General features: G+C 36.9%; 1 protein-coding gene and 2 non-coding genes across 3 annotated transcripts; 1 reads left to right on the forward strand and 2 right to left on the reverse strand.

Moving 5' to 3' along the window:
* The first annotated feature begins 6,908 nt into the window (after positions 1–6,908).
* On the forward strand, positions 6,909–7,001 carry LOC148561463 (small nucleolar RNA Z223). Its single transcript, XR_015886323.1, has one exon. It is a non-coding gene; the product is annotated as a small nucleolar RNA Z223 (small nucleolar RNA).
* A 17,869-nt stretch (positions 7,002–24,870) lies between these two features.
* LOC148561464 (small nucleolar RNA R71) lies at positions 24,871–24,978 on the reverse strand. The gene has a single exon (XR_015887757.1). It is a non-coding gene; the product is annotated as a small nucleolar RNA R71 (small nucleolar RNA).
* Positions 24,979–49,253: 24,275 nt separating this feature from the next.
* On the reverse strand, positions 49,254–51,422 carry LOC148561465 (uncharacterized). The gene is made up of 4 exons (XM_088490758.1): positions 51,333–51,422; positions 50,934–51,148; positions 50,527–50,581; positions 49,254–49,871 (listed from the first exon to the last, which is right to left on the reverse strand). Exons 1-4 carry the CDS (start codon positions 51,420–51,422, stop codon positions 49,254–49,256), a joined length of 978 nt encoding a protein of 325 aa, XP_088346884.1.
* Positions 51,423–72,089: the final 20,667 nt, after the last annotated feature.

Raw genomic sequence — 72,089 nt, forward strand, 5'->3', positions numbered from 1 at the left:
AATATGAGCAAAGGGGGTACGGCGACTTTTCGAGTTGCCACTTTCAACTGGTGGATCAAACGGTTGCTGAATGTTCTTTGTCCTGCTTCTATTTTAGCTTACGTCAATCATCCTGAACAATACAAAACAGGATAATGAGAGAAGTAAATGCAAAAGAAAGGAAGCATATATTGTTGGAATGAGGTAATGATCACTAAAATGGAGTGAGTGAATTAGTGTGGCATTGGGAAGAATGGTGTGTGAGTTCTAAGTTGCATGCTGTTTTAGAACATACACATTGATTTTAAAAGTTATGTCATAAATACGCAAAAGAAGCATGCACTTCACTCATTCTAGTGTGCTTGAAATACTTTAAGGAAACTTGTAAGTTAAGACAACCAAACAAGCAATAAGAAGCTTGAGAGCATTCAAGCAAATATTAAGTAATTGTGAATTGGATAATGAATAGACATTGATTGATGTGCAAGGTAACTTAATGAACCAAATGGTATATGAAACTTACACACCCATCAATGACTGACGCCAGGATTTTTGCCAGTAAAGAATGTCATAAAAACGGTCGCATTGTAGATTTAGTCTCTAAACCGACAAAAATCCCTTCGTACAAATGTTTTGGTTGTCACAAGTAACAAACCCCTTTTAAAATTGATAACCGAGTATTTAACCTCGGGTCGTCTTCTCAAGGAATTGTAGGGAGGTATGTTCTTATTATTGGTTATGGATATTGTAAAATTGGGGGTTTGAGAAATTTGGAGTTTGGGCAATGTGCACAGGTATATTTAAATGACAAGTAAAATAAATTAACAATAATAAAATCTCTTGGCAAGGTATGGAGAACTGGAGGTCCTATCCTAGTTATCCTTATCAATTGTGATGAGAATTGGATTCTTCCCCCACCTTATTAACCTCTAACTATGAAGGTAAGTTAAGTGGATGAATTAATTCTTGAAGAATTCCAATTCTCAATCAACAATGAGTTTGATAACTCAAGAGTTACCAATTATTTAACGAAAGCCAAAAGGAAGAAAATATGTAAGTTAAATTGAGAGTACTTATAAATAAAGCAAAGCAGAATTAAATCTGAAATTACCTCGAATTGCATTAATAATAGAAGATCAATCTAAACATAAAGAGTTCATAAATTAAATTGGGAAAATAAATAAAAATAAAGAACCTGGGATTGAGAGTCACTCCTAAAACTAAGATTAGGCGACGCAATAAGGTTAGGCGACGCGGACGCGTGGGGCACGCGATCGCGTGACTTGATTTGTGCTAGTGGCGCGAGTGCAGCCTCGCGGTCGCACAACTCTCTGTTCAAAACTTAGTATTGCCAAAATCCTGGGTGACGCGATCGCGTGGGGGACGCGATCGCGTGAGTGGCCATCTTGGGGATATGACGCGGACGCGTGGGGCACGCGTTCGCGTGGTGAGGCTTGGGCTTTCAGCACGATTCCAGCCTAACTCCAGCTCAACTTTCGGCCATGCACCCTTTGACGTCGAAATCCAGGTCATGCGGCCGCATGGGGCACGCGATCGCGTGGGAGGCCAGTATTCCCCGTGCGACGCGGACGCGTTAGCGATGCGGTCGCGTGGGACGAATTCTGCCACTGGCACGCCTCCAGCCTTGCTCTAGCGTGACTCTCTGTTCGTTTTTATTTTCTCTTCTCTCCTTGTGACGCGGACGCGTCGCTGATGCGGTCGCGTCGCGTGCTCGCTTTTTTTTTTATCTGAAAAGAAAATGCAGAATGCAGTATTAGTATGAATGTGATGCAAAACTCCAGGTTCAATATAATAAAATAAAATAAAACTCAAAAACAAATACAACTAAATAAAAAATGAAAAAGGAACAATCATACCATGGTGGGTTGTCTCCCACCTAGCACTTTTAGTTAAAGTCCTTAAGTTGGACATTTGGGGAGTCCTTTGTTATGGAGGCTTGTGCTTGAACTCATCCAGGAATCTCCACCAATGTTTGTGATTCCAATGGCCTCCGGGATCCCAAACTAGGCGCAGAAAGCCTTCAAGCAAGTTAAAGCAAGTGACAAGGCCCCAAGAGTGTTGATTTCTGGGATGAATTCCGGGGTCCCAGAGCTTGCCTTTGCACCCATCTTCTTGTTGATCATCATTTTTCCACTTGGGTGGTGAACAGTTAGAATTCTCACTGAGACATCCAAACAGCTTCCTAGACCCATTCAGTTGAGTTTTATACTAACCTTTGCATTTAAACTTAAAGCTTCCAACCATAATGAACCTTGCTCGACAATTCTTATCATTGGCCATCTTCCTCTTACTCTTAATGCCACAAAGAGCTCTAAGTTGACCATCCGTCTCCAGTAGCCCATATTCAAGTGGGATTAGAAAGCTATGGGATATGAATTTTACCCACTTGAATGTTGTGAAGGATGATGGCAACTTAGGGGGAGGGGTTTCCAACAACTTTGGCAAGGTAATTTCAAGCTCCACTGCCTTGTACTCTTCTTTGACATCTTCTATCTCTTGATCAACCTCTACAAAATCTTCAACCATGATCTGCCTTGGAGGTTGTACGCTCTTCTCAACATCAACATCAAACACCGTGGAAGGAGGCTCTGTGACTGGACTTTCCAATGGAGGTACAGCATCTCTTAAGTCCGCAACCACTTTTTCCTTTTTAATAATTGCTGCTTTGTCCAGTTGTTTAAGTATAAAATCGTACTCATCCTCGATGTTTTTCTTTCTATGACAACTCCTTTCAACTATTCTTTCATCTTCAAGGGTCTCTCCTACCCTTACCCCTAGGGCCTCCTCTAGCTCTTTATGAAGTATGGATTCGCGAAGATGATTCCTTCTTTCCTGTTCCATATCAATAGCATAATTGGGATCATCTTGCTCTTGGATTGATGGATGTGGGTGCTCTTCCATGGATGGTGGTGATGGAATGGAGAGATTATTCTGTGGTTGACAAGGAAGTGCACTAGAGCTTGAGGGTTGATTGTTGAAGGTATTTGGTGGTCTGATTTGGGTGAAGAGAGCTTGTATAGTAGAGTTTAGATCGGCAAGTGCGTTCTCCATGGAGGTTTGGGGTAGATAGGAGGGTTCATTTGGTTGATAAGGTGGTTGGTATGGTGGATGAGGGTTAGGGTCATATGGAGGTGAATGGCAGAAAGAGGCTTGTGAGTATGGTGGTCCAAAGTTGTGTTGAGGAAAGGGTTCATAGGCATATGGTGGTGGTTGTTGATAGTCCATTGGAGGTGGTTGTTGCCATGAGGGTTGATCAAATCCTTGTGGCTCCTCCCATCTTTGATTGTTCCAACCTTGATGCCTGTTCTCATTGTAATTTCTTCTTCCTGCAACATTATTGTAACCAAACTCATAGCCAAAGGGGTGAGAGTTCATAGTAGCAAATAAAAAATTAAAAACAAAAATAAATTTAAATTAAAAGGTTATTTAAATTTTGAATTTGAAAATTAAGTTTTGAAATTTGAATTTTGAAATAAGATAAGATAAGATAAAAATTTTAAAAATAAAAATCTGAAATTTTTTTTTTCGAAAAAAATTAATTAAAAATATTTTTGAATTTAATGAAGAAAGAGAAAAATAATAAAATGACACCAAATTTCAAATTTTTAGATCAAAATGAAGAAAACAACTAAGAACAACTTGAAGAACAAGATGAACACTAAGAACAAATTTTTGAAAAAAAAAATTTTTATAACTAAATAAAAATAAATAACCTCTTAATTTATGGAAAATAAAAAATAAAAACAAAAACAAAAATAAATAAACAAGCAAAAATAAAAAAAAAATATTTACAATAACCAATAATAAGGCACACGTTTGCAATTCCCCGGCAACGGCGCCATTTTGACGTCAGGATTTTTGCCAGTAAAGAATGTTATAAAAACGGTCGCGTTGTAGATATAGTCTCTAAACCGACAAAAATCCCTTCGTACAAAAGTTTTGGTTGTCACAAGTAACAAACCCCTTTTAAAATTGATAACCGAGTATTTAACCTCGGGTCATCTTCTCAAGGAATTACAGGGAGGTATGTTCTTATTATTGGTTATGGAGATTGTAAAATTGGGGGTTTGAGAAATTTGGAGTTTGGGCAATGTGCACAGGTATATTTAAATGACAAGTAAAATAAATTAAGAATAATAAAATCTCTTGGCAAGGTATGGAGAATTGGAGGTCCTATCCTAGTTATCCTTATCAACTGTAATGAGAATTGGATTCTTCCCCCACCTTATTAACCTCTAACTATGAAGGTAAGTTAAGTGGATGAATTAATTCTTGAAGAATTCCAATTCTCAATCAACAATGAGTTTGATAACTCAAGACTTACCAATTATTTAACCAAAGCCAAAAGGAAGAAAATATGTAAGTTAAATTGAGAGTACTTATAAATAAAGCAAAGCAGAATTAAATCTGAAATTACCTCGAATTGCATTAATAATAGAAGATCAATCTAAACATAAAGAGTTCATAAATTAAATTGGGAAAATAAATAAAAATAAAGAACCTGGGATTGAGAGTCACTCCTAAAACTAAGAGAAATCCTAAATCCTAATCCTAAGAGAGAGGAGAGAACCTCTCTCTCTAAAAACTACATCTACTCCTAAAATTGTAAATATGAGAGCCTCATCATGAATGGATGCATTCCTCCACTTTATAGCCTCTAATCTGTGTTTTCTGGGCCGCAAACTGGGTCAGAAACAGCCCAGAATTCGCTGGTTGCGAATTCAGATTCGCTGATTTTCGTCACTTGCGACGCGGCCGCATGGAGCACGGGGTCGCGTCGCCTAGCGTTAGAGCAACTATGGCATATTATATATTAAATCGAAGCCCCGGACGTTAGCTTTCCAACGCAACTAGAACCGCGTCGTTTGGATCTCTGTAGCTAAAGTTATAGGCGTTTGAGTGTAGAGAGGTCAGGCTGGACAGCTTAGCAATTTCTCCAACTTCTTGCATTCCTTTCACTTTTGCATGCTTTCTTCCCATCCTCTAAGTCATTCCTGCCCTATAATATCTGAAATCACTCAACACACATATCAAGGCATCTAATGGTAATAAGAGAGGATTAAAATTAGCAATTATAAGTCCAAAGAAGCATGTTTTCAATCAAAGTACATAATTAGGAAGGCAAATGTAAAACCATGGAAATAGTATGAATAAGTGGGTAAAGAGTAGATAAAAACCACTCAATTGAGCACAAGATAAACCATCAAATAGTGGTTGATCAATGACACCCTTGAATTTGGGCTCACATCACCTAGTGGACATAAGATGGGCAACATGGTTGCTATGCAATGTAGGGAAAAGAGAACAAGAGGTGAAAAGTCAATCACATAGCAAGCATGGTCCATATAGCTTGAGAATTTCAAAAGGATGTCCCTAGGTAAGCTTTCAATCCGATTTCACAAAAGAACCTTATGCCAAAATGACTAGTTTCAAATATGTGTAGAGCGCATAAGTAAACAATTGATGCTCAATCATGTCTTTTAAGGCATAAGCATAACAAATGGATTCATATGATCAAGGAACCCAATGCATTAAGATAAATGCACAACATCCATCAAGAAATTGCCTAATCAAAGAAAAGGATTCAAATCACATGGTGGCCAAATCATGCAATTCCAAAAAGGTTTAAGAAGCTTGAGGGCAATTCTCATTCACTTGGTATTCATAGTTATTCAACAAAGAAACTCAAAACCAAGTAGCAAAATATAACCTTAATAATAAAATCCAACACTAGAAATTAACAACATTGATGTCAAACTAACATCTCATCAGCAGTCAGTAGCAATAGATAGCAAACAAGATTAATAATCCAACACTTATTATGAAAAATAGAAAATTAAATGAAAATCAGACTAACCAAACAACTAACTAAAAGAAATGATGTTAGATGGTGCTTGGTAGTGCTAAATGATGGTTGAAGGATGGAAAGAAAAGAAAATAAGAGAGAAGAGGGAAAGAAATGGAAAGAGGAGAAAAAAAAGAAAAGTGGTGAAACAGGGCAACTTACGCTTACGCATGGAGTGACGCCTGAGCGTGGATGGGTGAAATGGGCGCGACGCATACGCGTGGGTGGATTTTGTGCTAGAGACACAACTCTAGCCCAAAACTCGCACAACTCTCGAGAATTTGTATGGGAGGTGGAAATTTTGGATCCACGCGTACGCGTGGGTGACGCGCACGCGTGGATGGTCGAAAAGCTTGGGGTCACCCATACGCGTGGCATGGTGCTCTGTTTTTCAAAAATTTTTCTAAGTTCTTGCACCAAACCAAGCATTCTAAACCTCCAAACAGCTACCAAAATACCATAAAACCTTATTCAACATACTAGACTACCAATTAAACTCAACAAACCAACATAATCATTAAATTAAACTAATTCTACTAATATTTACAAAAAAAGAAAAATGAAAAAGAAGTTACCATGGTGGGGTGTCTCCCACCTAGCACTTTTATTTTAAGTCCTTAAGTTGGACAATTAGTGAGCTCCTTATCATGGTGGCTTGTGCTTGTATCCATCCTTGAACATCCACCAATGCTTGGAATTCCAATAAGCTCCATCATTCAAAATTAATATCTCCATGCTTTGATATCCTGATAAACACACCCTTGATATGAATTCGTATCAAGTTACACAGTATGGTTCTGTATTTTACAAGTATGTGTCTATTTGTAAATTTTCCATCTCAAATTATTCTATTCCAATGCCATTGTTAGGAAAAGGAAAAGTTAGTCAGAAATCCAAGAAGGAACCTAGTAGGGAGGACATTCATTTGCTTGTAGTCGATATTCTAAAGGAAGTTGATAAAATATTGTAAGTAATGACTTGTATGGAAATCAATGTTTTATCCAAACGTTGAGTTCTGATTTAATAAACATTTTATTTTGGGTTTTCTGCTTGATGTATTTCTGGTTATCTATGAGCTTAATAATTCAGCTTCAAATGCCAGTTCTGCTTCTAAAAATATTGTGATTGATGAAGCTGTTATATTTCTGAGCATTTCTGCATTTATTATTTTTTAAGTTGTTGTTAATGCATGTTAATTGAGTGCCAAACATAGCCTGTGATGATTCAACCCAACTGTTTGAGGTATTTTGGAGCCAAGACCCTGTTTAAAGGGAGAACCTACTTGGTGAAGCTGCATTCATTTGAATTATTATTTAATGAATTGACAATTGATAGTGATTGTTTGACGATTGATACTTATGTAAATTTAATGAATTAAATTATGATTAATTAGCCTGGGTTTATATATTGAATTGGTAATTCTTGATAATTTACATTCTTGATTGGCTAGTTTTAAACTTTAAGAATAGATTCTTAAGGAATTAGTTAATTTTAACTTGTAAGTTCTAACTTAATTTTTACTCTGATGAAGATATTGTTATGTGTTGTTTTTTAATTTTAGTTTTCATTGTTCATATTTGCAGGGGTACAAAATTGATGCCAACTTGACTGAAATATGCTAGAAGAGTCAAGAATTATAAATCCGATATGATACAATTTTATGTTAGGAAAAAGTTGTTTAGTTGAATTTCTAGAACTTATTTTATTGTAAAAGAATCTTAATGACATGTAAGATATTCTAATTATCTATATGATTATATATTATATAAATGTTAAGTTAGCGTGTTTAAAAAATTAATTGATATATCAATTATTTAATTAAATATTTTAAAATGAACTTTTTATTTTTGTAACTAAGAATAAAAAATGTTACAAAAGTAAGTAGTATTTTGTAACAAAATATTATGACACAAAAATTTAAATTGTTACGAAAAAATTTTAAAGGTCAAATATTGTTATCACTTTTGTAATGACTTTTGTTTTTTTGTATCAGAAAAATTTGTTACAAAATATTACTTTGAATTGTAACAGTTCTTTTTTTTTTTTACAAAAACTTTTTGTAATGGGACATACTGCAACGGCCCCCTTTTTTGTTACAAAATCCTTTTGTTTCGAAATTCTGATTTTTTGTAATAATTTTTTTTGGTTACAAATATTACTTTTTCTTGTAGTGTATGTCAATCCAAATCCATAAGTCCTAGCCTCCTCACTAATGGACTAAGTGAAAGCTAGAGTCAATGGATACCAATTATCAATCACTTGGACATTGGTAGCTCAAGTTCACCTAAGTTACCATCCCAAGCCAAGAACACAAAAATCTACTCTAACATCCTTCCAAGCATTTTGTCAAACACTTGGAAGGCATAAAAGGAAAGCATCACAAAACTGCAAGAAATGTAAATCTACAACTACCAATTGTAAGAAATTAACAACAACAAAGCAATTAAACAATAAAAGAAATCAAACATAAATTGCATTAAAGGAAAATAGAAGAAACAAAAGTGCAATAACAACAAAGTAAACAATTACAACGAATGAAATACTAAACTAGGAAAGCAAAGGTAAAGGAACAAGAAATTGTAAAAGAAAAGTAAATCAAAGCATAAATTATGTAACATCCCGCATTTTTTTAAAATCTAAATATAAATAAATTGTGATTTTATCTTGTTAAGTTTAAATTTTGTAATTTTAGAAATTATTTTGTTAGAAATAATTAAATAGATTCGGAGATAGTTTTATTTTGAATCAATTAATATTTTTAAGTAATCTTATTATAATAGAATATTTTGTATAATTTTAGTAATTGAAAAATAAGAAAGAATTGTATAATTTAATTTAAGTAACTTTTATTCTGAAAGGTTACGATTTATTTTATTGATTTGATATCTTATTTTATAAATTAATCAATTGAGAGTAATTAAATTAGTTTTATTAATATTCAGAGTTAAGTTAATTAATATTTTTGTGTAAATTTTTATAATTGGTTATTTTATCTAATTTCAAATTAGAATTTAGTACTGGAAGTGTTATATAATTAAATTTAAGAAATTTCTATTATGAATGAATTATGGTTTACTTTATTAGTTTGAGCTTTAGAGATTAATTTATTAGGAATGATTAAATAGATTTTTATAAATTCTTAAAGTTTAAGTAATTTTATTATAATTAGATATTTTGTAAATTGAAATTAAAGTTTTGGTGATAGAAAAATAATAAAAAGTTATATCATTTAATTTGACTGATTAGTATTGAGTTTAAACTATATTTTATAAAAATGTGATTAATATGCTTATTTTATAATTTAAATTAGAAATAATTAATTCAACTTACCAATATGTTGATAAATAATGTTCTTAGATATTTTTAATAAAGTATGTTTAATTTTAAAATTATTTTATCCTTTAATTTTATCAAAATATCTATTTATATTTATCTTTATTCCTTTATAAAAATCCTAATTTTACCCTAATTCCCCAAATTGGAACCCTAGTTCTAAATCCCTAATCAGAAACTTAATTTCCCTTTCCCCAGCCCTGAAGCACGCAGCCCACCCCCTTTCTTCCTAAAACACTAACACAAAAAACAAAAGAAAGAAACGCAGAAATGGAAAGGAAGAACAGAGAGCTTGGAATTGGAGAAGATGGAGCCATACTCTGCACCGTCCAGCTGCTCGCCACGCCGTCGACGTCGTCGGGAAGAGAAGGATGCATGTGAAGGAGGAGCGCGACCTGCTGCGAGAGGCCATGCGCTGTTGCTGTCACTGAAGCCCGCCATCGTCGTCGCAGTTGATGAAGCCACTAACGATGCCCCTGTTCGCCGCTTGAAGGGGATTTTATCACCACCATTTCTGCCACTACCGACGAGCACGAAGGGAGAGATAGGAGTTCATAGAGAACGGAGATGTGACGAGGAAAATAAGGGCTCGTAACACTGCCGCTGTTGCTGGAGACGGAGGTTGCTGTCGAGCTGCACGCCGCTGCCATCAGAGGAAGCTGCTGCTACTGTGTGTACAGAGAAGAGGAGAGTTACGAGAATCAAGGGAAGAAGACGCTGTCCCGCCACTGCTTCTGGTTTCTGGAATCGGAGAAAACGCCACTGTCGCTACTGTTTGTTGGGTTCAAGATCGCTGATGCTGTCCTGGTATTGCTCGGTTACCATAGCCTCCTTCATCCTTGTATCTGAATCTGTATCATTAACAGCCTATTTTGATTATTGCTATCTCTGCTTGCTGCTTCATCGTTATAGAAAAAATGCCCAAAAATGTTTTTGTTTCCGTCTAGCCATTATTATCGCGATTATTGATGACATCGCTGCTACAGAGAGTCATTGGCATCACTGTTGCGGTTGCTGCCACGAACTAGGAAATAAAGGAAATTGCTATGTTAGATCCTGTGATTACGACATCGAGGTAGGGGGTTTAAAACGATTTCAATTTAAGAATGCCTACAAGGTTTATTGAATAACTGCAAATAGATTTAATAGCTGTGAGTAATTGATTGATTATGTGAATATTGAATTGTGGCTGAAATTGTGATTGGAATGGTTGAGATTGTGATTTGAAATTGTTGATTAGTGATATTGATTGATTATGTGGATTGGGAATTGTTTGATGACTAATTGTTGAGAATTTCTGAATTTTAATGGGTTATGTTGGATTTGTTGCCGTTGAGCTGTTATTTGGTATATTGTAATGTTAATGAACTTGGTTGGTGGTTGATTTGGAATTGGTTTTGAGGGGTATTGAAGGGTTGGATTTTGAATACAAAATGGTTTGCTGAAAATCAGGTTCTCTTGAAATTAAACGGCAACTTTGAAAGTGAATCAGTGGCTCTATAGTGACTGAAATGATGAGAATTTAAATGTTAAGTAAATTATATTAAGTGTGATTGTTGAGATTCAATTTTGAAGGTTTCGTATTAACTGGAACATTAGTTATGATTTTTTCAAAGTTAAATCGTGGATCTGATTTTCTGCACTATTTTAAATGAAATTAGAAACTTTAAAAATCTATAACTAATTCTATGATGATCGAATTTGTGTGGGACTAAGTCTGGATTAAGCTTGGGAATATAGGGAGTTGGACTGGTGAATTTGAGACTTTTTCATCAAGTTTATGATTTATGGTAAATTTTTGAATTATGGATGTCAAATCTGTTTTTTTTTTGCAGAACGATTAACACATCAGCAACTTGTTTCTTCTATTGGAAATTTTTCAGTTTGAATTTTGAAATGGAACAAATTTTAAATAAAACTTTATTCCTATTATTTTAATGTCATAAAATTTCAGAACAATTGGACTTGTAGTTTTAAAGATATGAATTTTTGAAAGATGATGCATTATGCAGAAAAAGCCAGATTCTGTTTTCCTAAATTAGTAACTTTGAGAGTTTATAACTTTTGATCCTGGATAGATATTGAAATGCAACTAATTGGAGGTGAAAGTATGTTTAGCATATGTAAATTAAATTTCAGGGTTTTCCATGTTTTAATAAGTGAGTTATGGGACTTGGAAGAGGTTGTGTTCAATGATTTGTAAAACAGAATTCTGCAGAGAATTACCTAACTTCGAAGCTACGTTACTTCTTCATTAAAAATGGTATGACCCTGGAACCAATTTAGAAAGAAATTTGGATAAGTTATGTTTAACCACATTAATTTTGAAGGTGGTTGGATTTAATTTGGATTTTATATGAAATTTCAAATGTTGTACGTTGCTGCTGTCTTCTGGTTTTAAGGCACTACAGAGCAGTCACGGTTTTGCTTATATTCCCGAAGCTAGAGTCAGAGAAAAATTGTGATTTTTGGTTTAATAGAAAGCTTAATTCGAGATGGTCGCATGGATATGAGGTTTGCATAATTCAGAATTCGTTTGATATTTTAAAAAAAAAAAATTGAAATTAGATTGCCGATGTTGTTTTGGTGATTACTTGGATATGGAATTTAAGAAAATAGATTTTCTATACTATTATCAAATGTTTTTGAGAATATATTGTTGTGGCAATTGCTGATAAGAGGTTGTGAAATGTTGAGAAAGAAGGACCCGAAAGGGTGGCTAAGTCCTATTTTTAGAGGAAATTATGTCCAAATTTTTATAAAAGTATAAGGATTTAATTAAAATAAATTTAAGGCTTGATGATAACTTCACTGATTCATTTAAGAAAAGATTATTTGGTTTATGAGGTTGTTGGCAAGGGCGTGGTCTAGTCCCGCTTGCGTATTTGCAATTATGAAAGAAAAAAGGAAAGGGTAAAGTAGTTATTGTATGATTATCTGTTGCTTGAGGCAACCCAAGAGATATTTGTTTATTTGTTTGTTGCTTGAAGCAACCTAAGAGATGTTTGTTTGCTGCTTGAGGCAATCCAAGAGATATTGTTTGCTTATTTGTTGCTTAATGCAACCTAAGAGATAATATTTATTTATCTGTTGCTTAAAGCAACCCAAGAGCTTCTGTAGGGAAACTAGGATACCTACAGCAATTTTCCGTTCCCAAGAGTATATTTCCTACGAATAGAAAGCAGAGGCTGTCTCAATAGAGCTGCTAATAATTATATGCGTATTTATTTGAACGAAAAATCGTATTCGGGAAATCGTGAACTCGTGACTGGATAAATGTCGGGAATGCAGGTGCTAACCGACACATGAGCTCATGGCCTGCACTAGGACTAGACATTCATCATATGCATCTATGTGACATTGTTTGGGTGTGTATATTGTAATTGGTTTGCCTATGTGAATAATTCTGTTTAATTGCTAATTGCTATACTTGATGTAATTGCTCTTGATTGTGTTTGAACCTTATTACCTGTGTTTGTAACTGATTGTTTGGATTGTGGTGATTGGATGTTGATTGAGTTGTTTGGGCCTGAGGCCGTGACTGGTATGTTTGAGGTCTAGTTCTGTATAAAGTATCTGACTGGTTCAGCATAGACTTAAAGAACCTATGCTTGGAGCAGGATGATCATTTATACCGTGTAGGTAACTTTTTTAATGTTATGGTCTAGTAAAGTATGAAAAATCAAACTGGTTCAGCATAGACTTAATGAACCTATGCTTAGAACAAGTTGGTCATTCATACAGTATAGGAAAACTTTTAAGAGCTTTATAAAGAAAATATAGGTCTAGGATTTTGAATAATTAACTAATGCTTTTAAAGAAGGTTAATTTTCTTTTAGATGTCTCTGAATGAAATTAACTATTTGCGCTTTATTCTTTACTTTCACGGCATTCTCGACCTCTACTGAGAACATGTGGTTTGGTTCTCACCCCCAAATTTTCCACCCTTTTAGTGACACATATTTGAAGATGCAATATGAAGCTGCAAACGATTAGTAGGCCTTCTTTAGGGTTTTAATTGCTTTCATAGAGTCCCCTCGCTGTTGTCCCTTGAGATTTTATTTTACATAGAGGAGTAGGTTTAGTATATTGTATTTGAGTTTTATTTGGTTTCTTTTGTATTAAGAGTTATTATTAATAATATTTATGTGATTATTATTTGTTGGAAATCTTTGAAACATGACTTTACGGAATAAAAACAAAAATTTTCTGGCATTTCCTTAAAACTAAAACGCGAACTCGATAAAAAGGCTCGATAATTAAGTAGTTAATACTAGAAAAGGTTACGTAATGTTCTTTCTAGTAGAAATACCCTGACTTAAGCAAGGTATTTTGCTGGAAGGGATGTTGCAAATTAACCCTAAATCTAAAGAAGAATTAAACTAAACCTAACCTAATTCTAAAAAGAAGAGAGAGCTTATCTCTCTAACTAAAGCATGGTGAAAAACTAAACTAATTGCTCCCCCCTTGACCCCCCTTGAATTCTGCATGTAATAGCCTCAGAAATGAGTTGGATCTGGGCCTGGGAAGCTCAGAAGTTGCCCCCAGGGAATTGCCTTTAATGAGGTCACGTGTCGCTTTCCATGCGTACGCGTCGGTCACGCGAATGCGTCGGTCACGCGTACGCGTCATATTGCAATTCTCCTTATCATGCGTATGCATCATGTCATTCATACACGTCGATTGACATATGACCTACTCACGCTCGCGTGTCGCTCACGCGTGCGTGTCGCTTTGAAATCATCAAAAGCTCATTTCTTCATGAATTCTCCACTTGAATGCTTTTCTCTTCACTCCTTTGATCCATTCTTTGCCTCTTAAACCTGAAATCACTAACACACATATCAAGGCATCTAGTAGAATCAAAGGTGAATTAAAATGAACTAATTAAAGGCCTAAAAAGCATGTTTTCACACTTAGGCACAGATTAAGGGAGAATTACAAAACTATGCTATTTCATTGAATAAATGTGAGGAAAGTTGATAAAATCTTCTAAATTAAGTACAAGATAAACCCTAAAAATGGGGTTTATCAGTGACCCAGAGAAATCATTTTTCCTTCAGGGTGCCCGTTATTTCTCTTCACCTCACAGGAGTTTTGAAATTTTCAATAATAAGAAGTTATTTTGGGGGGGGGGGGAGGTTTGGGGGTTTAATAATTTTGAAGCATTAAAATCCCAACAAAAGTGTTGGAAGGGGGATATAAGAAAAGGAATGACACGAAAGTAAAGGATTATTGGCATAAAGAGACACACCCCTAAGACACAGCAAAAACATAAAAGGATAGATAAGGGGTTTTCCTACTAGACCTCTAAGAAACCTATTCTTAGCAACCCTAGGTCACCAGAAGGGATTCCCTACTAAACCTTCAAAGAACCTATTCTTGACAACCTAGATAAGAGGGCTGAAGTTGAAGAAACCACAATGCAGAATCACCTTAGGTTGGATCCTTCAATATTCTTCATGCAACAAGCGAAGCAAATCACTCACTTCATTAGTCACACTAAAAAAACGTGCATAAAGCACTAAGAAAATTTTATTCATCAAAAGTTGTGTAAATTATCACACCAAAGGTGTTTAAATAGGCCCCTAACAAAATAACTAAAAGATAAAATAAGATAACTTAATTTAAATCAGATTTGATCTTATCGGATTAGGTCAGATTTGATTTAAATTTAAAATCCCTAAAAATACTACTAAGCAAAGCAGAAGTAAATCAAATCTTCCAACAAACTCTAACAGCAAAAGAAACTAAAATAAATGCCTAAAAATTTAAAAATTAATAATAAATTATGCCTCCCACTGAATTTGAAAAGCATTATTAGGCTTCTTGCTGTCCTTACTTAGCCTAATAAGCCTTATGAGTTGTTGTCATTTCAGCACCACTATTTTTGAGATGAACTCTTGGTCTCCTTGATATCCAAGACTGGCATAGTATAATTCTTCTAGTATTCAGATCTTTGAATATGAAAAGATTACCATTATGCCCCTTGCCTCTAAAATGGCAAAAATTCCCTCCTGAACACTTATTAGCTCACCGTAGGCTGCACCTTTTAGCATGGGGACTTTTATCCTCAGCAAAATTTAATGCTGCTGCAACCCTAGTATTTATGACCTGCTCCACCAACTCTTCTAATTCTTCAACCAATATCGGGCTCTCTTGAGATTTTACCTTTGCAACTGCTGGTTCAACCTCTAGAGTAAATATATCTTCCTCAATAAATTTAGAAAAGCCAAGGCTGAATGATGGTGTAGGAATGTCATGTTTTAGAAATGATGCTGTGTTGGCAACCATCATTAATCCAACATCGGCTTAAGAGGGTGGATGACTACAAGGTGACATAGAAAATAGTATAAGAATACACAGAAAATATTGAAAAAGAATTATATTGTGTAGAACTTACACTTTAGAAGGAGCTACTGGCTCATTAGATTCTTGTTGAGGTTGTTCTTCAGTATGTTCCTCTGTTGGTGTGTTTTCAGCAAGTTCATGAGGTTGTGGAGTACTGCAAGTTTACAGAAAAGGAATCAAATTAAAAAAAACGAAGCAATTACACTTCAATTCGTAGGAAATACACTAAATAAGAACCAAATACAACGCTATTTTAAAAATACATGTAACTCATTAAACCATGCATAAATACACCTAAAGACAAACCATATATACTGAAAGTATTATTCCTTATGCATTAATAGTTTCTTCAGTATATTCCTTGTTGGAACACTTTCCAGTAGTTGGTTGATTTTGCAGAGGGCTTGAAGCTGTTCTTTCTGATGGAGGTGAAAATATTTAAGGTGGAAGTCTAATGAAGACAAAATAAAAATGTTAATATTGAGTAAACATTCAGGTGAAAATGATTAATTTAAAAAATAGAAAATTGAAAGTTGGAAAACTCACATGTCGAGTGGTTCTGATTGAGAATGAGTCTCTTTCCGAAGAATAATCATTTTTCTTGAGGATTACTACCTATTATTGCTTCTAGAACAAGAGCTGGTTAATTTAATGATTCTTCTTGTTCCTTGAACCTGAAATACACTGAAATCATCTCACCAATACACCTCAAGCATTCAATAGAAACATAAATTCTATTTTATGAGAACTTACATAGTTGATTTTTTTTTCTTTTCTTTTTGCTACCTTTCTACAGTTGAATATAAAGTCTTAAAGGGATTTTTTTTTCTAAAAAAAATATATATAGAATTAGAAGCAGAATATGGTAACACAAGAATTAAGAAAATGGCAAGAGAAATAGAAATTACATGTTATCACTTGGCTTATTTACACTGCTCTGATAACTTGTCTGTGTTTGAAACACAGGATTATTTTTAATTGCCAAATTCACATGCAGCATTCTAAGGACAAAATAAACATTATTAAGTAAAACTAGAGTAATTAATTACATTAGGGTTTAGGAAATTTTAGCAAACAAAGGATTTCACATATTGAATCTTATGTTTACAATGAAACATAGTGAGTTTCTATGGAGTGGGGCCCACCTTCTGGTGTATCTGTGGAATTTTGCTACATCCTGGAAAGGCAAACAATTATCAGGCAAAAAAACACAATAAACTTAGCAAATTACACTGAAAAGCAAAATATACTTTTGTGCAGGCTTATCATCTGTTTTTTTTTTTCATTTTTTCTTCTCTTATTTGTTATATTTGTTTAGTTTTGACAGTACATGCAAAAAATTATAATAACAAATAAAATTTTGATGAAAAAAAAAGCATAGCGTTACAATGATTGTTTCTGAATCTTACACATTATTAGAGTCAGTTTCTTTTTGGGAAGATGAATCCTCAACATGTTTCTTTTTTTTTTATTCAATCCTGGAAAAGGAAACAATCTTCAGTCAAATAAACACAATAAAATTGACAAATTACACCGATAATAAAACTTACTTTTTTACAGGCTTGTGAATTTTTTCTTCAATCTTCTTTTCTTATTTCCTCCATTTCTTCGCTTTTGACAACACATGCAAAAAATTCGGTTAAAAAACATAAAATTTTCACAATAAAGAAAAACATAGTATTTCAATGATAGTTTTTGCATCTTACTCATCATCAGATTTAGTTTTTTTTTTTTTTCAGAAAATGAATCCTCAATAATGTGCTTTCTTTTTTTCAGATTGCATCCCTGAAAGCAAAGAATCATGAAGCAAATAAACACAACAAAATTGATAAAATATACTCGAAAGTAATGCATACTTTTTTGTAGGATTGTGAATATTTTTCTTCAATCTTCCTTTTGTTATTTGCTCCAGTTCTTCACTTCTGACAATAAATTGGAAACATTCTATTAATAAATAAAATTTTGATATAAACAGAAAATATAGCATTCTAGTGATAATTTCTGAATTTTACTCATCATCAGATTCAGTTTAGTTTTAAAAAGATGAATCCTGAACAATGTGCTTCCTTTTTATGGATTCCATCCTAGACAGCAAACAATAATCAAGCAATAAACACAGTAAAAATGGCAAAATATACTGAAAAATAATACTTACTTTCCTGCCTTTCTTGTTGGTTGTTTTCTTGTTTCTGGTGCCTCCTCTGAGTCTTTTTTAGAATTAGACTCAGAGTGAATAACACTATCACTTTTTGAAAAAATATTCTTCTTCTTTTGTGGTTTCTTCTTTATCTCCCTCTTTTCTTCATTTTTTATTCTCATCAATTTGTCTTTCAGTTCTGCACTTTTCATGATGCCCAAAAACAGGTAAAATATTAGTTTACATCATATATATAAAACAAATACACTGAAATTAAAGAAAAAATTCTGTTAAGTCACCATATGATCTTTAATCCTAGTTTCTATCCTCTGAAGCAGTAACTCCCTAGTCCAATGCTGCAACCACGGTGGTCTAGGAATTGTATCCACGGGCCTGTTTTTTTGTGTGGATTCATGAAAATATACAATCATGAGAGCATAGAGGCAACTATGAACAGCTTTTTTTCTTTTTCAATATGTGCTCACTGATTCCCTTGATGAGGAAGTTGAGGACATGACCACTCCAATTCCACTCACGTATGGTGTCCACATTAAAAATCAGCAGTATGTGAATTGGAGAAATCTTGTTTATGGTTATCGACAACAAGAAGGACATATGAATGTAGAGGATGAATGTCCTCTTGAATTTCAGCACTAATCTCCATCATCGAGTCTGTCAATTGCTTCAAAGTAGTGCCTTGGAAGCTTCTAAAATCTTCCTTGTCCTCCTCACTAAGCTCTTGAAATTTAACTCTTCCTGGAAGGAGCGACCCTACAAAAGCAGCAAAAATATTTCAATAACACAGATATAATGTAAAAATACACCGAAATAATTAACATAATAGATTACAAAGAATGCAAGTATAACAGTTTATGTAATCAGTTACCAGATGCATTCAAGCCAAGAGTATCTCCTATATTTTCTTGAGTGATGTTGAATCTACCGTACCGAGTGTCCAACGTGGTTTTCATCAGATCAAACGAATATGCCAACTCTTTTAAGAGGTTATGCGGCACATTCATGGGAGGGATGTGAATCAAACCACCAAATTCCAATTCCTGGACAATGGCTTTCTTGTCATGACTCATGTTTTGGAATTTATCATGAAGGAGTCTTGTGGAACATCTCAAATCATGAGTTTTCTGTAAACAAACGAGAATAATCTAAATAGATTATATTTATACAAAAAAAATTGAGTTAGTCTAAGATATATGTACTTACATTTTATTTTGGTTTAGGGTTCATGCATGCCATTTTTTCTATAACGAATAAAAAATAAGGTTAATAGATAAGAACAGCACCAAGTACACCTCAATTCACAAGAAATACACCAAATTACGAGCCATATACAACGCTATTATTTCTTCGTTACATCACACAATGTGATTTTCAAAAAGAGATTCAACTCAATCAAACATACATCAAATGACACCAGAAGAACTATAACAAAACTCTATGGGTTTATTACAACAAAAAATGACAAAAACACCAAGTGCACCTCAAATTACAAGAAACACACTGGAAGACAAACCGAATACACCGCTATTATTTTTTTATTACATGAAATAATGTGAGTTCAAAATGATATTCAACTCAATCAAACATGCATAAAATGACACCAGAAGTACAAGAATAACATTCTATTTATAGTTACAGCAAGAATAGGACAACATCACCAATTACACCCAAATTAACTTGAAATACACCGAAAGTTTCTAGTTATATCAAGAATAGGAAAACAACACCAATTACACCAGTTGATAACACGTAAACATGCACAAAAACACATTCAAATCTCTCAAACCCATGAAAATATAGGTTAAACTATATGCGAAATAGTATGTAAGACAGTTATCACTGATTGAACAGTATGATGAGAACAATAATATGTACTTTAAAGTAAGAACACATAATGAATCCACTAAATACACAAAAATATGACTATCTAGCATTTCACGATCAAAATGAAAACGAGAAAAGTGAGAAAACTAGACGATTAGTGAACAGTACCTTTAATAATATTTTGTCTTTTGTTTTTGTGTTTCTTGATGGAGATTTTGAACTTTGCTTGTAGATTTTCTTGAGTTTTCATGACGATTTTGACAGTTTTTTCAGAGATTTTGAGCATTGTTTGAATTTTCAGGGTTGGATTTTGATCGAGGAAGAAGAAGCATTTTTCATAATACTGCTCGCACTATTGAACGGTTGAGTGAGAATGTGTTTACAGGCACCTTAATGTGAGGTTGGTTTTTGTGGGGCTTGGGCCAACTTGGTTATACTTGGTCACCAAAAAGGCTTGTATGTGTAGCAGTCCTCATATAAAATGATGGGAATTTAAAATTATAAGAATCTCCTAAATCAAATTCTGCTATTTAAATATCCTCTTTCTATTATTATATTATATAAATCATCCCAGGGTTTTGTGGTTTAGGTTAAATTGTAAAATATTATATTCTAGGAGATTTATGCTTTTTTACTTTTGAAAAATAACCATAAATCATGCCAGGGTAGTAGGTGGCCGAAGTTGACTATAAATCGTCCCAAGTTAAATAGGTTTATATGATTTTGGCCTAAAACATAGTAGCCTGGGATGATTTACTCGCTGGAGGTAAAACACAATAGGCTAGAATGATTGATGAATGAAAAGTTAAAATATAATAGGCTAGGACGATTTATACAGACAATAAGACTATAAATTACCATTTTAATCTTAAACTTTTTCGTAATGACTATTTTACCTTTTATTAGCCAATATTACATTTAATCCCTGTCTTTTAGCATAATTACAAGATCTTCACTTGTTTTTCAATGTTTATAAAATTACATTTTAACCCCAAGAGCTCTTTACCAATTCGACTTCCGTCATCATTTAATATTAATCATTTAAATTCATACCAAACACTTATAAATTATTTCAATAACTCATTTTACATTCAATCATTGCTGATTTTTGGACAACAAAGAAGAGATGATGGTGGAGGAGGATCAAGCTTTTTGGTCTCCCATGAAAGGTGATGCAAGGATGATGATGTTCTTGGTGAAGATGGGTTGATGAAGATGATCTCTATTCAAGCTTTGGGTAGCTCTCTCTTTTTATTCCTCATTCTCTCAGTGCTCTCTATCACTCTAGCTTCTCTTTGAGTTTTGTAACTTACTAATGTTAGCACAAAGAGTCTTATATGAGAATTGAATGGGTGTTGAGGTTGTTACGTGATGAGCGGATAATTTATACTCTTTTTGGCATTGTTTTTACATAGTTTTTAGTATGTTTTAGTTACTTCTTATTATATTTTTATTAGTTTTATGAAAAAATTATATTTCTGGACTTTACTATGAGTTTGTGTGTTTTTCTATAATTTCAGGTATTTTCTGGCTGAAATTGAGGGACCTGAGCAAAAGTCTGATTCAGAGGCTGAGAAAGGACTGCAGATGCTGTTGGATTCTGATCCTCCTGCACTCGAAGTGGATTTTCTGGAGCTACAGAAGCCCAATTGGCACGCTCTCAACTGCAGATGCTCTCAACTGCTTTTACATAAAAGTCCATACTTTGCCCGAGATTTGATGGCCCAAATTGGCATTTAAACGCCAACCAGAGACCCTTTTCTGGCGTAAAACGCCAGAACTGGCACCAGAACTGGTGTTAAACGCCCAAATTGGCATCCAAGCTGGCGTTTAACTCTAGAAAAGACCTATGCACGTGTAAAGCTCAATGTAAAGCTCAATGCTCAGCCCAAGCACACACCAAGTGGGCTTCGGAAGTGGATTTCTGCACTATCTGCACTTAGTTACTTATTTTCTGTAATCCTTAGTAACTAGTTTAGTATAAATAGCACTTTTTACTATTGTATTCGTATTATCTTATGCCATTTTTCACTTTTGGGAGGCTGGCCATTCAACCATGCCTAGACTTTTTCTCTTATGTATTTTTCAACGGTGGAGTTTCTACACCTCATAGATTAAGGTGCGGAGCTCTGCTGTTCTTCATGAATTAATGCAAGTACTATTGTTTCTCTTTCAATTCACGCTTACTTCTTCTCCAAAATATACTCTCGTACTTAATTCAGTTAAGTCAGAATGAAGGGGTGACCCGTGACAATCACCCACTATCTTCGTTACTCGCTTAGCCAAGATCTGCGTGCCTGACAACCACAAGCGGTCTACATGATGTTCAACGTAGTCATTGGACGACAGCCAGAGTATAGTCTCTTGGGTCTCTAATCCACGGACCGAGTCCATGAGGTTAGAACCTTCGTGGTAGAGGCTAGAACCAATTGGCAGCATTCCTGAGATCCGGAAAGTCTAAACCTTGTCTGTGGTATTCCGAGTAGGATTTGGGAAGGGATGACTGTGACGAGCTTCAAACTCGCGAATGTTGGGTGCAGTGACAGTGTGCAATTGAATAGAGAGATCCTATTCCGACGCTAGTGAGAACCGATAGATGATTAGCCGTGCAGTAGCTGTACCTGGTATTTTTCATCCGAGACGAGAAATCCGACAGTTGATTAACCGTGCAAAAACCGTACCTGGTATTTTTCATTCGAGAGGATCATACAGCTTGCCATGGAAGGGAGCACGCATGATTGGAAGAAGACAATAGGAAAGCAGAGGTTCAGAAGCAACAAAGCATCTTTATTTTATTTTATGTTTTATTTATCTTTTAATTATCAAAACCTCATAACCATTTGAATCCGCCTGACTAAGATTTACAGGATGACCATAGCTTGCTTCAAGCCAACAATCTCTGTGGGATTGACCCTTACTCACGTAAGTTATTACTTGGACGACCCAGTGCACTTGCTGGTTAGTTGTGTGGAGTTGTGAAAAGTGTGATCACAATTTCGTGCACCAAGTTTTTGGCGCCGTTGCTGGGGATTGTTCGAGTTTGAACAACTGACGGTTCATCTTGTTGCTTAGATTGGGTAATTTTATTTTATGTTTAAGCTTTTTATTTTTATTTTCAAAAAAAAAGAAATATATTTTTAGTTTTAAAAAAATTCAAAAAAATTTTTAAGAATGAATTCTAGAGCTTCTTGAGATATGTTGAAGCCTGGCTGGCTGTTAAGCTATGTATAATCTTTTGGACTGAGGTTTCCACTTTCTATTGTAGAAAGGACATGTCTGTAATTGTTATGCTAAAGCTTGGCTGGCCATTTGGCCATGTTTAATTCTTTTGGACCGAAGCTTTAGACTAACATTGCATGAATCCTGGAATTCTTATTAAAAATTTGGAATTTCTTTATTTTCTCTTTCAAAAAAAATTTTTCGAAAAATATACAAATTTTTTTTATAAAATCATAAAACCAAAAAATTTTGTGTTTCTTGTTTGAGTCTAGTGTCAAATTTTAAGTTTGGTTTCAATTGCATTCTTTTAATTTTCTTAAAATTTTCGATATTTTAACATGCATTCTGTTCTTTGATCTTCAAGTTGTTCTTGATGATTTTCCTTGTTTGATCTTTAATCTTTCTTGTTTTGTGTTTTTTTTTTTGTTGTTTTTCATATGCATTTTCGAATTATTAGTGTCTAAAGTTTAAAAATTTCTAAGTTTGGTGTCTTGCATGTGTTTCTTTTCTTAAAAATTTTCAAAAATATGTTCTTGATGTTCATCATGATCTTCAAGGTGTTCTTGGTGTTCATCTTGACATTCAAAGTGTTCCTGCATGCATTAATTGTTTTGATCTTAAATTTTTATGTTTTGTTTAATTTTGTTATTTTTCTCTCTCCTCATTAAAAAAAATCAAAAATAAAAAATAATATCTTTCCCTTATTTTAGTCATAAATTTCGAAATTTTGGGTTGACTTAGTCAAAAATTTTTAAAATTTAGTTGTTTCTTGTTAGTCAAGCCAAAATTTCAATTTAAAAATTCTATCCTTTCAAATCTTTTTCAAAATCAAATCTTTTTCATTTTTCTTTTAATATTTTCGAATTCTTTCTTAAAATTTTTTTTCAAAATCTTTTTCGTTTTTCTTTTAATGTTATCGAAAATCTTTAAACAAATTCTCAAAATCTTTTTCTTAATTTTATTTCATATTTTTCGAAATCTTTGATAGTATTTAATATTTTGATTAAAAAATTTTAAGCTTGTTACTTTCCTGTTAAGAAAGGTTCAATCTTCAAATTCTAGAATCATATCTTTTAGTTTCTTGTTAGTCAAGTCATCAACTTTAATTTTAAAAATCAAATCTTTTTAATTTCATTTTCAAATCTTTTTCAAAATAAATTTCAATCATATCTTTTTCAAAATTTAATTTCAAAATCTTTTCCTAACTTATTATCTTTTCAAAATTTAATCTCAAGTCTTTTTCAACCATCTAATTGACTTGTTTATTTTAATTTTAAAAAAAAGTTTACTATTTCTTGTTTACATTTTCGAAAACAACTAACCACTTTTTCAAAATTCTTTTTAATTAAATAATTATTTTAAATTCTAATTTTATTTTATTTCTTTTCTTAAATTTTGAATTCTAACTTATAATGAAAATAAAAACAAAATATTTTTCTTTTCTTTTAATTAATATTTGAATTCGCTCTCTCTGTGTTTGAATTCCTCTTATTCTCTCTCTACCTCATTCTTCTATTCTTCTATTATTCTACTCACATAAAGGAATCTCTATACTGTGACATAGAGGATTCCTCTTCTTTTCTGTTCTTTTCTTTTTCATATGAGCAGGAACAAGGATAAGGACATTCTTGTTGAAGCTGATCCTGAACCTGAAAGGACTCTGAAGAGGAAGCTAAGAGAAGCTAAAGCACAACACTCCAGAGAGGACCTTACAGAAAATTTTGAAAAAGAAGCAGACATGGCAGCCGAACCCAACAACAATGGTGGAGATGCAAGAAAGATGCTTGGTGACTTTACTGCACCAACTCCTGACTTCTATGGAAGAAGCATCTCAATTCCTGCAATTGGAGCAAACAACTTTGAGCTTAAGCCTCAATTAGTTTCTCTAATGCAGTAAAATTGCAAGTTTCATGGACTTCCATTGGAAGATCCTCATCAGTTTTTAGCTAAATTCTTGCAAATCTGTGACACTATTAAGGCCAATGGGATTGATCCTGAGGTCTACAGACTTATGCTTTTCCCCTTTGTTGTAAGAGACGGAGCTAGGATATGGTTAGACTCACAACCTAAAGAAAGCTTGAACTCTTGGGAAAAGTTAGTCAATGCTTTCTTAGCCTAATTTTTTCCACCTCAAAAGATGAGCAAGCTTAGAGTGGAAGTCCAAACCTTCAGACAGAAGGAAGGTGAATCCCTCTATGAAGCTTGGGAAAGATACAAGCAATTGATCAGAAGGTGTCCTTCTGACATGCTTTCAGAATGGAGCATTTTATGTATATTCTATGATGGTTTGTCTGAATTGTTGATGAGAGGATAATTTATACGCTTTTTGGCATTATTTTTAGGTAGTTTTTAGTATATTTTATTCCCTTTTTACTATATTTTTATTAGTTTTTATTCAAAATTCACATTACTGGACTTTACTATGAGTTCGTGTGTTTTTTTCTATGATTTTAGGTATTTTCTGGCTGAAATTGAGGGACCTGAGCAAAAATCTGATTCAGAGGCTGAAAAAAGACTGTAGATGCTGTTGGATTCTGACCTCCATGAACTCGAAATAGATTTTCTGGAGCTACAAAAGCCCAATTAGAACGCTCTCAATTGCGTTGGAAAGTCGACATCCTGGGCTTTCCAGCAATATATAATAGTCCATACTTTGTCCGAGTTGAGATCACGCAAACTGGCGTTTAACGCCAATTTTCTACCCTATTCTGGTGTTAAACGCTAGAACTGGCATAAAAACTGGAGTTAAACGCTAGAAACAGGCAGCAACCTGGCATTTAACTCCAAGAAAAGTCTCTACACATGGAAGCTTCAATGCTCAGCCCAAGCACACACCAAGTGGGCCCTAGAAGGGGATTTCTGCACTATCTATCTTAGTTTACCCATTTTCTGTAAACCTAGGTTATTAGTTTAGTATAAAAACAAATTTTAGAGATTTATTTTGTACCTCATGACATTTTACATCAGAACTTGTATTTTCTACTGCATGAGTCTCTAAATCCCATGGTTGGGGGTGAGGAGTTCTACTGTGTCTCGATGGATTAATGCAATTTCTACTGTTTTCCATTCAATCACGCTTGTTTCTATTCTAAGATATCCACTCGCACTTCAACATGATGAATGTGATGATCCGTGACACTCATTACCATTCTCAGCCTATGAATGCGTGCCTGACAACCACTTTTGCTATACTTTAGATTGAGTGTGTATCTCTTTGATTCCTGGTTCACGCATTTGATTGTATCTCCTGACAACAGAGCATTCAAATCTGTGAGATCAGAGTCTTCGTGGTATAAGCTAGAATCAATTGGCAGCATTCTTGAGATCCGAAAAGTCTAAACCTTGTCTGTGGTATTCCGAGTAGGATCTGGGATAGGATATCTGTGACGAGCTTCAAACTCGCGAGTGTTGGGCATAGTGACAGACGCAAAAATATCAATGGATCCTATTCCAACATGAGTGAGAACTGACAGATGATTAGCCGTGCGGTGACGGTGCATTTGGACCATTTTCACTGAGAGGACTGATGGTGGCCATTGACAACGGTGATCCACCAACATACAGCTTGCCATGGAAGGAGCCTTGCGTGCATGAAGAAGAAGACAGTAGGAAAGCAGAGATTCAGAAGACAGAGTATCTCCAAAACCTCAACCTGTTCTCCATTACTACATAGTAAGTATTATTTACTTTATGTTATTTACTCCTCATAAATCCAACCATTTTTATTACTAATTTCCTGACTAAGAGTTACGAAATAACCATAGCTTGCTTCAAGCCGACAATCTCTGTGGGATCGACCCTTACTCACGTAAGGTATTACTTGGACGACCCAGTGCACTGGCTGGTTAGTGGTACGAGTTGTGAAAAGTGTGATTTACAATTTCGTGCACTAATTGTCCAAGATGTCATTGGACCACTCTGCTGGTGGATCTCTTTATCTGAAGAAAACACCTGCAGAAGCCCAGGAGCTCATTGAAATGGTTGCAAATAACCAGTTCATGTATACTTCTGAAAGAAATCCTGTGAATAATGGGATGAATCAGAAGAAAAGGAGTTCTTGAGATTGATACTCTGAATGCCATATTGGCTCAGGATAAAATATTGACTCAGAAAGTTAGTATGATCTCTCAGAATCTGACTGGAATGCAAGCTGCACCCGGCAGTACTAAAGAAGCTTCCTTTGAAGGAGAAGCTTATGACCCTAAGAATCCTGGAATGGAAGAAGTGAATTACATGGGAGAATCCTATGGAAACACTTACAATTCTTCATGGAGGAATCATCCTAATTTCTCATGGAAGGATCAACAGAAGCCTCAATAAAGCTTCAATAATAATAATAATGGTGAGAGAAATAAGTTTGGCAATTGCAAGCCTTTTCCATCATCTTCTCAACAACAGACAGAGAGTTCTAAGGAGAGCCTCTCTAACTTAGCAACCATAGTCTCTGATCTATCTAAGACCACTCTCAATTTCATGACTGAAACAAGGTCCTCCATCAGAAATTTGGAGGCACAAGTGGGTCAGCTGAGTAAAAGAGTTACTGAAACTCCTCCTAGTACTCTCCCAAGCAATACAGAAGAAAATCCAAAGAGAGAGTGCAAGGCCATCAATATACCCAAGGTGGCCGAACCTATAGAGGAGGAAGAGACAGTGATTTCTAGTGAGGAAGACCTCAATGGACGTCCACTGACCACCAAGGTGTTCCCTAATAAGGAACCAAAAGAATCCGAGGCTCATACAGAGACCATAGAGATTCCACTGAACTTACTGTTGCCATTCATGAGCTATGATGAGTATTCTTCCTCTGAAGAGGATGGAGATATTGTTGAAGAGCAAGTTGCTCGGTATCTAGGAGTAATCATGAAGCTGAATGCCAAGCTATTTGGTGATGAGACTTGGGAGGATAAACCTCCATTGCTCATCAACGAACTGAATGCCTTGGTTCAACTAAAATTACCTCAGAAGAAACCGGATCCTGGAAAGTTCTTAATACCTTGTACCATAGGCACCATGACCTTTGAAAAGGCTCTGTGTGACCTGCGGTCAGGAATAAACCTCATGCCACTCTCTGTAATAGAGAAACTGGGGATCTTTGAGGTATAAGCTGCACGAATCTTACTAGAGATGGCAGACAAATCAATGAAACAGGCTTATGGACTTGTAGAGGATGTCTTAGTGAAGGTTGAAGGCCTGTACATCCCTGCTGATTTCATAATCCTAGACACTGGGAAGGATGAGGATGAATCCATTATCCTGGGACGACCCTTCCTAGCCACAGCAAGAGCTGTGATTGATGTGGACAGAGGAGAGTTACTCCTTCAACTGAATGAGGACTACCTTGTGTTTAAGGCTCAAGGATCTTCTTCTGTGACCATGGAGAGAAAGAAGGAAAAGCTTCTCTTAATACAAAGTCAAACATAGCCCCCACACTCAACTTATAAGTTTGGTGTTGGGAGGCCACCATTAAGCTCTGAGTTTCTATGAAGTTCTCTAAGAGCTCACTGTCAAGCTATTGACATTAAAAAAGCACTTATTGGGAGGCAACCCAATGTTATTTAATTATATTTATCTTTATAGACATTTGTTTTCTATTGTCATGTTATGTTTTTTTTTGGGTAGATGATCATGTGCAGTCACAAAAACAGTTACAGAATTAAAGTAGAATAAAAAATAGCATAAAAAATAGCATAAAAAATAGCACACCCTAGAGGACAGGCTTACTGGCATTTAAACGCCAGCAAGGATAGCAGAATGGGCATTTAACGCCCAGTGTGGCAGCATTATGGGCGTTAAACGCCAAAATTGGCAGACAGACTGGTGTTTAACGCCAGAAAAGAGTATCTGGCTGTCTGACTGGCGTTAAATGCTAGAATTGGCAGACAGACTGGCGTTTAACGCCAGAAAAGGGGGTATGGTTAGTGTTAAACGCCAGAAATGGGCATCAGCCTGGCATTTAACGCCAGAAAAGGTAGCAGAAATGGCGTTAAACGCCAGAAATGGCACACAAAGGGTGTTTAAACGCCAGAAAGGTGCAGGGACCAAAATTGCTTGACACCTCAGGATCTGTGGACCCACAGGATCCCCACCTACCCCAACTCTCTCTCTCTCTCTCTTCTTCACACCTTTCTTCCATCACACTCTTCCCCAAATATCCTTGACCAATCACATCAACACCTATTCCCCAAAAACCCATCATAAAACCCCACCTACCTCACCACTCAAATTCAAAATATTTCCCTCTCAAACCCAACCCCTTCATACTTGACTTCCCTCTCTCACTTACCCTATAAATACCCCTCCTTACCACCTTCAACTTCACACATCATAAACACTCCTACCCCCCTTTGCCGAGTCCAAAACACCCCTCTATCTCCTCCATTTCTTTATCTTCTCCTCATTTCTTTCTTCTTTTGCTCGAGGACGAGCAAACCTTTAAAGTTTGGTGTGGGAGAAAGCTCTGCTTTTTGTTTTCCAATAACCATTAATGGCACCTAAGTCTGGAGAAATCTCTAGAAAGAGGAAAGGGAAGGCAATTGCTTCCACCTCCGAGTCATGGGAGATGGAGAGATTCATCTCAAAAGTCCATCAAGACCATTTCTATGAAGTTGTGGCCAAGAAAACAATAATCTCCAAGGTCCCCTTCATACTCAAAAAGAGTGAATATCCGGAAACTGTAAGGTTAGCATTCAACTTGCCAATAATGAGAGGAGATCCTCATCCTTTCACTAGAAGAGTCAACTTTGATCAAAGGTTGGACCAAGTCCTCATGGACATCTGTGTGGAAGGAGCGCAATGGAAGAGGGACTCCAAAGGCAAGCCGGTTTAACTGAGAAGGCTTGACCTCAAGCCCATGGCTAGAGGATTGTTAGAGTTCATCCAACGCTCTATCATTCTTACTAGCAACCGGTCTGAAGTTACTGTGGACTGGGCTATCATGATCCATAGTATCATGATTGGAGAGGAAGTAGAAGTTCATGAGATCATATCTCTAGAACTATACAAGGTGGCTGACAAGCCCTCCACTTTGGCAAGGTTAGCCTTTCCTCATCTCATCTGTCACCTATGCAATTCAGCCGGTGTTGTCATAGAGGAAGACATCCTCATTGAAGAGGACAAGCCCATCACTAAGAAGAAGATGGAGCAAACAAGAGAGCCCACTCATGGACCTCAACAAAAGCATGAGAAAATTCCTCATCAAGAAATCCCTGAGATGCCTCAAGGGATGCATTCCCCTCCACAAGGCTATTGGGAGCAACTCAACACCTCTTTAGGAGATTTGAGTTCTAACATGGAGCAACTAAAGATGGAGCACCAAGAGCACTCCATTATCCTCAATGAAATCAGAGAGGACCAAAAGGCCATGAGAGAGGAGCAACAAAAGCAAGGAAGAGACATAGAGGAGCTCAAGCACTCCATAGGATCTTCAAGAGGAAGAACTAGCCGCCGTCACTAAGGTGGACCCGTTCTTTAATTTCCTTGTTCTTATTTTTCTATTTTTCAGTATTTATGCTTTATGTTTTGTCTATGTTTTTGTCTTCATTACATAATCATTAGTGTCTAGTGTCTATGTCTTAAAGCTATGAATGTTCCATGAATCCTTCACCTTTCTTAAATGAAAAATGTTTTCTGAAAAAGAAAAAGAAGTACATGACTTTCGAATTCTATCTTGAAATTAGTTTAATTATCTTGATGTGGTGGCAATACTTTTTGTTGTATGAATGAATGCTTGAACAGTGCATATTTTTTATAGTGAAGTTTATGAATGTTAAAATTGTTGGCACTTGAAAGAATAATGAAAAAAGAGAAATGTTATTGATAATCTGAAAAATCATAAAATTGATTCTTGAAGAAAGAAAAACCAGTGAAAAACACAAAGCTTGCGAAAAAAAAGAAGGAAAAAGAAAAAGCAAGCAGAAAAAGCCAATAACCCTTTAAACTAAAGGGCAAGGGTAAAATGGATCCAAGGCTTTGAGCATTAATGGATAGGAGGGCCCAAAAGAATAAATTCCTGGCCTAAGCCGCTAAATCAAGCTGTCCCTAACCATGTGCTTGTGGCGTGAAGGTGTCAGGTGAAAAGCTTGAGACTGAGTGGTTAAAGTCGTGGTCCAAAGCAAAAAGAGTGTGCTTAAGAGCTCTGGGCACCTCTAACTGGGGACTCTAGCAAAGCTGAGTCACAATCTAAAAAGGTTCACCCAGTTATATGTCTATGGCATTTATGTATCCGGTGGTAATATTGGAAAACAAAATGCTTAGAGTCACGGCTAAGACTCATAAAGTAGTTGTGTTCAAGAATCAACATACTGAACTAGGAGAATCAATAACACTATCCAAGCTTCTGAAAACCGGATCGAACTGGCCGGTTCGACCGGTTTAACCGTGAACTGGCGATGCAAATGGTCCGGTCCTCCCTTAAAAACCGCAGTAGGAAGAACCGCTGGAAAACCGATGAATCGGCCAAAAACTGGCTGGTTGGGCCGGACCGGTGACCGGCCGGTTCTGCTAAACGACGCCGTTTTTATTGTATAAAAAAAAATAAAAAATTTCACCCGACCCGACCCGCTCATGGAGCACCCAACCCCCCCTTCTTCCCCCGACCCCCATTCATCTCACTCTCTCAGTCTCACAGTGAGTGAATCAGTGAACCCTAGCCGCCCAGTCACCCTCCATCGTCGCCGCGATCTCAGGTTGTCAGCACCACCGCCGTCGCCTGGTCCTCAGCCCCAGTAGCCCTCTATCGTCGCCTGGTTCCCTGCCCAGTAGCCCTCCATCTTCATCGTCTTCATCTTCTCAACACCAGTAGCCCTCTCATCGTCTTTATCGTCACGTGGTCCTCAACACCAGTAGCCCTCCATCGACCCCAGGTGAGTGACTCGTCCTCTGCTCATCTTCTTTGCTCTTTGCCTCTGCTCATCTTCTTTAGTATAAGAAACATGAAGAAACATGAACTTGATCCTCTGTGAACTTAGATTTCTATTTTTTTTTCTATGAACTTCCTCTGTGAACTTCGATTTCTATTCAATTTCTGTGAACTTCCTCTGTGAACTTCCTCTGTTTGTTGGTTAGTATAGGAAATAAATAATCTGAAAATTGAATTAATTCTGGTCTTCTAAATTATTGTATTCCAATTGTAATTTCTGTTTGTTGGTTAGTGTTATAGGGTTTTCTCTGTTTTAGTGGTTTCTCTGTTTTCAAACTTATTGTTACTCTATTTTAGTGTTTTCTAATTGCTCGTTGGCAGAGGCATTTTACTGGTTTACTAGTTGCTGATGGCTCCTAATTTTTTTGTTCAAATTTACTATTGTATTTGTATTATCTTATGCCATTTTTCACTTTTGGGAGGCTGGCCATTCGGCCATGCCTAGACTTTTTCTCTTATGTATTTTTTAACGGTGGAGTTTCTACACCTCATAGATTAAGGTGTGAAGCTCTGCTGTTCTTCATGAATTAATGCAGGTACTATTGTTTCTCTTTCAATTCACGCTTACTTCTTCTCCAAGATATACTCTCGTACTTAATTCAGCTAAGTCTGAATGAAGGGGTGACCCGTGACAATCACCCACTATCTTCGTTACTTGCTTAGCTAAGATCTGCGTGCCTGACAACCACAAGCGGTCTACATGATGTTCAACGTAGTCATTGGACGACAGTTAGAGTATAGTCTCTTGGGTCTCTAATCCACGGACCGAGTCCGTGAGGTTAGAACCTTCGTGGTAGAGGTTAGAACCAATTGGCAGCATTCTTGAGATCCGAAAAGTCTAAACCTTGTTCGTGGTATTCCGAGTACGATCTGGGAAGGGATGACTGTGACAAGCTTCAAACTTGCGAATGTTGGGCGCAGTGACAGTGTGCAAAAGGATAGAGAGATCCTATTCCGACGCTAGTGAGAACCGACAGATGATTAGCCGTGCGGTAGCTATACCTGGTATTTTTCATTCGAACGAGAAATCCGACAGTTGATTAGCCGTGAAGAAACCGTACCTGGTATTTTTCATCCGAGAGGATCATACAGCATGCCATGGAAGGGAGCACACATGATTGGAAGAAGACAATAGGAAAGCAGAGGTTTAGAAGCAACAAAGCATCTCCAAACCCTTATCTGAAATTCCCACCAATGAATTACATAAGTATGTTTATTTTATTTTATGTTTTATTTATTTTTTAATTATCAAAACCTCATAACCATTTGAATCCGCCTGACTAAGATTTACAGGATGACCATAGCTTGCTTCAAGTCGACAATCTCCGTCGGTTCGACCCTTACTCACGTAAGGTATTACTTGGACGACCCAGTGCACTTGCTGGTTAGTTGTGCAGAGTTGTAAAATGTGTGATCACAATTTCGTGCACCATTACGTTGCAAAACTTCAAGGAAACTACACATGTTTACATGCATGTTATCCATGTAATAATGCTTTTAATGCTACCAACTTATATTAATCACACATCTTAAATATTTAAGAGGTGAGGCTCAGTTACCTTGAGAGGAGAGAGTAGGGTGGTTAAGGGCTCAGGTTAGTGATTAACCTAGAGAGAGAGAGGGTGGTTCGGTTAAGAAGAGAGAGAAAGAGTGATTAAAATATGTGATGATGTATTAACTCTATAGTTTAATATATTTAGGTATCTCTATGTTAAAATTTCATATGATGATTGATAAACACATATTTTATGATGATTTTTTTATTGAAAACAGTGGAATTTATTAACTTATCTTGCACTTATTCCTTGAAAATGCATACTTTTGTGAATTTCTCCTAATTGTGCTTAATTATTAGGAGCATGCGTTTTATACCTTTAAATTGTCGAATTTAATTTTTTTATTCCATTTGATACCTTGATATGTTTCAGTGATTTAATGTTTATAAGGCAAGAATGACTTGGAAAGAGAGAAGAAAAGCATGCGAAAGTGGAGAATTAATGAAGGAATGAAATTGTAAAAATTTTCCAATCGTGCGTAGGCATGGACCACGTATACGCATCATTCTCAAATCATGCATGGTGCATACGCATCATTCTAGTCTCGTGCCTAACTTAAAATGACACATGAATTGCGATTTCTAACCCATTGTGGGCTCAATCCAGCTCATTTCTAAAGCATTTGAAGCAATGCTTGAAGGAGGATAAAAAAATAGTCTTATTTTTTAGTTTTTAGGATGTTTTAGTGAATTTTAGAGAGAAAAGATCCAATTTATCTCTAGAATTATTAGGGTTTCTTGTTAATTTTTCTCGAGTTTTAGTTTCTAATCTTGTTTTAGTTTAATTTTGTTTACATTTTCTTGTTCTATTATCTTAGTTTACTAGAATTCTCTTGTTAGTTAATCTTGTTTTTATTGGCATTAATCTTTTACTAATTCAATTAGTAAGTTGGTTAGGACTTATGTATTAGGATTAATTATGCCCACTTAATTTTTTTCAATGTGTAGAGGTTGACAATGTGGGATTAACTCTTCATAATTATCATGTTTGTGGTCAATGACAATGACAGTGATCATTGACTCTCGACCCTTGCCAATATCTTAGTTTAATTTCTTAAATGCTTCTTTAATTTCTTGCTATTTACACCTCTTGTTTATTATGCTCAAAACTTCGATTTTTGCATAGCAAATGATTGAACACTCGATTGTGATTCCAAGGGAGAACGACCTGGGATTAAACTCCCGGTTATTTATTTTAATTTGTGACATTTTTACTAAACTTTGAAGAGCATTTAATTTTGGTTTAGAGCTACAATGAATCTTGAGCTTTTAACTTGTGAATTTCGAAACTAACATTTAGCGCCGGTTCAAGTTTTTGATGCTGTTTCCGGGGATGCACAATGTATGATTTTTATTGGCTATTATGAATATGTGAATAGTGTGAATAGCTTGCTTTTTGCTTGTTTTCTTGTCTTTACTAGTATTTAGGGGTTTGACTTTTTTTCTTGATATTTTTTATTTCTATTTGCTTTGATACGAATCCTAATCTTAATGGTTTTAAGTTGTATGGTGGTGAATATGTTGTAGGAATGAGTGACTTTAATGGTGGTTCATACTACGAGACAGAAAATCACTTGAGGGAGGAACTGCATTCATATGGACAATCTTCATGGCATCAACACTCTCCTACTACTATGATCACACTTCATCCCATGGTGTATACCAATCTAATGGATATGGCACTACAAGAAAATCATCCATTCAGCTACTCTTGAAAGTTGTAGCTAAAAATGAAAAAATATATGCCTTTGGCTAAGGCAATATTTTTTTCGCTTTAGAGACGTTTTAGTGGGGAATGCCTATTCAGTTGTTGCCTATTCTCAAAGGCTATGCTTTTCTATATCAAAAGTTATGCTTTAGGCATTCAAGAATAGGCTGCACTTTACAAGAATTAAAAAGAATAGGCTACACTTATTTTTGCTACTACATCACTTTAGAAATGTAGTAACATTGTATACTTATAGCTACTCTATATAAGCATAGCCTTAGGTCCGTCACTTTCTTTATTTTTATTTTGTGTTTGTGTGTGTTTATAATATTCTAATAATTATATATATAGATAAAAATTTTCTATTAGATTTTAGGGTTTATTCAGATTTTATTCTTTTTTTTTATGAGTTTATTCTGATTTCTAAATTCATTATTTTCTTGGTTGTGATTTTTGATTTAAGGTGTTGGTTCTATTCTTATCTTTTGTTATGAATTGAATATGTTTGTCTTTGGTGAGATTGTGCTTGAGGTTACTTGTAGGAGGAAGAACAGAGATTTTTGCATCCTAATTGAAATATCAATCTTCCTGGATATGTAAGTGATACTAGATAATAACTCAAGAGCAGAAGAAAAATGGACTGTTTATTTTTTATTCGTGGACAATATCCTCTTATTTATTTTTTATTCTGGTGATGTAACACCCTACCACACAGATCCTTACGCTTAAGTCGTAAAACAGAGGTGGTGTGATATTACGACTTCGAAAATAAAATATAATACGTTTAATAATTGAAAGGATATAGTATTCTAGGAGCCTTGAAGAATAGGTAAAGCAAAATTGCAAAATTAAAAATGCAACGCTCAAAAATAAGGATTAAGAAAGCTAAAGTTCACTAACATATTGTACAAGAGATAAGAGCAGAGGATCAAGGGTACAAAATAACAAGCTCCTAACTTATCCTGCGAAGCTAAGGCTAGCCGGAGGATATTTACATGCATACATACATATATACATGTCCCAAAATGCCCAAAATACAGAGATAAAACCGTAGCTCTCCTTAGCCTCTAAGAGGAAACAAAATAAACAAGATATGCGGAGAGAAAATTAAGTACATATATATACAAAACTGTGCATAAAAATAAAACCCAAAGACTACTCTGCTTCAGAAGTCCAGACGCCTAGCGAGGAGCCTCTCCGCCTGAATTTGAAAATAACAACACAGTATGGGGTGAGAACCGGAGGTTTTCAGCATGGTAAAGGTGCCATGCACATAATATATGGTTCTGGGAATGCAATAGGCAATCCTAGAATGTCGACACTCAGATTATAAAGCTTAAAATTACTAAACAGAAACCAACAAAGGGGTAGGTGTCTAGGGAATTCTAAACTCAACTTAAACTTTATCTTAACACCCAACCTGTCCACCTTTCCTCCGTTCCTTCATTTCTAGTGAGTTCACAAATACAGACAAACAGGCAATTGCAAGCACAGGTAGGAGACAAGTAGTGCAAGTAACAATTATCACAATTATCAAAATATATTCAGTTAGGCAATCCCAAATAAGAAATAGCAAACAAACAAACAAAATGTGCATGATAAATGTATATCCTACTGGCCGTGAGCTCACACCTCAGTTACTTTGCCAGAACCCACCACATCTGGTAGCTAACCTAGACATTGGTCTCTAGGTTGTGCATCTCTAGGAGAATCATAAACAAAGGAGAGTGCCTTTTCACATTGAAGGAGTGTACCTTTCCACCTTCTCTTGGAGGATATACGAAGGATAGTGCCTTTCCAAATCGAAGGAGTGTGCCTTTCCACCTTACAATCAAAGAAGAATGTGGGAGAAATAATACGAAGGAGTGTGCTGAAAAGCGGATAAAAGCCAGTCAAGAATTACCAAAAGTATTTTTGCAAATCAACGCTGCAAGTGCAGTCTTAACTGCCGAGATTTCCACTATCAAATTTAAAATGTGTCAAATGAAATAAATAATCAGGAGTAAAATCCCGGGTCGTAAATTATTGATTGTAATTTTCCTAGAGATTTTTTAAGTTGAGAACAAGAAAAATAAATAACTAGAAATTATAGCAATAAATAATTAGCAAGAGTTGTAAAATAATCAATATAAAAAGCCTTGGTTAGGAATGAGAATTGGAAATTCTATCCTTATTGTCTTTTCCAAGTGTGATGGTAAAAGCTCATTGCTCTCATTTAGTTATCCTCTAACAAGTGCAGGAAAGTCAAGTGAAACAATCAACCTTAGCTCACAAGTCCTAGTCACTTCATAGAGAAGAACTAGAGTTGGTGAGTTTCATGCTAATTAGCAATTTTCAATTACAGATCAACACTTGAGTATAACAATTCAAGTGGTTCCAATCACTCAACCCCAACCAAGCAAGGAAATCTACTCCATGATCATGGGTGACATTTCCTCAAACACTTGGTGGATGAAAATAGAAAACATGATAACAAATGATGAAATAACTCAATTCAAATTACCACACAGAATAACCAATGAGAGCAAAATAAGTAATAACGATAGATATAAAAATTCTCAATGCATTAACAAAATCCAAAGATAACAAGATCCAAACATGAATTCAAAATAATCAAATGGAAAAGAGTAATAGAGAAGAAAACTATAAGGGAAATAACTCCAATTGAAGGTAACTACAACTTCTCTCAAGATCCAATTGCAAGTAAAACTAAGAAAAACCAAAAACCCTAGAGATAAGTGGGAGCTTCTCACAGTAGAATTCAAAACTAAAAAACTAAGCTAAAATATAAAGTGTCTTCAGTCTCAGCTGCATCCCCGCCTATAGTCTGCATTTTCGGGCTTGAAATTGGGTCCAAGTCAGCCCAGAAATCGCCCCTAGCGAGCTCTGATAATTGCAGCACATGACGCTCATCACGCGTACGCGTCGGTGGCTCTGCACAGGGTCATGCGTAAGCGTTAGTCGCGCGTACATGTCATTGGTCGATGCTCCTGGTCACGCGTACGCATCAATCACGTGTAAGAATCACTGGGAAACTGGCTTGATGACGGGTACGCTTTAGCCATGCGTGCGCGTCACTCCCAGCTTCTCAAATCTTCAAATTTTTGTGTTCCTTCCACTTTAGCATGCCTCCTCTTCATCCTCTATACCATTCCTGCTCTATAAATCCTGTAATCACTTAACACACATATCACGGCATCGAATGATAATAACAGAGGATTAAAAATTAGTGATTTAAAGGCCTAGGAAGCATATAGCCAAATCGCATCCTCATCCGCATCATACCGCCTAGTAGTTGAACAAGACGTTTGAAAGTCTCTAAGATGCTTGATGGGTTCTTAAGCGAGTAAACAATGGAATTTAGGAAGTAAATTAATCAACGTGGTCCTGAGCTCAAAATCGGCATTCAAGTTTTGATGACGCGCTTGAAATGGTTGAAGAGTGAAATCCGGAGCTCCTGCCTCCTTGAGAGTGATTCTTCTAGGAGCGGCCATAGTATCGGCACCTAAATCAATAGAAAAGACGTTAATAGATTTAGTAGGAGAGGAGTTAGCTTCTAACTCAAATGACGATTGAAATTAAACCTCGGGCGAGATTCGTGAATTGGGAGAAACTAATTCACCACCCTCGGAGGCTAACCGACGCCGAGCTTACCTAATATGTGAAATGGTTTTTTCAATTTCAGGATCAAATGGCACTAAGCTCGGATCCGGTAATGAACGTGTCATTCAATAAAAGAAACATAAAACACATGGCAACAAAATATATTAAGCAAAATAAATAATAACTACTACTAATAACCAAAAAGAACACAAGTAAAAGATGCAATTATGCAAATATAAAAATAATTACACTAACCAATAACTTAGCATACATATGCAACTCCCCGGCAACGGCGCCAAAAATTGATAAGCGAATAAATGCCGGTCAAGAATTACCAAAAGTATTTTTCCAAATCAACGTTGCAAGTACAGTCTTAACCGACGAGATTTTCACTATCAAATTTAAAATGTGTCACAAATGAAATAAATAACCGGGAGTAAAATCCCTGGTTGTTTCTTTAGGAGTTGACACAAGATGCAAATTATTTATTGTAATTTTCCTAGAGAATTTTGAAGTTGAGAACAAGAAAAATAAATAAATAGAAATTATAGCAGTACATAATTAGTAAGATTTGTAAAATAATCAATATTAAAAGCCTTGGTTAGGAATGAGAATTGGAAATTCTATCCTTATTGTCTTTCCCAAGTGTAATGGTAAAAGCTCATTGCTCTCACTTAGTTATCCTCTAACAAGTGAAGGAAAGTCAAGTGAAACAATAAACCTTAGCTCACAAGTCCTAGTCACTTCATAGAGAAGAACTAGAGTTGGTGAGTTTTTAAATCTAATTAGCAATTTCAAATTACAGATCAACACTTGAGTATAACAATTCAAGTGGCTCCAATCACTCAACCCCAACCAAACAAGGAAATCTACTCCATGATCATAGGTGACATTTTCTCAAACACTTGTCGAGCAAAAATAAAAGACATGATAACAAATGATGAAACAACTCAATTCAAATTACCACATAGAATAACCAACGAGAGCAAAACAAGTAATAACAATAGATATAAAAATTCTCAATGCATTAACAAAATCCAAAGATAACAAGATCCAAACATGAATTTAAAATAATCAAATGGAAAAGAGTAATAGAGAAGAAAACTATAAGGGAAATGAATCCAATTGAAGGTAACCACAGCTTCTTTCAATATCTAATTGCAAGTAAAAATAAGAAAAACCAAAAATCCTAGAGAGAAGTGGGAGCTTCTCTCACTAGAATTCAAAACTAAAAAACTAAGATAAAGTTTAACGTGTCTTGAGTCTCAGCTGCATCCCCTCCTCTAGTCTGCATTTTCGAGCCTGAAACTGGGTCCAAATCAGCCCAAAAATTGCCCCCAGTGAGTTCTGATAATTGCAGCACGTGACGCTCATCACGCGTACGCGTCAGCCACGCGTATACGTTGATGGCTCTGCACAGGGTCACACATATGCGTCAGTCGTGCGTACGCATCGGTGGTCGACGCTCCTGGTCACATGTATGTATTAGTCACGCGTATGCGTTGTAACGGCCTAGCCCCGAAGAAACGGCGCTTTTTCGGGATCAAACGGATTTTTTACAGAATTTTTAGGAATTTCTATGCATATAAGCACCTCCACTGCACACGTGCTGCGTCATCAAGCTGCTGAGTCAGCAGCTTGATTGCACAGGACACCTCTCCTAATCTAAGTAGGCACGTCACAAGGAGTTGCATTTTTAAGCCACTTCGGGCCCGAATTTCAAAATTCTGATTTCCGTGGTTAGTCTCTATGTGACGAGTCGGTCACGAATTTCGAGAGAAAAATTATATTAATATAATATTCATATATTATTATTTTATTCAGAATATTATATTATTGTCTTCTCTACTGTGATTAATGTTGATCTATGTTTAGTAATATAATAACTGAGCTTGAAATCTACCGGTAACGGATAATACCGGCATTCTTAGATGAACTTAGCACTGCTAATGCTTCATCATATATCTTTTATTCTTATGATTATCCAGTTACTAGTGTCATTTACACTAAGTAACTTAATGTTTATCCATTAGTAGTGTAATTACTTAAGTTCTAATACATCTAGCTTTAGTAATTATCCTTTTCTGAGATATTTTGACAAGTAACTTTTGGATAATCATCATCCAAAAGCCACGGCCTCCCTAGGACAGCTTGGCTATCATTTTTGTTCTTGGAAAAGCTTAGAAAACCATGAAAGAAAATCATGAAGCTTCCATGAACACCTGAGCTACTTTCTCCGTTCTTTCTCAAACCGAAACCCCTATCAAAAATCTACTCTTACCAAAGTGTTCACCGCTTCCTCCTCTTCATTTCTATGTCACTTTTCATGGAGTAAATTAAGGTATGAAGGCTGCTCCTCCTCCTTGAAGATTCGGCCATGGTGGTTCCTTAAGTTAATGATGTTTTCTTCATGTTCTTTCTTAGGATCTCTTATTCAATCACCAAAAGCTCCAAGAAAATGTGATTTCTAGTTACCTTAAGGTGAGGAAAACCTTCTTTTCATCATCATGAAGCTTCAGCCTTCATGGTTCATAAGATTCTAAAGTTGTTTTTGATGTTAAAATAGGCGTAAAAGTGCTCCTGGAAGCTTGTTTTTAGTGCAATCTCGGACAGCAGCAAAGGAGGTAAGGTTTGGTAAATTAATCAATGATTGGCTGTGTTTTTGAAGTGTTAAACCAGATCTTGTTGCTTGAGATTTGATTTTGGGTGTATGTGTGAGGGTTTGATCATGGAAACTTATTGTTTAATGCTTGAAAATCATGTTTATGATGGTTTTGAAGTGGCTGTTGGTGCTGCTGGAAAACGTGACATTCCAGCCATGAAAATCATGATTTTTGATGCTTATTTGATGTGTATTTGATTGCTGAAAAGTTTCTCTTTGGTTTGATAAAAATCGGGTTCAAATCGGTTTCCGAAAAGATTGAAAAACTAGCTGAAAATCAAGCAGAAATCTGATGAACTTTTGGAAAAAAAAATGTTTTTGGTTTTTGGAAGAACATGAAAACGTGTATTCAATGATTTTTGGGGTCAAAATGCAATTATTAAAAAGTTTGGAGTTGAAAATTAATTAATCAAAAGTTGAGGGGCTAAAGTGCAAATATTAAAAGTTATAGGGGTCAAAGTGCAATTTCCAAGAAGTCCGGGGGTCAAAATGTAATTTTTGAAAGTTAAATAAAATATTATTATTTTAATAATAAAATATTAATATATTATTTTATTAATAATATTATTTTAATAATAATATTATTTTATTCATAATAATAAAATATTGATAAAAAGACAGTTTTCCCTGAAAGCCTCAGGAAGGCAGATTTGAGTCCAGAATTCTCTAATTTCCTTTACTAAACACCTAAGAAGAGGTATAAGAGAAGATATATAGGTATAAGAAGTAAAGAAACAAGATTTTGAAACCTGTGTTTAAGTTAAAAAGAAAAGGAGTTAAAAGTGATATAGCTGTGTACCTGACCTTACAGAGTAAACAGAGAATTGTAAAATGAGCTTTCTGTGATGTTCTAATGCTTGATTTATGATGATTGCTAAGTGATGGAGAGTATGGTTATATGTGAATTATAAGCCTTCGGGCAATGCTTGTGAATGTTGTTCAGGGACGCCCGTATTGTGATGTTGCTTCCCAGACAGGCTGCGGTAGAGTAGTACCAGCCCTGCAAGCTGAATGCTTGGTAGAGGCCTGAATCACATACCTGCGGTATATTGAGATTTGAGCAAATACCAGCCCTGCAAGTTGAGAGTACTTGGTAGAGGGTATGCGGTACTTAATCTGGGATTAAGTTCTGGGAAGGCCTTATCTGACCTGAAGGGTCGGATTGCGTCGGGTGCGGGTCGAAACCGACAAATGAGCTTATTACCTGCAGTAGGGACAGACATGCATCATACTTGTTTGTACATTATTTATTGCTTATCTTCTTGTGTTCTTTTTCTATTCCTTGTTTGTTTGAGCATAACTGTGTGATTGCATAATAATGTGTGAATGTGCATTTATTTCCTATTTTCTCTCCTGTTCATGTGTTAGTTTGTGTTGCTGTTATGTACATATTACTCTACATTTATTTATACTTCTATGACCACGGACATTATAAATGATCTTAACTGTAAACCCCGACCTTACTAAGAACTCCCCAGTTCTTACCCCTTACACCTCTACAGATGGACACGGGAGTCCTATTCTACGATATTGATCCACCGTATATCCACGAGGACCCGGTGCGTGGTGAGTATTACATCTACTGTGTGGTACCTCGTATCCGTAATTATGTAGTTCGTGGTAGACCTTTCCAGTACCCTATTAGGATAGCATATTTTAATCCTGATGCACCCTATGACTTTCCTTTATCTTGGTTACACCCCGGCGGACCTGGGATACCTCATCCTGAGGAGCAGATGCCACCTCCACCTGACTATCCTCCTCCACCTGAACCTCCTCTACCTGATGAGCCTATACCTGCCCAGCTTATCCATGAGGCACCTCCTGCACTTTTTGTCCTTGATGAGTGGGGTGTTCCTGTGTTGCCACCCGAGCTTGATCCTTTACTTGAGCCGATCGAGCCTCCTGTCTTTGATGAGCAGCATGGACATGAGTATGATCAGATCATGGAGGCGCCACCTCCTTCTCCAGACTATATTTTGTTTGGTAGCTATCCTTTTATGGTTCCTGTAGCCAGCAGTGGTTCCTCTGCTATCACTTCGGCAGAAGAAGAGGACGAGGAAGAAGAAGATCCAGAGGAAGATCCTAACTTCATAGTTATCTCCTCTGACAGCGATGACGATGAGCCAGGCGAGGCACCAGTAGGCGAGCATCACCATTCGCCCGGTGATTTTCCGTGAGGTACTCTGGACCAGGATTGAGGAGACTTTTTGAGACGCCTAGTCTAACTTCAGTACATTAGAGTGTCTCCCTCACTTTTGTTAGCATGATTAAAGGGAATAGGCATATCATAGAGTTAGGCTAGCCTGGGTGCCAACTTAGGGGCTTTTGGTCAGGCCAGGCCCTGGGGCGTCTTATGTACATATATGTATATACTATATGAGTCACTGACTTAGGGGTGTTGTACTATAGCTCTATGCTTATATAACTGAGCCACTTCTGTAATATGATGTATATTATAGTGTGTTGTTCCATATTCTGTTATCATTTGTCTTATGTATGTGAACGTTTAATTATCCCTTGATATATGGAAGGTATGCGACTTTAAATTATTCTTGTTAAAAACAATTACTTGTAAAATTCGCGGGGTTTTAACAACGTATAGGCTTATATTTATTAATTAATAATATGAAAAGGAAAAACAAGTTGGTAACATTCGATTTCTAGTATGATCTAGACATGCTAGAAGTTGGGTCGTTACATGCGTCGCTGGAAAACTGGCTTGATCACGTGTACGCTTCAACCACGCTCGCGTGTCGCTTCCAGGTTCTCAAATCTTCAAATTCTTGTGTTCCTTCCACTTTAGCATGCCTCCTCTTCATCCTCTATACCATTCCTACTCTATAAATCCTGTAATCACTTAACATACATATCAGGGCATCGAATGGTAATAACAGAGATTAAAAATTAGTGATTTGAAGGCCTAGGAAGCATGTTTTCAATTATAGCACAAAATTAGGAAGGAAACTTAAAAACATGCAATTTACATGAATAAGTGTGAGAATAGTTGACAAAACCCACTCAATTCAGTCCAAAATTTATCATAAAATAGTGTTTTATCAAATCTCCCCACACTTAAACATTAGCATGTCCTCATGCTAAGCTCAAGGGAAACAAAAGAGTGAAGGGAAAATGGTGAGACTTATGCAATCCAACTTATCTATATGAATGCAACTACATGCTAAATGCTTCTACCCACTTGGTTAAAATTAAACAAATTCTCTAAGAACAAACATAAACTGGGTTTCACTAATTCAAATCTCAAAATAAAGAACAAGTAGTGATACGTGTTTCAAATGTTCGTAATATGAAGAGTTCATGTGTTACTTAGAAGATATTAGTTTACATTTTTTAGAATATTTTAATTTAATGTATTTTGATTTTGTTTATTTTATTACTAGATTGGGCCTTATGTTTATGGGCTTTAGGGTTTTTCTTTGTTTTAACCTAATAAAAGGTTATAAATACCTCCTTAGCTATTGTAGTCGTAGCATAGAATTATTTAAAGGTTTTAAAACTCCTTTTTGGTTTCGTGATGAAACCATGGTGTAGATAATTGAGGTTGAGGAGTCTCTCTCTTGTTGCATCGGGGAATTGGGCAGAAGGTTGAGGAGTCCCTTCGAATCAATTTCCAAACTATGGCGTTGACAAGTTAGGTTGAGGAGTCCCTTTCTTGTTGCGTCAAGAAATTGGGTAGAAAGTAGAGTGATTCTCTTTGTACTCAATTTCAATCTATCATTTTTTGTTCTATTACAATTTCAATGTATCTTTTTTTATTCAGTTTGAATCATTGTCTTCTTGTTTATCTTTAATTTCATATCAAGTAGACTTGCAAGAAGAAAGCTCATGAAAGCCGGGAACAAAGAATCGAGCATCGAACCCTTACCGGAAGTGTATACACTCTAATCACTCTAGTGTTTGAGGGTCGATTCTCTCGGTTCTCTACTAATCTTGCTTTCTAAGGCTTGCTGTTCTTCTACCAATCAACACAAATTTAATGCACGGATACACATATCAAGAGGTCTTTTCAAGTGTTGTAACGGGGTTAGGGTCAAGGTAGGAATGTATTTGGTTAAGTGGACTAAAATCCGAATTCTTGATTAACCTAAACTTCCCACCTAACCTAAGATATTCCATGTCACTACAATGCAAAACATACTACCCATTGACTGTTTTTACACAAATTCATGCACCTTTATATCTTTTGAGTACAAATCATATGCATGGATTCAATTATTTACCTTGGGGCATTTTGTCCCCGTTTTATTGCTTTCTCTTTTTCTCTTCTTTTTTTCTTTCTTTTTTTTTCATGGAAATGTGCATATGTGGTACGGAATATACATATATACACAAGGAGTTAATGCATATGATTAAAGTGTTAGATGCATGAACAACTGCCCAAACTACTTTCACATTTTCATATAAGAATATAAAATACCCAATTCCCTAACTAAGTATTCCCCAACCCAATTTCCCCACACTTAATTCATGTGTACTCTCACTAGTCTAAGCTAACCAAGGATTCAAATTAGGGACATGTATTGTTTTCTGCTTAGAGTTAATGATGTGCTAAAATAAAGAACACATGGGGTACAATAGGCTCAACATTGGGTTGTAAAGGGTAATGAAAGGGTAAGGCCATATGGGTATGTGAGCTATAGTGAAACAAGGACATCAATCACGTAAGTGCATACATACATCAAACCATGGAAATATAGAATCAAACAAGACAAAGATCACAATTTTAGAGAGAACAACACACACCAAAATAAAACATTGGTTGATAAGATGAAACTAACCAAATAGGTTCAAAATCTCACTGGTTTTGTGTGTTGGAGCTCTAAAACGATGTTCCAAATTAAATTTCATCAGGCAAGTTCAACAAAATTTTAATTCAAATTAGTGAAATACCCTAAAACAGTTTCTTGGAAAAGAAATTATCACTTCAACCAAGTAGTACTTAAATGCAAGTAACTAACTACACATGTAAGTTATCCTATCTAACAAATGAAAATTAAAATATTGGTGTTGAGAGAGAAGAGAGTTGTTACCCTCGAGAGTCAGTTACCGACCTCCTCCACAATTAAAGCTTGGCACGGTCCTCTGTGCCATCAGTGATAAACAAAGTGGGGTTAGAATCATCACTTCCACTATCCAACTCATCATTGCTTTCCATGCTGTGGTATGAAGTGGATTCCGGAGTGTTGGGCTCTTTCGGAGGTGGGTGAGTACAACCAATGAGCTCCTTCAAGTAGTTGTAGTGGCGCTTGTTGCGGCGCTCAATTTTGCTCAATCCGCCAGCCTTGTCGGTCTACCTTCTCAAGGATCTCAAGTAGCAACTGGTGGGTGGATGGTGGTGGTGCATGTGGTGTTGATGATGGTGGAGCGGAGGATGAAGGAGCTTCGAAAGACGGGTCTTCATTCCGGCTCATGGGTGGTGCTGGGGGCCAAATATATTTCCCATTTGAGACATATTCATCATCCCTAGGAATCATGGTCTTCATATCCCTGCCTGATAGGAAACTCCCGCTGCAGACACCAAGTCCATAACCAATGCGGAAAAAGGTAGGTTGCCCACTATTTGCACTCGACCCATAGCTTGTCAGTGGAGTCGTGGCAAGTTGAGAGGTTTCTCTGTGAGGATGCACCAGACAAGAATGGCCATGTAGGCAGTAAAAGTGGACTCATGAGTACTTGGCAATATATAGTGGGATATGATCTGTGCCCATACTTGAGCCTCCATAGTGAGCACTTGGGAGGAGATGCACTTGGGTCGAGTCCGGTATTGCCCATAGATCCACTTGCTTCCGGGTTGGAAGATGAATCTAAGGACGAGGTTCCAGTCAAAATCAAATGTCTTGCGCTCAAGCTGTGCCTCTTGATACGCATCCATCCCACCCGGACTTAGTAAAACATCAAGTACTCGCTGAATAGCATCTTCTGAGATAGAGACTTGCTTTTGGCGCATAAAGACTGACTGAAAGGTAGGCGAGTGATAATTAGTGTAGAATTCAACTACCTTAGAGAGATTAGCTTCTCGTGGCCTCCTGTTTAAGAATCCCACTTTCTTCTTTCAATTTGGGGAACCACAAATTACATGAAATGTTCTTGAAGAATTAGGAGATGCTCATTGTGGTAGTTTCTCTCTACCAAGACGGAGAACATCCGTTTACAATAGCAGTTAGTGAATCATGCGGTGTCCCTTGAAGGAAATTCTTTCTTGGCTTCATCAACTCGGATGGTCCTCTTCACCCACTTAGTAGGTGGCTTGACCTTTGAGAAGGTTTGCACCTTAGCTGGTGCTCTTTTGGTTCCCTTCTTCGCTGGTGTCTTGTTACAAGCCTTCTCTTTTCTCTCTTGATGGCCATCCTGAAAAAGGAAGAAAAAGAAGGAATATTAAACACAGAGAGATAAACACCGGAAGTAGGAAGGTGCAAGTGAGAATGAATGCCAAAGAAAAGGAAAATGTCTTAAATACATGGTAGCTACAATATGCAAGTAAGACATCCATTAAAATCACGAAGGCATGTTACTAACACTAGATGCAAGAGGGATAAAAGTATGCAAGTATAAAGCATGAGAAGAATACCTCAAGCATCAATATCAAAAATTGTAATCACATGTAAAGAAAGCACAAAATAATGAGAATTTTTATGATGAAAATTAATGGAAACCAAGCTCAATGCACATGTATTGCAAGTGTTGTGAAAAAGAAGCAATAAGTTGCAAGAATAAGATAGAAAATAAATCAAAAAATCATTAGTTCTATTTCACAAACACATGGTGTGCATATTATAAACAAGAAGTAAGTTGAGCAATCCAAGTATGTAGTAGACCCAAAATAGAATGTCAATTGTCAAACCAATACCACATAACTCAAACAAGCTAGGAAATATTAAAATAATCCACAAATTCACAAAGTATTCAAGATGAAATTCCAACACCTATAATAAAAATGCAAAGAAAGAAAAGAATTAAAAGGAAATTACAAATATCAAAACCAACATGTAATTAAGAACAATTAAAATAATGGAATGCAATGAACAGAAGAAGAATGAAAGAGTAGAAGAATGTAAGAAAAGAAACCTTGAAAAGAGGATGAAAAGAAGAAATTAAATGTAAGTAAGAGGAAGAGAAAAGGTGTGAGAAGGGAAGAGAAAAAAAAGGGAAGGTGAGGCTGCCAGAGATGGTGGTTGCCAATGGTGGTCTGCCAGTGGTAGTGGAGAGGGGAGGGAAGAAGAAATAAGTAAGAAAGTAAGAAGAAGAAAGAAGAAGGATTGGAATTAGGATTTAGAAGGGGAGAGGAGAGTGGCGTGAATCAGGGACACACTGATTTAACTGATTCGGCGCTATGACGGGTGCACGTCGTCCATGCGTACGCGTGGAAGGCCCAGAAGTGAAGGTGACAGAGGAGTGCCGGTCACGTGTACGTGTGATAAGTTTTCATGCTAGATGCACGATACTGGCAGCATTCCATTACAACTCTCTGGTTTTTGTACCAGGCAAGGCTGCACAAAAATATGATGCGTGCGCGTCGTCCACGCATACACATGGGTAACTAGAAAACACAGTGACGCGTAAGCATCGGTCACGCGTACACGTGACTACTTTTCGTGCTAAACGTACAAAACTGGCACAACTCCGGTGCAACTCTTTGGTTTTTGTACCAGGGATCGCAGCATTGACATACGACGTGTGCGCGTCGCTCACACATACGCATGGAAAGGTGAAATTGCTGGGTGACACAGATGCATCAGTGAGGCGTACGCGTGGGGTGGTTTGTGCGCTTGGTACCCCACCCGCACAATTCCAGCGCAATTGTCTATTTTTTGTACCAGAGAGCTCCTGCATCACTATGACGCGTGCGCGTCGGGGACGCGTACGCGTGAGCGCTCTTTTTTTTATATAAAAATAACTCAGAATAAAGGTAAACAAGCATATTTGATATTTAACACTGATACCCAACAAAACAGAGATAAGAAAATAAAAATAGAACTAATAAAAAGGATGGTCATACCATGGTTGGTTGCCTCCCACCTAGCATTTTTCTTTAACGTCCTTAAGTTGGACGATCCATAAGCTCAGTGCTCTTCCTTGGCTGGGTCCTTCAAAAGGAAGATCTCCAGCTCCTTATTGTTCTTCACTTTTGCACCATGATAAAGCTTTAAACGGTGGCCATTAACCTTGAAGAAGGTAGTGCTTGAGGGGTGACTTAAGTGGACAACTCTATAAGGTTCAACCTTCTCCACCACGTAGAGTCCTTCCCACCTTGACCTTAGTTTGCCCGGCATTATTCTCAACCTCAAGTTGTAGAGAAGGACTTGATCCCCAACTCTAAACTCTCTTCTCTTGATGTTCTGATCATGTACCGCCTTCACCTTTTCTTTGTAGAGTCTTGAGTTTTCATACGCTTCAAGCCAAATGCACTCCAATTCCTCTAGTTGTAATTTTCTTTCAATTCCGGCTCCTCCTAATCCTGAGTTGCATTCCTTCACAGCCCAATAAGCCTTGTGTTCCACCTCTACTGGAAGGTGACAAGCCTTTCTGTAGACTAGGCAGAACGAACTCATGCCAATCGATGTCTTGTAAGCTGTCCGATAAGCCCATAGCGCATCTCCAAGCCCTGAGCTCCAATCCCTTCTATGAGGTTTAACAATCTTCTCGAGTATGCGCTTGATCTCTCTATTAGACACCCCAGCCTAGCCATTTGTTTGGGGATGATAAGCCGTTGCCATATTGTGAATGATGCCAAGTTTCTTCATCAAACCTGTCATTCTTTTGTTACAAAAATGAGAGCCTTGATCACTAACGATTGCTCGTGGTGATCCAAAGTGGCAAATAATATTATTCCTAACAAAAGAGACAACCACGTTAGTATCATCAGTACGGATAGGAATTGCTTCCACCCATTTAGAAACATAATCAACAGCTAAAAGAATATGTAAGAAACCATTCGAGTTTGGAAATGGACCCACAAAGTCAATAACCCAAACATAAAAAATTTCACAAAACAACATGAGTTGCTGGGGCATCTCATCCCTCTTGGATATGTTTCCAAACCTTTGGCATTAGTGGTAAGAATTACAGAAAAGATTGGCATCCTTAAAGAGTGTGGGCCACCAAAATCCGCAGTCTAAAATTTTTCTTGCAGTTCTTTGAGGGCCAAAGTGGCCACCACTTTCAGAAGAGTGGCATGCCTCTAAGATAGAATGGATTTCGGATTCTGGAACACACCTTCTAATTATTTGGTCAGCGCGACATCTCCATAAATATGAGTCATCCCATATGTAATACTTGGACTCGCTCTTGAGCTTGTCCTTTTGATGTTTAGAAAAATTTGAAGGTGTGACTGACCAAATAATTAGCAATGGGTGCATACCAAGAGACCACCTCGGATATTGCTTGCAAGCTATCAAGTGGAAATGCATCATTGATAAGAGTGGAGTAACTTTTAGTGTGTTCTAGGTGACTCAAGGGGTCCGCCACTAAATTTTGGGAACCACTCCTATCTTTGATATCTAAATCAAATTCTTGCAATAACAATATCCAATGGATTAACCTTGGCTTTGACACTTTCTTAGCTAGCAAGTATTTCAAGGCCACATGGTTTGAATATACTAACACTTTGGTTCCAAGTAAATAGGTCCGGAATTTATCCAAGGCAAAAATAATTGCTAAAAGTTCTTTTTCAGTGGTAGTATAGTTAGACTGGGCATCATCTAAAGTTTTAGAAGCATAAGCTATAATATAGGGATCCTTACCTTCGCGTTGAGCCAGCCAACGCCACTCCTACTGCATAGTTAAATGCGTCGCACATTATCTCGAATGGCCTACTCCAGTCAGGTCCTCTCACAATAGGAGCTTGGGTTAAGGCAATCTTCAGCTTGTCAAATGCTTCTATGCAGTCTTCACTCAAGTCAAACTCTACGTCCTTTTGCAGCAGACGGGAAAGGGGTAGTGCAACCTTACTGAAGTCCTTGATAATATGCTAATAGAAACCTGTATGACCAAGAATGGAATTACCTCATAGAAGAGGGGTAAGGTAAACCAAAAATAATATCAACCTTTGCAGGATCAACAGATATACCAGTATTAGAAACAACATGACCTAGAACAATACCTTGTGTTACCATAAAGTGACACTTTTCAAAATTAAGTACAATGTTTGAACTAGCACATCTTTCTAATACTCTAGCAAGATTATCCAAACAAAGGTCAAAGGAATCACCATAAACACTAAAATCATCCATAAATACTTCGATACAGTGCTCAAGAAGATTCGAAAAGATACTCATCATGCACCTTTTGAACGTAGCCGGTGCATTACATAAACCAAAAGGTATTCTTTTATATGCATACGTTCCAAAGGAACATGTAAAAGTAGTTTTCTCTTGGTCTTCTGGAGCAATATGGATCTGAAAATAACCAGTATAGCCATCTAAAAAAAATAATGTGATTTACCTGACAGGCGATCAAGCATTTGATCGATGAAAGGTAGTGGATAGTGATCCTTGCGAGTGGCCAAGTTCAAGCACCTGTAGTCGATGCACAATCTCCATGAATTATGCACCCTTGTGGCCATGAGTTCCCCAAGCTCATTCTTCACTATGGTGACGTCGGACTTCTTCGGAACCACTTGTACTGGACTAACCCACTCACTATCCGATATTGGATAGATAATGTCAGCTTCAAGCAGTCGTGTCACTTTCTTCTTCACAACTTCTAGAATTGTGGGGTTCAATCACTGTTGAGGTTGACGGATAGGCTTGGCTCCCTCCTCTAGAAAAATGTGATGCTCACAAACTTGAGGGCTTATACCAACTATGTCCGCCAAACTCCACCCAATAGCTTTCTTGTTTCTTCTCAATACACTAAGCAGTCGTTCCTCTTGTTAGGAAGTAAGCTCTTTTGCAATGATCATCGGGATATTTTGATTGTCTTCAAGATAAGCATACTTAAGGTGAGGTGGAAGGGACTTCAACTCCATATTCAGCTCATGGCTTGGAACTTGTTATCTGGTAGCACTGGAGGTGGTAAGGTGTCTTCATCACATTCAGGGGATTTCCCCACACTTGCACCTTGAACCATGTTCTTGTCATAAACTATATCATGGTGGACTTCGGCCACAATCTCATCAATCATATCACACCGGAAGATAGAATGGTCTTCCGGTGGATGCTTCATAGCTTCATCAAGGTTGAAGCTCACTGCTCTTCCACCAATCTCAAAGGAATAGGTACCCGAGAAGGCATCCAATTTAAACCGAGAAGTCTTCAAGAACAGCCTCCCAAGCAAGATAGATGATGGTCTTTCGGAGTCATTAGGGGGCATCTCAAGAATGTAAAAGTCAATTGGAACAACCAACCCCTTAATACTTACTAAGACGTCTTCTGCTATGCCAACCACTGAGATTATGCTTTTATCTGCCAAAACAAAATGGGCTGCCGAGCTTTTCATCGGTGGGAGCTTCAGAGCATCATAAATAGATAATGGCATAATGCTAACACAGGCACCTAGGTCACACATGCAATCAGCAAATTGTACACCACCTATGGTGCAAGTAACCATACAAGGATCGGGATCACCACATTTCTCTGGTATAGCACCTATCAAAGCAGAAATCGAGCTACCCAAAGGAATAGTTTCTAAATCATGAATCTTCTCCTTATTCATGAACAAATCCTTTAGAAACATAGCATACCTAGGAACCTGATGAATAACATCAAAAAGGGGAATGGTTACCTCAACTTTTTAGTCCTCCTAGCTTCACTTGCTTTTTAGTCCTCCTAGTTAGATGTGGAAAAGGAATTGGAATAAACTCTTTTAAAACATTTTCCTCCTTAGAAGCTCCATCCTTCGGTTGAGCAACTTCTTCTTCAATTGTCTCTTATACCTCATCCTCATCTTCAATATCTTCTACCTCAACCACATCTTCGTCTTGAGTGGATTGTCTTGAGCTTGGCTCCTTAGGACTCCTCTCTTGCAATGTAGTGCGGGACCTTAAGGTGATGGCATTGATTCCACCCTTGGGGTTAGGTAAAGGTTGAGAGAGAAGTGCACTAGAGCTTGACGATTGAGTATTAGAGGTAGAGGGTGGTTCCATACGGGATATAAGAGCTTGGAGAGAGGATGTGAGACCGGTGAGGCTAAAGGTAAGTGAATTTTGAAGCTATTTTTGTCCTTGAAGAATAGGACGAAGTGTTTCATCTTGGTTGGAGGAAGAAGGAAGGTAGGTAATTTAGGGGACTTGTTGTTGGTTGAGTTGAGGTGCTTGAGCTTGCCTTTGGTGAGGTGGTTGGTATCGGTGGCCTTGGTTTCATTGTTGGTAGAGAAGGTTTTATTGATACCAATTTTGTTGGTAATTGTTGTGCAACCATTGGTTTCCACTATTGTCTCTGCCTCCTTGGTTGTAGTTGTCTCTCCATCCTTGGTTGGGATTATCTTGCCAACCTTGATTGTAATTACCACCCTGATTATAGTTACTTCCTTGTTGATAGTACCCTTGATTCGGACGGTTGTAATAAGCATTGGTAGCCGCCAAGGTGTTGTCCTCTTGGAGTTGTGGACATTCATCAGTATAGTGAGAATAACAAGCACAAATCCCACATACTTTCTGAGGGACTAACTGTTGACATTGTGGTTGTGGAGGAGGTTGAGGTTGTTATTGATTGAGTTAAAGTTGCTTGAGGATATTAGTCATCTCTCCTAAAGTCTTGGTAAGGGTGGCAGACTCGCTAATAGAAGAAACTTCTGCAATAGCCTTGGGATGATTATTCCTTTGCCTTGCATGTTGAGTAGACTCGGCCAAATCGATGATGAGTTGCCACGTTTCTTCCACCGTTTTGTACTTTGTCAAAGAGCCACTACTTGAGGCATCCAAAAGGATCTTATCTTGGAGTTTCATCCCTTCGCTAAAATAACTAATTAATACCAAATCATCAATCCTGTGGTGGGGGCAAGAGTCAAGAAGCTTCCTAAAGCATTCCCAATATTCATAGAGAGTTTCCGATTCACCTTGAATGATGCAAGAGATTTCCTTCCTTAACCTATCCATGACCTCTGGTGGAAAGAACTTATCCAACAATTCCTTTCTAAGCAAATCCCAATTAGTGACAACATTCTCGGGTTGAATGTAGAACCACTCATTTGCCCTTCCCTCAAGAGAAAATGGGAAAGCATATAACCAAATAGCATCCTTATCCGCATCATACCGTCTAGAAGTTGAACAAGCCGTTTGAAAGTCTCTAAGATGCTAGATGGGTTCTTGAGCGGGTAAACCATGGAATTTAGGAAGTAAATTAATCAACGCAATCTTGAGCTCAAAATCAGCATTCAAGTTTGGATGACGCGCTTGAAATGGTTGAAGAGTGAAATCCGGAGCTCCCGCTTCCTTGAGAGTGATTTTTCTAGGAGCGGCCATAGTATCAGCACCTAAATCAATAGAAGAGACGTCAATAGATTTAGTAGGAGAGGAGTTAGCTTCTTCCTCAAATGACGCTTTAGATTGAACCTCGGGCAAGATTTGTGAATTTGGAGAAACCCCTTCACCACCCTCGGAGGCTAACCGACGCTGAGCTCGCCTAATATGTGAAATGGTTTTTTCAAATTCAGGATCAAGTGGCACTATGCTCGGATCCGGTAATGAACACGTCATTCAATAAAAGAAACATAGAACTCATGGCAACAAAATATATTAAGCAAAATAAATAATAACTACTACTAATAATAAAAAAGAACACAAGTAAAAGATGCAATTATGCAAATATGAAAATAATTACACAAACCAATAGCTTAGCACACATATGCAACTCCCCGGCAACGGCACCAAAAATTGATAAGCGAATAAATGCCAGTCAATAATTATCAAAAGTATTTTTCCAAATCAACATTGCAAGTACAGTTTTAACCGACGAGATTCCCACTATCAAATTTAAAATGTGTCACAAATGAAATAAATAACCAAGAGTAAAATTCCTGGTCGTTTCCTTAGGAGTTGACACCAGATGCAAATTATTTATTGTAATTTTCCTAGAGATTTTTGAAGTTGAGAACAAGAAAAATAAATAAATAGAAATTATAACAATAAATAATTAGTAAGTGTTGTAAAATAATCAATATAAAAAGCCTTGGTTAAGAATGAGAATTGGAAATTCTATCCTTATTATCTTTCCCAAGTGTGATGGTAAAAGCTCATTGCTCTCACTTAGTTATCCTCTAAGAAGTGAAGGAAAGTCAAGTGAAACAATTAACCTTAGCTCACAAGTCCTAGTCACTTCATAGAGAAGAACTAGTGTTGGTGAGTTTTTCAATCTAATTAGCAATTTCAAATTACAGATCAATACTTGAGTATAACAATTCAAGTGGTTCCACTCAACCCCAACCAAGCAAGGAAATCTACTCCATGATCATGGGTGACATTTTCTCAAACACATGGTGGGCAAAAATAAAAGACATGATAACAAATGATGAAACAACTCAATTCAAATTACCACACAGAAGAAGCAACGAGAGCAAAATAAGTAATAACAATAGATATAAAAATTCTCAATGCATTAACAAAATCCAAAGATAACAAGATCCAAACATGAATTCAAATAATCAAATAGAAACGAGTAATAAAGAAGAAAAATATAAAGGAAATGACTCCAATTGAAGGTAACCACAGCTTCTCAAAAGATTTAATTACAAATAAAACTATGAAAAACCAAAAACCCTAGAGAGAAGTGGGAGCTTCTCTCACTAGAATTCAAAACTAAAAAACTTAGCTAAAATGTAACGTGTCTTCAGTCTCAGCTGCATCCCCACCTCTAGTCTGCATTTTCGAGCTTGAAATTGGGTCTAAATCAGCCTAGAAATCACCCCCAGCGAGTTCTGATAATTGCAACACGTGACACTCATCACGCGTACGCGTCAGCCTCGCATACGCGTCAGCCATGCGTACGCGTCAGTGGCTCTGTACAGGGCCACACGTACGCGTCAGTCACGCGTACGCGTCAGTGGTCGACGCTCCTGGTCTCATGTACGCATTAGTCACGCGTACGCGTCGCTAGAAAACTGGCTTGATCACACATACGCTTCAACCATGCTCGCGCGTCGCTCCCAGCTTCTCAAATATTTAAATTCTTGTGTTCCTTCCACTTTAGCATGCCTCTTCTTCATCCTCTATACTATTCCTGCTCTATAAATCCTGTAATCACTTAACGCACATATCACGGCATCGAATGATAATAACAGAGGATTAAAAATTATTGATTTAAAGGCCTAGGAAGCATGATTTCAATTATAGCACAAAATTAGGAAGGAAAGTTAAAAACATACAATTTACATGAATAAGCGTGAGAATAGTTGACAAAACCCACTCAATTCAGTCCAAAATATATCATAAAATAGTGGTTTATCATGTGCCTTTCCACCTTCCCCACATCCTCTAACGACAAGAGAGGAAACTTCCGTCCTGAACTTGTCATCCAAACACATTCTCAGGTTAATACGCAAGCGGGATCACTGATGAGAGAACTTTTGCGTGGTCTAGAAATTTGCGGATAAATCCTCGTTGCAAGTATAGTTTCTAAACCTTCAAAAGTCCTTTCATACAAACATTTTGGTTGTCACAAATAACAAACCCCTTTAAAATTGATAACCGAGTATTTGAACCTCGAGTCATCTTCTCAAGGAATTGCAGGGAGGTATGTTCTTATTATTGGTTATGGAAAAAAAGTATGTTTTGGGGTTTTATTAATGTATAAGATAAGAAGCAACAATAGTAAATGGCAGAGGAAATAAAATAATAACAATAAAAATGAACTCTTGGCAAGGTATTAGAAATTGGAAGTACTGGAAGTACGGACTTAGTTATCCTGAGTTACTAATTTCTTAACCAAAGCCAAGAATGTAGAAAGCTAAATTAAAATCACAAATATCTGGAATACCTCAGATAAAATACATTCAAAGTAGTAAAATCTAACATGGAAAAGTTCATAAGCCAATTGGGCAACATAAGTCAAATACAAATAAAAGCATTAGAGTATCTGAAAGTAAAAGAGGAATATAAAGTAAAAGGAATATTAAACCTGGGATTGAGAGTCACTCCTAAAACTAAGAGAAATCCTAAATCCTAATCCTAAGAGAGAGGAGAGAACCTCTCTCTCTAAAAACTACATCTACTCCTAATATTATGAATTCTGAGAGCCTCTTATGAATGGATGCAGTCCCCCACTTTACAGCCTCTAATCTGTGTTTTCTGGGCCGCAAACTGGGTCAGAAACAGTCCAAAATTTGCTGGTTTCGAATTTTGCCACGCTGGATTTCTGTCACTGCGACGCGGCCGCATGGATCACGCGGTCGCGTCACCTAGTGTTAGGGAAACTATAATATATTATATATCAAATCGAAGCCCCGGACGTTAGCTTTCCAACGCAACTGGAACCGTGTCATTTGACCCTCTGTAGCTAAAGTTATAGCCATTTGAGTGCGAAGAGGTCAGGCTGGAAAGCTTAGCAGTTTCATGTCCTGCCTATGAGCTCCCATGCAAGTTTTCATAAGCATGCAACCTCAATACATAATCATACAACTAGAACCACCACTTCTCCTAATCTTTTGCTTGCCTCAAAATTGTTTAATTCCTCAATCCTTCTTTTCAAAGAACTTTCATGTGATGCATTTTTGAAAAATTGAGTGCAAACAAGTTTTGGAGAGTATAGTGTTGTAAATGATCAAGCATCTTGATTATTGAATTGCAGAAAAACTATCTAGACAGACGGACAGATAGGGGTACAATCTCACTTTCAATCACAGCAATATCTGATGTAAAATAATCACTTAACAATACAACCTTTTGGAGTTTACTTGCTTTCCTCCTTCTCATCATCATCATTGCTGGTCTTCATATTCCTCTTTTATCTCCTTGATTGATGATGCTTAATTTTTCCAAGAGCTTGTATGAGGCTCTGCAGTGATATTGAAAGTTGCTTGTTCCCCAAGCACTTAAAAAATGGTTAGCATGCATGATTTATTTGTGGGCCCTTGAACTTACTTTGGTGTGGGAACACCAAACTTAGTACCTTGCCAATGGTTCTTATGCATCAGATTAACCATATGTGAAATTTTTTTTTCTTTTTCAAAAGTAATAAAACTGAAAACTAGGAAACAGCAGAATAGTTAACTAGTTTATCTAAATGCTTGAAGCTAACATTATGCAGAAAGTGAGAATGCGTTTTATGATGAAATTTTGGTGGAACACCAAACTTAGAATCCTTCATTCTCCCTTAAATTGTTTTGGTGTGAAACACCAAACTTAGCTCCTTGCAATATAGATGAAGTTAATTAACCTTTTTATTAAAATAACTATGGAAAGAAAACTACCTCAGGTTGGGTTGCCTCCCAACAAGTGCTCTTTTATTGTCATTAGCTTGACATCTTTCATCCTCTGATCATGGAAGTTGAGGCTTCTGTTGCCTTTGGTTTCCCCTCTCACTGTGGGCTTTTCCTTGATGATTGTTTCTTTTCCCGTAGCCTTCTCACTTTTTTCCATAACTGCTTTCCCTTTCAACCCAGCAGCTTTTTCACTGTTCTTTGGGTCATCTTCAGTGGCCCATAGGGATATATTTGCCTCTCTCTCGCCCAATTCAGCAAGGTTTTGAACCAGCTGTTCCATTTGCCTTTCAACTCTTCTGAGTGAGGCCTCTTGGTTCTTGCTTATCATCTCTTGATTTTTCCTTATTTCTTCCTGCTCTATTGTTGTCATTTCTTGAACTTTCATGAATCTTTCCATCATCATTTCTAGAACATAGAATCTTTGAGAGTTTGGAATTGGTTGTGGTTGTGTCAACTGTGATGGTTGATGAGAGTCATTTTGGGCGAGTGGTGAGATAGGACGGGGTTGGAAGTGTGTGTATTGATTGTTGTTGTGGGGGTGGTTTTTATGTTGGTTTTTGAAGTAGGGGTTGTTGCAGTTGAATTCCCTTGGTTTTTGATTTTGGTTTTCAACCCCTCTCCAGTTGGATTGAGTTTTCTAGGGTGGGTTGTACACATCATTCTGAGTCCTACGTTGGAACATGCTTGAGGAACTGTCTGGAGAGTATGATCGCTCATGACTTGGTTGTTCATAGTTAATTACTCCAGAACCTTTTTCAGGTTGATTCCAACAATGGGGATTTTGAGGTGAGTTCTGTGCATTTGCCACAGCATGTTGCAGTTCATCTATTTTTCTGTTAATCAGCTCCAATTGTTGCTTAAGCTGTTGATGTATCTGCTCGCTTTGGGCCATGACTGCATGAATACCTTCAATTTCCTTCTCTTGTGCGAATGGTTGCACTCCTGCCTCTGGTTTAACAGTTCTCTGAGGTGGCTTCAGCTTGGCTAGGAGTTCACTCATTAGTTCTTCCCATCCGATGATGTTTCCTTGTGGGAAAGTTTCAAACCACTGAGCAATGTCGTTCATGGTGATGAGTGGTTGCTCGTCATCTAAGGTGGGGGTATTACTCCCATGCTTACTGGAGTTTGTTGGGTTCTTCTCCATGATCTGCACAATCACAAATAATCCAAATGAAGATTGAATACATTCATGTCCAAAATGTGGTTAAAAGGTTTAGCTGACACAATGTATCAAACAGTTGATAGGTTTGAAAGATTAGTAAGAGAGAATTGCTTCTCTCGTATATTCAACAAGCTGAAATATGAGAATCATAGGAAGCCAGAGGAACCAAGAAAACTTCACTTTATTACTACAGTGAGGTTTCAGTTAATTCAAGCAAAAATTCAAACAGTTAGTGTGTTAGTCAAAAATTAGAGAATCAGAAAAGAAAAAAAATGCTTGATCTAGATCTCCACTTCACTTAATCATTGTCAATCTATTTCAATCCCCGGCAACGGCGCCAAAAACTTGATGCGTATTTTCGGAAAACGAAAAAAAACGAATTCCAAACACACAAAACTAATCGGCAAGTGCACCGGGTCGTATCAAGTAATAAAACTCACGGGAGTGAGGTCGATCCCACAGGGATTGAAGGATTGAGCAATTTTAGTTTAGTGGTTGATTTAGTCAAGCGAATCAAGAATTGATTTGAGTGGTTTGTATACGACAGAAGCTAAATTGCATGAAATTAAAAGGGAGAAGGGTAGATTGCAGAAAATTTAAGAGCAAAGAAAGTAAATAAGCTGAATCTTAAAGAACAAGTAATGTAAATTGCAGAAACCTAGATTGCAAGAAATGTAAATTGCAGAATCTTAAAGTGCAAGAAATGTAAATGGCTTGAATAGTAAAGGGAATTGGGAAGTGAATTTGCAGAAATTAAACAAGGAACAATAAATTGCAACAAACGGGATTGTAGAAGATGGATTCAATTGAACCGGATCTTGACAAAAATGGAAATCAGCTTGGTGTAGCAATGAAACAGGGAAATTGAAATTTAAAGCTGTAGATCTCAGGACCCAAGAGACTAGATAACCAAGTCTAGATCTCACTGCCTTCCTAGATCCAGCAAGAACAATTGTAAGGAAAATGTAAATTGCAGAGAGAATAGAAGAAGAAGCAATTAACTGAAAAGGAAATTCAATTATGCAGAAAATTAAACAAGATCCAAAGGTGAGATTGAAACAGAAGTTCTTCAATTCTCCACCTAAGATCCCGAGCAAGAAAAGTAAAGAGTGCTCAACAAGAACCAGGAAGAAGAGAGATCAATTCTCCTCCCCAATTCTCTAGAATTCTAAGAAAACAATTCAAAAATGTAAAGTAAGTTCCCTACTGTAAGTGTTACGAAAATTCTAAAAGGAAGCTCTCCAAAAACTTATTTCCTAATCTATTTATACACTTTCTTCAAATGGTCTTCAAGCCTTGAATTGGGCCTTTGTTCTTGATGGAATTGGGTTGATAAAGGCCTTGGTTGATTGCTCTTGGAGTTGGAGAAAGATCCATTGTGAACCGGGTTGAAAAACATAAAAGCTTGAGTAAAAGTTTGAGTAAAAGTTTGAGGCAAACTTTTACTCAAACTTTTTACACCAGCTGCCCCATTCTTGCTGCTACCAACGTTTGAGCCAAAGTTTGGGGTCAAACTTTTGCTCAAACGTTGGCCCCCTTGTAAATGTGTGTTGCGCCAACCTTTGAGCAAAAGTTTGACCTCAAACGTTGGCGCAAGCTTTTTCCTCCAGGGTGTGCAAGAGTGGCGCCAATGTTTGAGCAAAAGTTTGACCTCAAACGTTGGCGCAAGCTTTTTCCTCCGGGGTATTGATTTTGTGATGCCAATGTTTGCCAAAAAGTTTGAGGCAAACATTGGCTCAAGCTTTTCTCCCAAAAGTTTGAGCTAAAGTTTGAGGCCAAACTTTTGCTCAAGCTTTTTTTCTCTGGAGTATTTTCAACTCAATTAAAAGTTTGAGCCAAAGTTTGAGGCAAACTTTTGCTCAAGCTTTTTGTTCTCTCTTGCTCCTAGCCATTCCTTTTTTCTTCAACCTTCTTCAAAACTCTTTTCACCTATCATCAATCAACCAAACACATCAAAGCTTTGCTTAAAATCATGAGTTTGTTATTCTTTTATAATATATGACAATTATAGCATAAAATCTCATAAAATTGCATTAATTCATACATGGTTGATTGAATCAAAGGAAACACGGAAATCTACCCAATTGGCTTGCTTATGGCTCAAGAAAGTGCATAAATCAATCGAAAACAAAAGAAAAAGGCTAGTGAAACTAGGCTAAGATGACTTGTCATCACAACACCAGCCTTAAAGCTTGCTTGTCCCCAAGCAAGAAAAGAATTATGCTCAAAGGTTCTTTCAATCAGAATGGATTTGAAAAATTACATGTACTATCCTGTGAGTGAAGTGATCAAGTGACAGTGGGGTGAACTCTAAATCATATGCTCATGCAAGGGCCTCAGTGCTTACTAGTCCTTACATATTGGAACTCTTAGGTCTTAAGACTTTCATCCAAATGATATCATGGAGATCTCTCTATAGGTAATCACCTTGAAGCAGCTAATAGTTTCTGTGCTTTGGCCTTGACTCTAAGTGTCATGTCTCAAAGCGGCTCTTTAGATAAGCTTTCAATCAATACTCCTAAACCAGTTGGTTTTAAGGTATTAGGTTTTAAAGCACCCCTTAGGATTTACTTGCTCAAGCCTCTCTCTTTGACACACTTCGACCACAAGCATTTACTAGGATAATAACTATTTGAGTTCTTGTTTCTTTCCTTATTTTCATGCTTAGTAATTGATGCTCAGAGCCTTGGGCCATGTTCTTTTTGTTTTTGTATTTTCTTTATTTTCTTTTGTTTTGTTTGCTGCTTCTCAGATCAATAGATTTTTGAGAATCTCCACAATACTTCTTTGAACTTCATGTCCTGCCTATGAGCTCCCATGCAAGTTTTCATAAGCATGCAACCTCAATACATAATCATACAACTAGAACCACCACTTTTCCTAATCTTTTGCTTGCCTCAAAATTGTTTAATTCCTCAATCCTTCTTTTCAAAGAACTTTCATGTGATGCATTTTTGAAAAATTGAGTGCAAACAAGTTTTGGAGAGTATAGTGTTGTAAATGATCAAGCATCTTGATTATTGAATTGCAGAAAAACTATCTAGACAGACGGACAGATAGGGGTACAATCTCACTTTCAATCACAGCAATATCTGATGTAAAATAATCACTTAACAATACAACCTTTTGGAGTTTACTTGCTTTCCTCCTTCTCATCATCATCATTGCTGGTCTTCATATTCCTCTTTTATCTCCTTGATTGATGATGCTTAATTTTTCCAAGAGCTTGTATGAGGCTCTGCAGTGATATTGAAAGTTGCTTGTTCCCCAAGCACTTAAAAAATGGTTAGCATGCATGATTTATTTGTGGGCCCTTGAACTTACTTTGGTGTGGGAACACCAAACTTAGTACCTTGCCAATGGTTCTTATGCATCAGATTAACCATATGTGAAATTTTTTTTTCTTTTCCAAAAGTAATAAAACTGAAAACTAGGAAACAGCAGAATAGTTAACTAGTTTATCTAAATGCTTGAAGCTAACATTATGCAGAAAGTGAGAATGCGTTTTATGATGAAATTTTGGTGGAACACCAAACTTAGAATCCTTCATTCTCCCTTAAATTATTTTGGTGTGAAACACCAAACTTAGCTCCTTGCAATATAGATGAAGTTAATTAACCTTTTTATTAAAATAACTATGGAAAGAAAACTACCTCAGGTTGGGTTGCCTCCCAACAAGTGCTCTTTTATTGTCATTAGCTTGACATCCTTCATCCTCTGATCATGGAAGTTGAGGCTTCTGTTGCCTTTGGTTTCCCCCTCTCACCGTGGGCTTTTTCTTGATGATTGTTTCTTTTCCCGTAGCCTTCTCACTTTTTTCCATAACTGCTTTCCCTTTCAACCCAGCAGCTTTTTCACTGTTCTTTGGGTCATCTTCAGTGGCCCATAGGGATATATTTGCCTCTCTCTTGCCCAATTCAGCAAGGTTTTGAACCAGCTGTTCCATTTGCCTTTCAACTCTTCTGAGTGAGGCCTCTTGGTTCCTGCTTATCATCTCTTGATTTTTCCTTATTTCTTCCTGCTCTATTGTTGTCATTTCTTGAACTTTCATGAATCTTTCCATCATCATTTCTAGAACATAGAATCTTTGAGAGTTTGGAATTGGTTGTGGTTGTGTCAACTGTGATGGTTGATGAGAGTCATTTTGGACGAGTGGTGAGATAGGACGGGGTTGGAAGTGTGTGTATTGATTGTTGTTGTGGGGGTGGTTTTTATGTTGGTTTTTGAAGTAGGGGTTGTTGCAGTTGAATTCCCTTGGTTTTTGATTTTGGTTTTCAACCCCTCTCCAGTTGGATTCAGTTCTCTAGGGTGGGTTGTACACATCATTCTAAGTCCTACGTTGGAACATGCTTGAGGAACTGTCTGGAGAGTATGATCGCTCATGACTTGGTTGTTCATAGTTAATTACTCCAGAACCTTTTTCAGGTTGATTCCAACAATGGGGATTTTGAGGTGAGTTCTGTGCATTTGCCACAGCATGTTGCAGTTCATCTATTTTTCTGTTAATCAGCTCCAATTGTTGCTTAAGCTGTTGATGTATCTGCTCGCTTTGGGCCATGACTGCATGAATACCTTCAATTTCCTTCTCTTGTGCGAATGGTTGCACTCCTGCCTCTGGTTTAACAGTTCTCTGAGGTGGCTTCAGCTTGGCTAGGAGTTCACTCGTTAGTTCTTCCCATCCGATGATGTTTCCTTGTGGGAAAGCTTCAAACCACTGAGCAATGTCGTTCATGGTGATGAGTGGTTGCTCGTCATCTAAGGTGGGGGTATTACTCCCATGCTTACTGGAGTTTGTTGGGTTCTTCTCCATGATCTGCACAATCACAAATAATCCAAATGAAGATTGAATACATTCATGTCCAAAATGTGGTTAAAAGGTTTAGCTGACACAATGTATCAAACAGTTGATAGGTTTGAAAGATTAGTAAGAGAGAATTGCTTCTCTCGTATATTCAACAAGCTGAAATATGAGAATCATAGGAAGCCAGAGGAACCAAGAAAACTTCACTTTATTACTACAGTGAGGTTTCAGTTAATTCAAGCAAAAATTCAAACAGTTAGTGTGTTAGTCAAAAATTAGAGAATCAGAAAAGAAAAAAAATGCTTGAACTAGATCTCCACTTCACTTAATCATTGTCAATCTATTTCAATCCCCGGCAACGGCGCCAAAAACTTGATGCGTATTTTCGGAAAACGAAAAAAAACGAATTCCAAACACACAAAACTAACCGACAAGTGCACCGGGTCGTATCAAGTAATAAAACTCACGGGAGTGAGGTCGATCCCACAGGGATTGAAGGATTGAGCAATTTTAGTTTAGTGGTTGATTTAGTCAAGCGAATCAAGAATTGATTTGAGTGGTTTGTATACGACAGAAGCTAAATTGCATGAAATTAAAAGGGAGAAGGGTAGATTGCAGAAAATTTAAGAGCAAAGAAAGTAAATAAGCTGAATCTTAAAGAACAAGTAATGTAAATTGCAGAAACTTAGATTGCAAGAAATGTAAATTGTAGAATCTTAAAGTGCAAGAAATGTAAATGGCTTGAATAGTAAAGGGAATTGGGAAGTGAATTTGCAGAAATTAAACAAGGAACAATAAATTGCAACAAACAGGATTGTAGAAGATGGATTCAATTGAACCGGATCTTGACAAAAATGGAAATCAGCTTGGTGTAGCAACGAAACAGGGAAATTGAAATTTAAAGCTGTAGATCTCAGGACCCAAGAGACTAGATAACCAAGTCTAGATCTCACTGCCTTCCTAGATCCAGCAAGAACAATTGCAAGGGAAATGTAAATTGCAGAGAGAATAGAAGAAGAAGCAATTAACTGAAAAGGAAATTCAATTATGCAGAAAATTAAACAAGATCCAAAGGTGAGATTGAAACAGAAGTTCTTCAATTCTCCACCTAAGATCCCGAGCAAGAAAAGTAAAGAGTGCTCAACAAGAACCAGGAAGAAGAGAGATCAATTCTCCTCCCCAATTCTCTAGAATTCTAAGAAAACAATTCAAAAATGTAAAGTAAGTTCCCTACTGTAAGTGTTACGAAAATTCTAAAAGGAAGCTCTCCAAAAACTTAAATCCTAATCTATTTATACACTTTCTTCAAATGGTCTTCAAGCCTTGAATTGGGCCTTTGTTCTTAATGGAATTGGGTTGATAAAGGCCTTGGTTGATTGCACTTGGAGTTGGAGAAAGATCCATTGTGAACCGGGTTGAAAAATATAAAAGCTTGAGTAAAAGTTTGAGTAAAAGTTTGAGGCAAACTTTTACTCAAACTTTTTACACCAGCTGCCCCATTCTTACTGCTACCAACGTTTGAGCCAAAGTTTGGGGTTAAACTTTTGCTCAATCGTTGGCCCCCTTGTAAATGTGTGTTGCGCCAACGTTTGAGCAAAAGTTTGACCTCAAACGTTGGCGCAAGCTTTTTCCTCCAGGGTGTGCAAGAGTGGCGCCAACGTTTGAGCAAAAGTTTGACCTCAAACGTTGGCGCAAGCTTTTTCCTCTAGGGTGTGCAAGAGTGGCACCAACGTTTGAGCAAAAGTTTGACCTCAAACGTTGGCGCAAGCTTTTTCCTCCAGGGTATTGATTTTGTGATGGCAACGTTTGCCAAAAAGTTTGAGGCAAACGTTGGCTCAAGCTTTTCTCCCAAAAGTTTGAGCTAAAGTTTGAGGCCAAACTTTTGCTCAAGCTTTTTTCCTCTGGAGTGTTTTCAACTCAATTAAAAGTTTGAGCCAAAGTTTGAGGCAAACTTTTGCTCAAGCTTTTTGTTCTCTCTTCCTCCTAGCCATTCCTTCTTTCTTCAACCTTCTTCAAAACTCTTTCCACCTATCATCAATCAACCAAACACATCAAAGCTTTGCTTAAAATCATGAGTTTGTTATTCTTTTATAATATATGACAATTATAGCATAAAATCTCATGAAATTGCATTAATTCATACATGGTTGATTGAATCAAAGGAAACACGGAAATCTACCCAATTGGCTTGCTTATGGCTCAAAAAAGTGCATAAATCAATTGAAAACAAAAGAAAAAGGCTAGTGAAACTAGGCTAAGATGACTTGTCATCAGTGTGGTGGCCGGCACGGCGGTGATGGGTGAAGCGGCGCGGCGGTGCTGGCAGCACGGTGGTGGTTCGGGTGTGGCAGGGAATGAAAGAGGGGAAGAAGAGAAGAAGGGGAGCAAGGAGGGTGAGGGATGTGGAGGGGAGGTGGCGGTCGGCGGGGTGGTGGCTGGTCGGCGGTGGTGGTTGCAGAGGAGGGAGAAAATAGGAGTGCAGAGGAGAGGGGAGAAAATGTTGACGTGAGGGGAATAGGGTTTCGCGTGGATTGGGTTAAGTGGATTCAAATCCACGCGAACGCGTGGCTCACGCGAACGCGTGGTTGAGGCGGAGAAGTAATGACATGGACGCGTCCTTGACGCGAACGCGTGAGTAAGGTATAATGAAAGTGACGCGTATGCGTAAAACACGCGTACGCGTCGCTCAGAATTGTGCTAAATGTACAATTCCAACGTCGTTTTGGCGCAACTCTCTATTTCAATTGAAGGGGGCAATATTTTCCATGCGACGTGTACGCGTCACCCATGCTTTTGCGTGGTGTGTGTGAAGTGAAAGTGACGCGTTCGCGTCATTGACGCGAACGCGTGGCCCATGCACATGCGTGGGGTGAATTTTTTTTATTTTTTTTATGCAGTATGCAGAATTCTATATGCAATGCTTATACGGATATTATGAATAATTCTAGGTACAATAAAAATAAAATAAAATAAAACAAAAAAAAAAATGAAATAAAATTAAAATTGAAAAAGGAACGACCATACCATGGTGGGTTGTCTCCCACCTAGCAATTTTAGTTAAAGTCCTTAAGTTGGACATTTGGTGAGTCCCTTGTTATGGTGGCTTGTGCTTGAGCTCATCCAGGAATCTCCACCAATGCTTGCAATTTCAATAACCTCCAGGGTCCCATACTAAGCAAGTAAAGCCTTCGAGCAAGTTAGAGCAGGTTTTCAGACTCCAGGAGTATTGATTATCAGGATAAATTCCAGGATCCCAAACAGTGCTTCTGTACCCGTCTTCGTCTTGATCTACATTTTTCCAGCCGGGTAGTATGGAATTTGAATTCTCACTAAGATGACCAAACAACTTCCAAGACTCATTCAATCAAACTCGAAACCAATCCTTATACCTCAAATTGAAGCGTAGAGCTTTATTGAATCTTGTATACCAGCTCTGAGTGCGAGCCATTTCCCTCTTACTCTTAAAGCCACAAAGAGCTCTAAGCTGGCCATCTGTTTCAAGCAGACCATATTCAAGTGGAAAAGTAAAGATAAAGGCTAAGGATTTTACCCACTTGAAGTTTGTATTGGGTGGTAATGGCCTTGGGATACGTGTTTCCAGTGGTTTTGCAAGCTCTACTCCCTTGTATTCTTCTGTGAATTCCTCCACTTCTTTGCAAACTTCTTCAATTGTAACCACATCTTAATCAAAGTCTTCGATATCTTTGAAAGAACTGAAGATTGATGGTTTAGAAGTTATAGTAAACTCTCGTTGCAAGTATAGTTACTAAACCAAGCAATCAACTTTCTTACAAAAGTTTTGGTTGTCACAAGTAACGAACCCCTTTAAAATTGATAACTGAAGTATTCAAATCTCGGGTCATCTTCTCAAGGAATTGCAAGGAAGTATGTTCTTATTATTGGTTATGAGTCTTGTAAATTGGGGGTTTTGAAAGTAAGAAACCAGTATGTTAAATGATAACAAAAATAAAATAGAAATAATAAAATAAACTCTTGGCAAGGTATTAAAACTGGAAGTCCTATCCTAGTTATCCTTATCAATTGTGATGAGAATTAGATTTTTCTCCCACTTTGTTAACCTCTAACTATGAAGGTAAATCAAGTGGATTAATTAGCTTAATCCTCAGGTCCTAGTCAATTCCTATGGAAAGACTAGAGTTATTGGAGCAACTTCCAATTTCAACCACTGCTTTATTTGACAGCTCAAGTGTTACCAATTACTTAACCTAAGCCAAAAGGGAGAAAATATCTAAATTAAATTAAAAGCATCAATGTAAATAAAGCAAAGCAATCTTAAATCTGAAATACCTCAAATAATATTAATTAAGAAAATCATAACATGAATGTAGCATAAGCCAAATTGAAAAGATAAATAATAATTAAAACTATGTAATAAAAGTAGAAAATAAATAAGGGGAACATTGAACCTGTGATGAAGAAGAAATAATCCTAAATCCTAAGACTAAATCCTTAGAGAGAGGAGAGAGCCTCTCTCTCTAAAAACTACATCTAAAACTAAAATTATGATTTATGAGCTTGTTTTTGAATGGATGCATTTCCCCACTTTATAGCCTCTAATCTGTGTTTTCTGGGCCGAAAACTGGGTCAAAAACAGCCCAAAAATCGCCCCCAGCGTATTTTGGTACGTTCAGCTGGTGGGAAAGTGACGCGGAAGCGTCGTCTACGCGTTAGTGTAGATTGGGGTTTTGCCAGGTCACGCGTCCGCGTGATCTACACGTTCGTGTCATCTGGCTTCTGGTCAGCTATGGTAAATTATATATCATTGTGAAGCCCCGGACGTTATCTTTCCAACGCAACTGGAATGGCGTCATTTGGACCTCTGTAGCTCAAGTTATGGTTGTTTGAGTGCAGAAGGTCAGGCTGGACAGCTTTAGCAGTTCCTTCAATTTCCTGTATTCCTTCCACTTTTGCATGCTTCCTTTCCATCCTCTGAGCCATTCCTACCTTGTAATCTCTGAAATCACTTAACACACATATCAAGGCATCTAATGGTAATAAGAGAGGATTTAAACATAGGGAACTTAAGGCCAAAGAAGCATGTTTTCAATCAAAGCACATAATTAGGAAGGCAAATGTAAAACCATGCAAATAGTATGAATAAATGGGTAAAGAGTTGATAAAAACCACTGAATTGAGCATAAGATAAACCATGAAATAGTGGTTTATCAACCTCCCCACACTTAAACATTAGCATGTCCTCATGCTAAGCTAAAGAGAAGCTATAAAGGAGTGAAGAGGAATGATAGAATGTATGAAATGCAATCCTATCTATATGAATGCAACTATATGCAAAATGTTTCTACCTACTTGGTTAAAAGTAAATAAGCTCCTCAAGACAAAAATAATTCAAATTCCACTAATTCAAATCATGAAAATAAAGTACAAATAGACTTGCAAGAAGAAAATAGCTCATGAAAGCAGGGAACAAGGAATTGAGCATCGAACCCTCACTGGTAGTGTATACACTCTAATCGCTCAAGTGTTTAAGGTTCAATTCTCTCAATTCTCTACTAACCTTGCTTTCTAAGGCTTGCTCTTCATCTAACAATCAACAAAAATTTAATGTACAGATACACATATCAAGAGGTCTTTTAAGGGTTGTAATGGGGTTAGGGTCAAGGTAGGATTGTATTTGGCCTAGTGGACTAAAATCTAAATCCTTAATTAACTTAAACTTTCCACCTAACTTTAGACAATCCATGTAATCGTAATATCACATATAACTATCCATTAACCATGTTTTCCACATATTCATGCATTCTAATTTCAAGTACAGTACATATGCATTGCTTTCACCACTTACTTTGGGGCATTTTGTCCCTTTTTGCTTAATTGCTCTTTTTTTGTTTTCTTTTTCTCGCTTTTATATATATATATATATATATATATATATATATATATATATATATATATATATATATATATATATATATTTTCTTTTCTTTTATTTTTCTCAATGCATATGATTAAATTATTGGATGGATGAATCATGTCCTAAACATTTTTTTTTCACATTTTCCGAAAATTCTAACATACTCAATTCTCAAACCGAATGTTTGCAAATTCAATCTTTTCCCTATACTTAATTCATGAGCACTCTCACTAGTCTAAGCTAACCAAGGATTCAAATTAAGGACATTATTGTTTTTCTCTTAGAGTTAATGATGTGCTAAAGTAAAGAACAAAGGGGTATAATAGGGTCAAAATTGGTTTGCAAAGGATAATGAAAGGGTAAGGCCATATATGTAAGCTCAGTGAAACAAAGGCCTCAATCATGTAAGTGTATGCATACATCAAACCATTGAAATATAGAATTAAGCAAGACAAAGATCACAATTTTAGAGAGAAGAACACACACCAAAAATAAAATATTGGTTGGTAAAATGCAACCAATTCAAATAGGCTCAAAAAATCTCACAGGTTTTGTGTGTTTGAGCTCTAAACCATGTTCCAGTATAATATTTCTGCAAACAAGTGTAACATTAAATTTTATTCAAATTAGTGAAATACTCTAAAAGGTTTCTTGAAAAAGAAAATATTACTTCAACCAAGTGGTAAAATATGCACAAAATCAAACAAATATGTAATCAAACATGTAAATGCAACAACTAACAAGGAAAATAAACCATTGGTGTTGAGATAGAAGAGTAACTAACCCATGGAGATCGATATCGACCTCCCCACACTTAAAGATTGCACCGTCCTCGGTGCATGCTGAGTTGTGTAGGTGGACGGGTGGCTCCAACTGACGCTTTTCTCATCAAGGAATGTGCGTAGGAACTTGTGTGTCTCTCCCATGCAAACGTCTTCTGGTTTTCTTCCTGGTGGCCATCCTGAAAGAAAAAGGGAAGAAAAGTAACCCAAAGCAAAGATAAAAAACAAATAAAACATGGGTTGGTTAATGCCAAAAATGAGGGTCTCAATTACATGGTAGCTACAACATGCAAGTGAGAAAACAATAGAAGCACATGGCATAATAGTGGTGCAAAATTTTGCAACAATGAGGGAGAGTGTGGGTAAGGAGAGGTAATGTAAATTCATGTCAATGCAAAATTGATGCAGGTATAAAAGATTGGCATTGTTTTAAATAATATTACCTAACCAGAATAAAACAAGTCTCTAAGCACCTAAAATAATTCAAGAGAAGATGCAACAGTGAAATAAGAAAATTCAACACCAAAGAAAAAATAATGAATTTAAAAAAGAAAATAAAAATATGTACAGAATTAAAATATAATGAATGAAAGTATGTAAATAAATTAGGTAAAATAGAATGGAAGTGAAAAAAGATGAGAAGTTAAAAAGATAAAGTAAGAAAGAAAGAAGAAAGAAGAAAAGATGGAAGAAATTAGGATTGGGGAAGAAAAGATAAGATATTTGGCTGATTTGGATAGGCTGTGCGCCGCATGTTATGCGGACGCGTGAGTGACGCGGACGCGTGGGTCACGCGATCACGTGACCTGATTTGTGCGATTGACGCGAGTGCAGCCTCGCGTTCGCGTAACTCTCTGTTCGAAACTCATTTTGACAATTTTTGGGTGACGCGGTCGCGTGGTTGAC

This window comes from Arachis ipaensis, chromosome B6 (assembly GCF_059453495.1).
Source record: "Arachis ipaensis isolate K30076 ecotype BB chromosome B6, ASM5945349v1, whole genome shotgun sequence".
NCBI lineage: Eukaryota > Viridiplantae > Streptophyta > Magnoliopsida > Fabales > Fabaceae > Arachis > Arachis ipaensis.

Bases quoted from the DNA above. Each gene is read 5' to 3' on its own strand.
- LOC148561465 (XM_088490758.1), bottom strand. From the start codon at position 51,422: ATGGATGATTTTAGTGTTTATGGTGATTCCTTTGACCTTTGTTTGGAT. The intron at 50,582-50,933 runs GTAAGGATCCCT...TCCACTTGATAG, and splicing joins TTGGCTGGCTCAACGCGAAG to CTTGCAAGCAATATCCGAGG. The intron at 49,872-50,526 runs GTCAGTCACACC...ACAAATGGCTAG, and splicing joins CACCCATTGCTAATTATTTG to GCTGGGGTGTCTAATAGAGA.